The 71,799-nt window shown below is 42.4% G+C and overlaps 12 non-coding genes across 12 annotated transcripts; 9 read left to right on the top strand and 3 right to left on the bottom strand.

Annotated features, from left to right (window-relative positions):
- Window positions 1–22,119: 22,119 nt before the first annotated feature.
- Window positions 22,120–22,310, top strand: LOC140306106 (U2 spliceosomal RNA). The gene has a single exon (XR_011915466.1). It is a non-coding gene; the product is annotated as a U2 spliceosomal RNA (small nuclear RNA).
- A 388-nt stretch (window positions 22,311–22,698) lies between these two features.
- LOC140306385 (U5 spliceosomal RNA) lies at window positions 22,699–22,812 on the top strand. Its single transcript, XR_011915698.1, has one exon. It is a non-coding gene; the product is annotated as a U5 spliceosomal RNA (small nuclear RNA).
- Window positions 22,813–23,087: 275 nt separating this feature from the next.
- On the top strand, window positions 23,088–23,278 carry LOC140306362 (U2 spliceosomal RNA). Its single transcript, XR_011915678.1, has one exon. It is a non-coding gene; the product is annotated as a U2 spliceosomal RNA (small nuclear RNA).
- An 18,972-nt stretch (window positions 23,279–42,250) lies between these two features.
- Window positions 42,251–42,441, top strand: LOC140306076 (U2 spliceosomal RNA). The gene has a single exon (XR_011915438.1). It is a non-coding gene; the product is annotated as a U2 spliceosomal RNA (small nuclear RNA).
- A 388-nt stretch (window positions 42,442–42,829) lies between these two features.
- LOC140306364 (U5 spliceosomal RNA) lies at window positions 42,830–42,943 on the top strand. The gene has a single exon (XR_011915680.1). It is a non-coding gene; the product is annotated as a U5 spliceosomal RNA (small nuclear RNA).
- Window positions 42,944–43,218: 275 nt separating this feature from the next.
- Window positions 43,219–43,409, top strand: LOC140306350 (U2 spliceosomal RNA). The gene has a single exon (XR_011915667.1). It is a non-coding gene; the product is annotated as a U2 spliceosomal RNA (small nuclear RNA).
- Window positions 43,410–43,820: 411 nt separating this feature from the next.
- On the top strand, window positions 43,821–43,934 carry LOC140306331 (U5 spliceosomal RNA). Its single transcript, XR_011915649.1, has one exon. It is a non-coding gene; the product is annotated as a U5 spliceosomal RNA (small nuclear RNA).
- Window positions 43,935–44,209: 275 nt separating this feature from the next.
- Window positions 44,210–44,397, top strand: LOC140306200 (U2 spliceosomal RNA). Its single transcript, XR_011915552.1, has one exon. It is a non-coding gene; the product is annotated as a U2 spliceosomal RNA (small nuclear RNA).
- A 2,811-nt stretch (window positions 44,398–47,208) lies between these two features.
- On the bottom strand, window positions 47,209–47,399 carry LOC140306061 (U2 spliceosomal RNA). The gene has a single exon (XR_011915424.1). It is a non-coding gene; the product is annotated as a U2 spliceosomal RNA (small nuclear RNA).
- Window positions 47,400–47,666: 267 nt separating this feature from the next.
- LOC140306363 (U5 spliceosomal RNA) lies at window positions 47,667–47,780 on the bottom strand. The gene has a single exon (XR_011915679.1). It is a non-coding gene; the product is annotated as a U5 spliceosomal RNA (small nuclear RNA).
- Window positions 47,781–48,168: 388 nt separating this feature from the next.
- Window positions 48,169–48,359, bottom strand: LOC140306096 (U2 spliceosomal RNA). The gene has a single exon (XR_011915456.1). It is a non-coding gene; the product is annotated as a U2 spliceosomal RNA (small nuclear RNA).
- A 21,501-nt stretch (window positions 48,360–69,860) lies between these two features.
- Window positions 69,861–70,048, top strand: LOC140306136 (U2 spliceosomal RNA). The gene has a single exon (XR_011915493.1). It is a non-coding gene; the product is annotated as a U2 spliceosomal RNA (small nuclear RNA).
- The last annotated feature ends 1,751 nt before the right edge of the window (window positions 70,049–71,799 follow it).

Raw genomic sequence — 71,799 nt, 5'->3', positions numbered from 1 at the left:
TGAATGTCCACCCATAATTCCTGAAAAATGGGTAAAAAAAGGTGCGAATGCCCAACCATACATCATCAAAAGCATGTGTGAATGTCAGATCATAATTTGCAAAAACCTGATTGTGTGCAGCTGAACACCTCTGCTCCCGCTTTTGATGGTGTATAGTCGGGCTTTCGAGGCTTTTCTTCAACGGTATTTACAAATTATGGTTGGAAATTCAGACCTTGCAGCCGAACACCTCCGCTCCCTCTTTTGATCATACATTGTCAGGCATTCGCACCTTGTCTTACCCGCTTTTTACAAACCATGGTCGGACTTTCACACCTTCTTGTAGCCGAACACATACGCTCCCACTATTGATTGTGTACAGTCGGGTATTTTAACCTTTTCTTACCCGCTTTTTACCAACTATGGTCGGACATTCCATTGCATGCAATACTCTCCCATGGTCCTGATTCATTACCCAAATCCCTTGGTCTCTGATGACCGCTGTGCTTGCTGACTTTCTCAAGGATGCGGTGTACAAAATCATCAGTCCCTTCACCAGGTTTCTGTTTGCAGGTGTAAATGTGGGACATATTGATTTTGGTTGGAAATTGAGTGGTGATGGCTTGACACAGTCTTTGGATGGCTGCTTCATATTGAGCGTTATCATTATGTCCTCGTTCACTGTTGGTAGGTCGCAAATCCAGTTGTAGCATACTGGCCTCTATTTTGCCGAGGTCGGTCGGTTTGAACTTTTTTGCCAATATGCGACGCAATTCAACCCCAGTCAGGCAGAATTGTGCGCAGAAATCTCGCAACTCGTCAGCAAAATGGGGTCCAGAAATCTCTGGATCTGGTAAGCATTGTTATGCTTCCATGATGTCAGTCTCAGTCCAGGGTCGATAAACCAGTAATGGTCCAGTGGGAACTGCAACTTTAACCATAGGCATGGTTTGAATCTGGTTTTGTTTTTTCTCACGTTTAGATCTCTGAAGTCCAGATTGTGGGTAAAGGATTTTTGTCACTTGCGTTAAAAGTTCTTGGGCAGGTACGCTGGAGAACCAAACGTCTTCCTTTTCCTCATCATCAGACCTATGTAACTGATGTTGTGAGAATGATGGAATTTCTTCCCGAGGGAGGATGGAAGAAGTCCCTTCTTCCCGAGAGCCAGAGGCTTGTGGCAGGGCTGGCTGTTGTTGTTGCAGGCGTCGTGGAGGGCAGGAGTCCAGGTCTGGATCCGGCACAGCTAATACTAAATTATTATCATCATTCCGTCATGGCATTTGTTTAACATTTTCCTTTCTTTCTCTTAATACACTTTATTTTTTCCAAAATTCTATACCTTTCTTACTTCTTATTTAAACTTAATTTTCTTTTTTTTGCTTCATCTCTTCTTCTTCTTCTTCTCATATTTGCAAAACTTTTCTTCTAATTTTCTTATTTCTAACGGTAGGGTCAAAAGTCTGAGACCTACTGTTTCCCATTCTCAGACTTGGAATGGGGAAATATATTCCTTTACTCAAAGGACGTCTCCAATGAGGACCTTAATCTGTACTCACACTTCTTCGGAGTACTTCACACTTCTTCGGACTGCTTCAAAAGTTTCACTTACCCATGAAATCTCTGTCTCACTAATGACACAACCGGGAAACCCTCTTTTATTCAAATAAAAACTAAAAAGCAGTCCTATCGTCTCAGACTATCATATTTCAAAAATGATCCCAGCGCTGGTATTCAGGAAAAGGACCTGCCAGTCCTCTCTCTCAGAAAAGGCCTTGGAGGTATGAGGCTGGAACAGCTACTTCAGTCCAGGCTGGCCATGCACTGCGATCCGGTCCAGAGACACCAGTCGAGGGATCCTGTTCGTGACGCCAAAATTGTGGTGGAAATTTAGTAACGCACAGAGTCAGTTATTTTCTTCTGAGGAGATAAGAGGCTTTAATAATAATATCTTGAAAGAGAGAACAACACAGTACATAATACAGAGTTGCTCTGACCACTGAAGTAAAAACACACAGTTATATTGCCCGCTCATCACGTCATCTGTCTTTGGTTGATAGTTGATTGTTCTTCTAACTTTCCTCCCCAACCATCAGTTTAGGTTACCCAAAAGGAGTGTATTGCTCCATCACAAGTATGCTTCTTTCACATACAGGGTAATATGAAGAATTTTATGCCTGAAACCTATTTAGACATGCAAAAATATGAAGGACAAAGCAGTTTTAACTTGGTTTGAGTGAAGGAATTCATTTTATAACAAAATCTGAAATTGTGTAGAACTCGTGAAAATAAGCTTATTCTCGGATTCCTAAAGGTTTAGTGTTGTTCTTTCCTATCCTGCAAAGTACAACGTTCTTTTTTGTTTAAAGCTATTTAGACATGGATAAATATGAAGGACAAAGCAGTTTTAACTTGGTTTGAGTGAAGGAATTAATTTTATATCAAAATCCGGAATTGTGTAGAACTCGTGAAAAGAAGCTTATTCTTGGATTCCTGAAAAAATTTAGTGTTGTTGTTTCCTATCCTGAAAAGTACTACGTTTGTTTTTGTTTAAAGCTATTTAGACATGGATAAATATGAAGTACAAAGCAGTTTTAACTAATAATACCATTATATTAATCAACCCAAAAGAAACAAGGAAAATAATAACTTTATCTGTAAAACATCAGCCTGCATTTGCACACAACATGAGTTTAAAATGGAGGCATCATAGTAATAAAGGGTCCAATGATAAACAATCAAAACATGAACAATTAAACATGATTATCTTCATCCCTCTCTAAGTCAGCGTCACTAGAGGAAAAATTTTGAAAGCAAGAAAGTTATTTGAGTCATTTGGTCTTTTTCACACTGTTGTTTAGATGGACTACATAAAAGGATGTCATCCACATACTGCAAAAGAGCAGAGCCTGTGGTTGATTGAAGTTAATCCAGACTAGCTTTGAGGGCAGCATTGTAAATAGTGGGACTTTCACAGTACCCCTGGCATAACCGGGTAAAAGTCCAAGATCTCCCTTCAAACTAAAAAGCAAACCAAAATGGGCTATCAGGGTGCACTGGCGACAAGTCAACCACTGAGAAAAACTGTGCATCTGATGTAATTTGAGACAAAATAGTGTGTGGGTTGGGCACAGTAGGAGCATGTGGCTGAACTGCAGCATTCACCGCTTGGAGGTCCTGTACAAAACGCCATTCATCTGGCTGGCCAGCATCTTTAATCTTTTTAACAGGAATCAATGGAGTAAGCACAGGTGAATTTTCAAAAGGAACAATAACGCCTGTTTTCTGAAAAGATTGAAAAACAGGTTTAATCCCTTTAATTGCTTCAGGCTTAAAAGGGTATTGTTTTTTACATGGACAAAAGTCTGATTTAGGGGTGACAATTACTGGTTCACAGCCTTTTATCAACCCCACATCATATTTGCTCTTAGCCCAAAGATCATTGGGCACTTCAGCCAACATGGGTATCGAAGACAAATCTGTTTCAGATAAAAAACATGCTTCAAAATGTGATTCTGTGGTAGGAATTAAGTCCACAGTTCTTTGACAATGCATTGTACTCAAAAATGTTTTTTTGTATGCTGACAATCGTTCAGAAAACATCAAATTTGGATCAGCAGGTGAAACGGTCCACTCCATTTCTTTCTGACATGTAGCAACAAACTCTCCCACACCTTGTCACTGCCTGTGTGTACGTTTGGCCAAGGAAATGTGAGGGCGAGTACCACAAACATTAAAAAAATCGAAGTGCTCTGGAGTCAATAAAGTAGGCGCACATATTTTTTCACTTCTTCTCATAGTCATTGTCAGGCCCCAAAGAAATGTGTGATGTGCAGTGCAAATCAGTAGGTTGCATGAAATCAGAAAGGGGTGAAACTAACGCTTTTGCTTCTTCCACTAGTTGTTGTGAAAAAGGAGAGCTGGGAAGTTTCCACTCATAAGCATATGTAAGTGCCGATGAATCAAACTGCACTGCTGTGAAAACTTTGTCAGGCTGTAACATAACCTTAACACCCTCTGGTGTAGAAGTTAAAATAATGCCTAATTTACACATGAGATCACAGCCCATCAGGTTAATGGGACACAACTCTGATAACAAAAATGAGTGTTTGAAGGAGAGCTCAGTGACAACACGCAATGGGCATTGTCATTTTCTCCTTCACAACCTGGCCTGATGCAGACATACAGTAAACGTGGTTTCCACTTAACTTTGGAGGACAATCAAACTCCCCTGACGTCACTACTGATGAACATAAGTTCCTATATTCTGAGAGAAATATCTTTGCTCTAGGACGGAAATAGCATGCAAAACTTTACTACGTGAATCACAGTCGGCAAGCGTTGCTTCACTACACAGAGCAGGAAAAATGTGTGAGTGTGTTTGTGCTATCACCCATTAGTGGAGGCTCCGCTGCCGCGTGACGTCCAGAACCTGCCTCCCACCCTCAGTCAGTCTTTTGCCCAATTTCATCACTTTTCAGCTGTGGACAGTCCTTCTTCCAGTGTCCAGTCTGGCCACAGTAAAAACAAATATTCGGATCATAGCTCTGGCGTGGCCCATTTCGACCTCCTCTCCCACACGTCCACGTCTTCGACTTCGGCCTCGTCCTCTGTTTACACCAACTGCGTAATACATGGTCATGGTTGCCAAATGCAGCTCCTTTTCACACTTGTCCCTTTTGGTTGTCTTACGCGTCTCAACTTGGTTCTGAGCATGGCGAGCATATCAGCGAACGTCAGCCAAACGAGGACCCTCACACCATCCCACGTAAATGTTCTTTACTTCAGTGGCGACATCTATATAATATTGTCTGGGTCCCGTTAAAACATGTATTTTTCCCATCTAATTCCTTGTTTGCTTTAAAACAAGTATTCCCCATTTTCTATCCCTTCAGTAGCCAACCAGTTTGTATGGAGTACACTGGAGCAACTTGACTGATCAGTAAAACACTGCTTTTGTTGTCACCGCAAGGCTTCCCCCGTCGGTTGTTTCACTGAGACACTACTGAGTAACTACAACTCAACACAGTTTATACACATAACATTCATATACATACTAACAAACAAACAAACAATAATTTATCGCAATTTTCTCATCTCTGTTTGAACGTACACCCAGGTAAATATTCCTGTAGTCTTCTCATACCGACTATGGACCCATTCATTGTTTAACTTCACTGTTTTGCAAATCCTAATTGAATATTACACATTGACATTGAACTTTACTGGATAAGCAGGTCTTCATTGCATTCAGCAGCCTATATGTGAGCATCTATGTGTAAGCTGTTCTTCTTTGCATTTATCAGCAGCAAGCAATTCTTCACTGCACATGCATATGTAAATAGTAAAACAATTCCAATGTGTTAGCGAAACCTTCTATATCACAGTGGTTTCTAAGATCTATTTTAAGTTCTTTGCCATCAGTGAGATGACATAGTTTACAAAGTGTGTCAAATTATCACTGAAGATCTTTTCAGGAATTTCAAATCTAGAAATGAGTTATTTTACGCGTGATTTTGCTACTGAGAGTGCATCTGCTTGTGCACATGGAAATATTTCAGACCATTTGGTAAAAACCTCTGTTGTCACTGAGCAGAATCGTTTCCCTTAACATTAATTTAGTTCAATGAAATCTACACAATAATGAAATAATGAAATCCAAACAAATATGTTGAAAAAGATACACTGGCTTAGGGAATTATCTTCGTTTTGGTCTTAGATTGCCCTGTGGAATGTATTTTGCACATATTTGACCTGCTAGACAAAACTTTATTCATTTATTTATTCTAAAAAAAAAAATTCAATAATTAGTAAAACCATATGCTGTAAAAACCTTGTTCATTATTGCTTCCATCCCTCCTGTTGAGACATGACATGGTGCGTGGCTCAATACTGCAGCATATTTAAACAAATTCTTTGGCAGTATGGTTTTCCTTCCGGTCATTCATACGAGTCTATTGTAGATGGCAATTGAATAACATCTAATAATGCTAAAATATTTGTAGTTTATACATTTAGCTGTGGATGTCAACATACCTGTTTTTCCAATGCTGTGTTAACACATGTACAGTTGAGAAGGCATACTGACTGTCAGTGTAAACGTTAACAACCTTTTTGTTATTTAATTTACAAGCTTCAGTTAAAGCTACCAATTCGACTGCTTGAACAGAGTAATTTTTTGGTAGTGGTTGTTTTAAGAAAACTTCAGTTTCTGTTACTACTGCAAATCCTGTAGCATTTGTGCCATCAGGGTTTTTTGCTTGACCTGTTGAATAAATATAGTTATTTCTGCATTTTCATAACGTATATCAGTTAAGTCTGGCCTGGGTAAAACACTGATGGTTATTTCTGACATGCAATCATGAGGCTTTCCATCTGTGGGGTAGGTAGCAGTGTGACAACAAGGTGTGGCTGTGAAAGAAGAACTGTTATGTAGGAGAGATGTCTGGTAAAGATATTTTGTTAAGTAACCATATCACAGCCACTGCATGAGGTACCTTAAGTGTTAATGGGTGAAATAACACCATTATTGTTGATGCCTGCACTGCCAATGGCTTCTGGCCATTGATTCAAAAGTACAATCTCGTCCCTTTTTCCCCCTTTCAGTGGACACTGGCCCCTAATTACCGCAATTCAGCAGGGGGTCTTTCATTAGGAGTACTGGACTCCCCCGTGCACGGTTTCAGCTCCGACCCTGGAAAGCGGAAAAAACGTTGAGATCTGGTTTGAGGACCCAATTGTTGAGAAAAGTCTCTCAATGAGACTCAGAGTTGCTGGAGTCAGTTAATGCAAATGTTTAATCTTGCAGCAAGTTCAAGAATGTGTGTGTGTATGGGTGTATGTGTGCAAACGTGTGTGAGTTTGTGTGTGTGAGAGTTTAAAGAACCTGTTATCCACAGGCAGGTCTTAACTAGTATGGCACAGGTCCAGCCTGTCTCATCTTTTTTGGAAGGTCCAGCGCTCGGCCGTAACCCTTCTGTCTGTTTGGACTCTCACATACATTCGGTTAATCATAGAAAAACGAGAACAAAACTTTTTAGCCCCTTAAATTCATAAAACAGACATGGTGCAGTTATTTCCATTCTAGAAAATAAGAGTAATCACCACCATTCCTATAAATTCTGGATATTCTAACAATCTGAATCTTTTTTAAATGTTCGATGAAGCCCTTTGCTGTTCTGTTTAGAGACTCAGCTTATCATAAACCAAGTTTTGCTCTTGAACCAAGCTTCTAAACTCTTCACCTTTTTCATTTCTCAGTTAGTATTCACTTTAAAACTGATTAAAAGAAAAATTAAATGAATGCCTATCAACAAATGTGGGATCTAAACTCTAGTGCTTTCTCTAAAATAATTTCCTTTCTCAATTCAGAAATGTGTGTGTGTAAGTCACAACACCCGTGACACCAAAACGGCTTTCTTTTCTCTCTTTTCTCTACACTCTGCACTGTGAGCACACACACCAAATCAGAAAGGCTTTTTTCTCTCTTTTCTACATTATGGACTGTGGGGACACAAAACCGCTCTCTCTCTTTTTTTTTTTTGATTGTGTGCCAGGGCGTTGTCTCACGTATTAGATTATGCTTAAGATACGAATGGGTTTATCAGTCACATCAGAATCCATACATACTGATCCTCCCGTAATAAAATGGTCGGATCTTATCAAACACACTTTGTTTCTTGTGACAAGTCAGCGAAACAGCGTATACACGTCAAGACACTGAATCAAGTTTGCCACAAGAACTCATAAGTTTGGCAGTATTGCTCTGCCGTCAGCAATCATACACCCATTTTATTTTCATGAGACATGTGCAGGCACCTGTTCATCTACTGTTCTATCACTATGAATTAGTTTATCTATTATCAATAAGGATACTTCTACAACTACTATCAAAGTATGTCCGGACTTCTTATGTTGTCAGTTGCTATATATGAATAAGTGGGTTGCTACTGAAAAGCATTAAGCATGTCACACAGCCCAAACATATAACATTTCAGGACACACCACACAGTTAACAACCACAGTGAAGCGTGTCAAAGCCCAAACATGTAACATTCAACAGGACACTTACGCAACACATTCAAATCAAACAGTCAGACAACATACAAGAACATATACCCCAGCCGGCATTGCTCCCTGCCTATTTTCCTACAACTCACTATGTCGACTAAATTCGGACGTTCACAACTTCTTACAACCGAACACCTCCGCTTCCGCTTTTGATGGTATATATTCGGGCATTCGAACCTTTTCTTACCCGCTTTTTACCAACTATGGTCGGACATTCACACCGTCTTTCAGTGGAACACCTCCGCTCCCTCTTTTGATGGTGTATGTTCGGGCATTCGCACCTTTTCTTACCCGCTTTTTACAAACTATGGTCGTACATTCAAACCTTCTTGTAGCCGAAAACCTCCACTCCCTCTTTTGATCATACTTTGTCGGGCATTCGCACCTTTTCTTACCCGCTTTTTACAAACTATGCTCGGACATTCAAACCTTCTTGTAGCCAAACACATCCACTCCTGATTTTGTTGATGTATGGTTGGGCATTCGAACCTACTTGTTGCCCGCTTTTCATTAATTATGGGTGGACATTCACACCTTGTCGCAGCCAAACACCTCCGCTCCCTGTTTTTATCATGTATGGTTGGACATTCGCACCTTTTCTCACCCGCTTTTTGCAAACTATGGTCGGCCATTCACAGCTTCCTCTCCACCATACTTGTATGGTGGGATATTCACACCCACTTGCATCCGAAGACCTCCGCCCCCACTTTTGTTGATATTTAGTCGGTCATTCACACCTTACCCGTTTTCTTGCCGCCAAACACCTCTGATCTCGCTTTTGATGATGTAAGATTGGGCATTCAGACCTTGCTTTTCCTGCTTTTCACCAACTATATATATAACATTCACACCTTCTTGCAGCCGAACACTTCCGCTCCACCTTTTAGGTATCTATAACACCTTTTTTTTCACCGCATTTTATAGATTATGGTTGGAAATTCTCAACCACTCATCCGAAGACCTCTCCTCCCGCTTTTGTTAATATATTTGAACTTTAGTCAGACATTCACACCTACTTGCAGCCGAACACCACCTCTCTAGCTTTTGATGATGTATGGTCCGGTATTCTTACCGTTTCTAACACATTTTTCAGCAATTATGGTAGGACATTCACACCTTCTTGCAGCTGAACACCTCCTCTCCCACTTATGATCATGTGCGGATTGATTTTCGAAAATTTTCTTTCATGTTTTCTAGCAATTAAAAATGGACATTTAGACCTTCTTGCAGCTGAACACCTCCGCTCCCGCTTTTGATCATACATTGTCAGGCATTCGCACCTTGTCTTACCCGCTTTTTACAAAATTTAGTCGAACATTCACACCTTTTTGCAGCCGAACACAGTTTTTTGCAGCCGAATTTGGGCATTCGCACCTTTTCATACCCACTTTTTACCAACTATGGTCGGACATTCACACCGTCTTACAGCGGAACACCTCCGCTCCCTCTTTTGATGGTGTATGTTCGGGCATTCGAACCTTTTCTTACCCGCTTTTTACAAACTATGCTCGGACATTCAAACATTCTTGTAGCCGAACACATCCACTCCTGCTTTTGATGATGTATGGTTGGGCATTCGAACCTACTTGTTGCCCGCTTTTCATTAATTATGGGTGGACATTCACACCTTGTCGCAGCCAAACACCTCCGCTCCCTGTTTTGATCATGTATGGTTGGACATTCGCACCTTTTCTCACCCGCTTTTTGCAAACTATGGTCGGCCATTCACAGCTTCCTCTCCACCATACTTGTATGGTGGGATATTCACACCCACTTGCATCCGAAGATATTTAGTCGGTCATTCACACCTTACCCGTTTTCTTGCCGCCAAACACCTCTGATCTCGCTTTTGATTATGTAAGATTGGGCATTCAGACCTTGCTTTTCCTGCTTTTCACCAACTATATATATAACATTCACACCTTCTTGCAGCCGAACACTTCCGCTCCACCTTTTAGGTATCTATCACACCTTTTTTTTCACCGCATTTTATAGATTATGGTTGGAAATTCTCAACCACTCATCCGAAGACCTCTCCTCCCGCTTTTGTTAATATATTTGAACTTTAGTCAGACATTCACACCTACTTGCAGCCGAACACCACCTCTCTAGCTTTTGATGATGTATGGTCCGGCATTCTTACCGTTTCTAACACATTTTTCAGCAATTATGGTAGGACATTCACACCTTCTTGCAGCTGAACACCTCCTCTCCCACTTATGATCATGTGCGGATTGATTTTCGAAAATTTTCTTTCATGTTTTCTAGCAATTAAAAATGGACATTTAGACCTTCTTGCAGCTGAACACCTCCGCTCCTGCTTTTGATCATACATTGTCAGGCATTCGCACCTTGTCTTACCCGCTTTTTACAAAATTTAGTCGAACATTCACACCTTTTTGCAGCCGAACACAGTTTTTTGCAGCCGAATTTGGGCATTCGAACCTTTTCATACCCACTTTTTACCAACTATGGTCGGAAATTCACACCGTCTTACAGCGGAACACCTCCGCTCCCTCTTTTGATGGTGTATGTTCGAGCATTCGAACCTTTTCTTACCCGCTTTTTACAAACTATGCTCGGACATTCAAACCTTCTTGTAGCAGAACACATCCATTTCTTCTTTTGATGATGTATGGTTGGGCATTCGCACCTTTTCTTACCCATTTTTCCGGAATTATGTGTGGACATTCACACCTACTTGCAGTCGAACAGCTCTGCTCCCTCTTTTGATGATATTTAGTCAGTCATTCGCACCTTACCCGCTTTTGGCAAACTATGGCCAAACCTCTGATCTCGCTTTTGATGATGTAAGGTTGGGCATTCAGACCTTGCTTCACCTGCTTTTCACCAAATAAAGCCGAACCTTTTAGTTTTTAGTTTTAGTTTTCTACGGGGCATTCACACCTTTTTTTTCACGGCATTTTATAAAAACACCACAGGAACACTGTATTGAGGCTTTGTTCTGACCGCTCATTCGGTGTCGCGTTTCTTTCAAGCAATTCTCCTGGTTAGCCCGCACTCGGCTCGCTCCCAGAGCCGTGTTAAAGTCTACTTCGCTGAAAAATGTGTTAGAAACGGTAAGAATGCCGGACCATACATCATCAAAAGCTAGAGAGGTGGTGTTCGGCTGCAAGTAGGTGTGAATGTCTGACTAAAGTTCAAATATATTAACAAAAGCGGGAGGAGAGGTCTTCGGATGAGTGGTTGAGAATTTCCAACCATAATGTATAAAATGCGGTGAAAAAAAGGTGTGATAGAAACCTAAAAGGTGGAGCGGAAGTGTTCGGCTGCAAGAAGGTGTGAATGTCCGTCTATAGTTGGTGAAAAGCAGGAAAAGCAAGGTCTTAATGCCCAATCTTACATCATCAAAAATGAGATCAGAGGGGTTTGGCTGCAAGAAAACGGGTAAGGTGTGAATGACCGACTAAATATCAACAAAAGTGGGGGCGGAGGTCTTCGGATGCAAGTGGGTGTGAATATCCCACCATACAAGTATGGTGGAGAGGAAGCTGTGAATGGCCGACCATAGTTTGCAAAAAGCGGGTGAGAAAAGGTGCGAATGTCCAACCATACATGATCAAAACAGGGAGCGGAGGTGTTTGGCTGCGACAAGGTGTGAATGTCCACCCATAATTAATGAAAAGCGGGCAACAAGTAGGTTCGAATGCCCAACCATACATCAACAAAAGCAGGAGTGGATGTGTTTGGCTACAAGAGGGTTTGAATGTCCGAGCATAGTTTGTAAAAAGCGGGTAAGAAAAGGTGCGAATGCCCGAACACACACCATCAAAAGAGGGAGCGGAGGTGTTCCACTGTAAGATGGTGCGAATGTCCGACCATAGTTGGTAAAAAGCGGGTAAGAAAAGGTTCGAATGCCCGAATATATACCATCAAAAGCGGAAGCGGAGGTGTTCGGCTGCAAGAAGGTGTGAACGTCCGACCAAAGTTTGTAAAAAGCAGTTAAGAAAAGGTTCGAATATCCAACCAAACATAATCAAAAGAGGGAGCAGAGCTGTTCGACTGCAAGTAGGTGTGAATGTCCACACATAATTCCGGAAAAATGGGTAAGAAAAGGTGCGAATGCCCAACCATACATCATCAAAAGAAGAAATGGATGTGTTCTGCTACAAGAAGGTTTGAATGTCCGACCATAGTTTGTAAAAAGTGGGTAAGAAAAAGTTCGAATGCCCGAACATACACCATCAAAACTGGGAGCGAAGGTGTTCCGCTGTAAGACGGTGTGAATGTCCGACCATAATTGGTAAAAAGCGGGTAAGAAAAGGTTAAAATACCCGACTGTACACAATCAATAGTGGGAGCGGAGTTGTTCGGCTACAAGAAAGTGTGAAAGTCCGACCATGGTTTGTAAAACGCGGGTAAGAAAAGGTGCGAATGCCCGACAATGTATGATCAAAAGAGGGAGCGGAGGTGTTCGGCTGCAAGGTCTGAATTTCCAACCATAATTTGTAAACACCGTTGAAGAAAAGCCTCGAAAGCCCGACTATACACCATCAACAGCGGGAGCAGAGGTGTTCAGCTGCAAGAAGGTCTGAATGTCCACCAATAATTACTGAAAAATGGGTAAGAAAAGGTGTGAATGCCCAACTATACATCATCAAAAGCAGAAGTGGATGTGTTCAGCCACAAGAAGGTTTGAATGTCCGACCATAGTTTGTAAAAGGCGGGTAAGAAAAGGTTTGAATGCCCGAACATACACAATCAAAAGAGGGAGCGGAGGTGTTTCGCTGCAAGAAGGTGTGAATGTCCGAGCATAGTTTGTAAAAAGTGGGTAAGAAAAGGTTAAAATACCCGACTCTACACAATCAATAGCGGGAGCGGAGTTGTTCGGCTAAAAGAAGGTGTGAAAGTCCGACCATGGTTTGTAAAAAGCGGGTAAGAAAAGGTTTGAATGCCAAAATATACACCATCAAAAGCGGAAGCCGAGGTGTTTGGCTGCAAGTAGGTGTGAATGTCAGATCATAATTTGCAAAAATCTGATGAGAAAGGTGTGAATGACCGACAATAATTGCTGGAAAATGTGTTAGAAAAGGTAAGAATGCCGGACCATTCATCATCAAAAGCGGGAGAAGAGGTGTTCCGCTGTAAGATGGTGCGAATGTCCGACCATAGTTGGTAAAAAGCGGGTAAGAAAAGGTTCGAATGCCCGAATATATACCATCAAAAGAGGGAGCGGAGGTGTTCCGCTGTAAGATGATGCGAATGTCCGACCATAGTTGGTAAAAAGCGGGTAAGAAAAGGTTCGAATGCCCGAATATATACCATCAAAAGCAGAAGCGGAGGTGTTCGGCTGCAAGAAGGTGTGAACGTCCGACCAAAGTTTGTAAAAAGCAGGTAAGAAAAGGTGCGAATGCCCGAACATACACCATCAAAAGAGGGAGCAGAGCTGATCGACTGCAAGTAGGTGTGAATGTCCACCCATAATTCCTGAAAAATGGGTAAGAAAAGGTGCGAATGCCCAACCATACATCATCAAAAGAAGAAGTGGATGTGTTCTGCTACAAGAAGGTTTGAATGTCCGACCATAGTTTGTAAAAAGTGGGTAAGAAAAAGTTTGAATGCCCGAACATACACCATCAAAAGAGGGAGCGGAGGTGTTCCGCTGTAAGAAGGTGTGAATGTCCGACCATAGTTGGTAAAAAGCGGGTAAGAAAAGGTTAAAATACCCGACTCTACACAATCAATAGCGGGAGCGGAGTTGTTCGGCTAAAAGAAGGTGTGAAAGTCCGAACATGGTTTGTAAAAAGCGGGTAAGAAAAGGTTCAAATGCCAAAATATACACCATCAAAAGCGGAAGCCGAGGTGTTCGGCTGCAAGTAGGTGTGAATGTCAGATCATAATTTGCAAAAAGCTGATGAGAAAGGTGTGAATGACCGACAATAATTGCTGAAAAATGTGTTAGAAAAGGTAAGAATGCCGGACCATTCATCATCAAAAGAGGGAGAAGAGGTGTTCCGCTGTAAGATGGTGCGAATGTCCGACCATAGTTGGTAAAAAGCGGGTAAGAAAAGGTTCGAATGCCCGAATATATACCATCAAAAGCGGAAGCTGAGGTGTTCGGCTGCAAGAAGGTGTCAACGTCCGACCAAAGTTTGTAAAAAGCAGGTAAGAAAAGGTGCGAATGCCCGAACATACACCATCAAAAGAGGGAGCGGAGGTGTTCCGTTGTAAGATGATGCGAATGTCCGACCATAGTTGGTAAAAAGCGGGTAAGAAAAGGTTCGAATGCCCGAATATATACCATCAAAAGCGGAAGCGGAGGTGTTCGGCTGCAAGAAGGTGTGAACGTCCGACCAAAGTTTGTAAAAAGCAGGAAAGAAAAGGTGCGAATGCCCGAACATACACCATCAAAAGTGGGAGCAGAGCTGTTCGACTGCAAGTAGGTGTGAATGTCCACCCATAATTCCTGAAAAATGGGTAAGAAAAGGTGCGAATGCCCAACCATACATCATCAAAAGAAGAAGTGGATGTGTTCTGCTACAAGAAGGTTTGAATGTCCAACCATAGTTTGTAAAAAGTGGGTAAGAAAAAGTTTGAATGCCCGAACATACACCATCAAAAGAGGGAGGGGAGGTGTTCCGCTGTAAGACGGTGTGAATGTCCGACCATAATTGGTAAAAAGCGGGTAAGAAAAGGTTAAAATAGCCGACTATACACAATCAATAGCGGGAGCGGAGGTGTTCGGCTACAAGAAGGTGTGAAAGTCCGACCATGGTTTGTAAAACGCGGGTAAGACAAGGTGCGAATGTCTGACAATGTATGATCAAAAGAGGGAGCGGAGGTGTTCGGCTGCAAGGTCTGAATTTCCAACCATAATTTGTAAACACCGTTGAAGAAAAGCCTCGAAAGCCCGACTATACACCATCAAAAGCGGGAGCAGAGGTGTTCAGCTGCAAGAAGGTCTGAATGTCCATCAATAATTACTGAAAAATGGGTAAGAAAAGGTGTGAATGCCCAACTATACATCATCAAAAGCAGAAGTGGATGTGTTCGGCCACAAGAAGGTTTGAATGTCCGACCATAGTTTGTAAAAGGCGGGTAAGAAAAGGTTCGAATGCCCGAACATACACAATCAAAAGGGGGAGCGGAGGTGTTTCGCTGCAAGAAGGTGTGAATGTCCGAGCATAGTTTGTAAAAAGCCGGTAAGAAAAGGTTCAAATGCCAGAACATACACCATCAAAAGAGGGATCGGAGGTGTTCCGCCATAAGAAGGTGTGAATGTCCGACCGTAGTTGGTAAAAAGCGGGTAAGAAAAGGTTAAAATGTCCGACTGTACACAATCAATAGCGGGAAGGGATGTGTTCGGCTACAAGAAGGTGTGAATGTCCGAGCATAGTTTGTAAAAAGCGGGTAAGAAAAGGTTTGAATGCCCAAACATACACCATCAATAGAGGGAGCGGAGGTGTTCGGCTGCAAGAAGGTGTGAACGTCCGACCAAAGTTTGTAAAAAGCAGGTAAGAAAAGGTGCGAATGCCCTAACATACACCATCAAAAGAGGGAGCAGAGCTTTTCGACTGCAAGTAGGTGTGAATGTCCACCCATAATTCCTGAAAAATGGGTAAGAAAAGGTGCGAATGCCCAACCATACATCATCAAAAGAAGAAGTGGATGTGTTCTGCTACAAGAAGGTTTGAATGTCCGACCATAGTTTGTAAAAAGTGGGTAAGAAAAAATTTGAATGCCCGAACATACACCATCAAAAGAGGGAGCGGAGGTGTTCCGCTGTAAGATGGTGTGAATGTCCGACCATAATTGGTAAAAAGTGGGTAAGAAAAGGTTAAAATACCCGACTGTACACAATCAATAGCGGGAGCGAATGTGTTCGGCTACAAGAAGGTGTGAAAGTCCGACCATGTTTTGTAAATAGCGGGTAAGACAAGGTGCGAATGCCCGACAATGTATGATCAAAAGAGGGAGCGGAGGTTTTCGGCTGCAAGAAGGTCTGAATGTCCAACCATAATTTGTAAAAACCGGGGAAGAAAAGGCTCGAAAGCCCGACTATACACCATCAAAAGCGGGAGCAGAGGTGTTCAGCTGCAAGAAGGTCTGAATGTCCATCAATAATTGCTAAAAAACATGAAAGAAAATTTTCGAATATCAAACCGCACATGATCATATGCGGGAGAGAAGGTGTTCAGCTGCAAGATGGTGTGAATGTCCACCCATAATTCCTGAAAAATGGGTAAAAAAAAGGTGCGAATGCCCAACCATACAACATCAAAAGCAGGTGTGAATGTCAGATCATAATTTGTAAAAACCTGATGAGAAATGGTGAGAATGCCCGACTATACACCATCAAATGCGGGAGCGGAGGTGTTCGGCTGTGAGTAGGTGTGAATGTCCGACCATACTTGCTGAAAAATATGACAAAGCAGTTTTCACTTGGTTTGAGTGAAGGAATTAATTTTATACATAAAATCCCAAATCATGCAGAACGTATGAAAAGAAGCTTATTCTCGGATTCCTGATCCTTCAGTGTTGCTTTTTCTTCTACTGCAAAATACAATGTTGTTCTTTGTTGAAGTCGATCTAGACATTGATAAATATGAAGGACAAAGCAGTTTTAACTTGGTTTGAGTGAAGGAATTCATTTTATACATAAAATCCCAAATCATGCAGAACGTATGAAAATAAGCTTATTCTCGGATTACTGATCCTTCAGTGTTGCTCTTTCTTCTACTGCAAAATCCAGTGTTGTTCTTTGTTGAAGTCAATCTAGAAATTGATAAATATGAAGGACAAAGCAGTTTTCACTTGGTTTGAGTGAAGGATTTGCAGCTGAAAACCTCCCGCTCCCGCTTTTGATTGTGTATAGTCGGGCTTTCGAGCCTTTTCTTACCCGCTTTTTACAAACTATGGTCGGACATTCAAACCTTCTTGTAGCCGAAAACCTCCGCTCCCTCTTTTGATTATACATTGTTGGGCATTCGCACCTTATTTACAAACTATAGTCAGACATTCACACCTTGCAGCTGAGCCACCTCAGCTCCCTGTTTTGATAGTGTATGTTCGGGCATTCGAACCTATTCTTACCCCCTTTTTACAAACTATGCTCGGAGATTCACACCTACTCACAGCCGAACAACTCCGCTCCCGCATTTGATGATGTCTTGTCCGGCATTCTAGTCTCTTCTAACACATTTTTCAGCAATTATGGTTGGACATTCACACCTACTCACAGCCGAACACTTCCGCTCCCACATTTGATGGTGTATAGCCGGACATTCTCACCCTTTCTCATCAGCTTTTTGCAAATTATGATCTGACATTCACACCTACTTGCAGTCGAACAGCTCTGCTCCCGCTTTTGATTATGTTTGGTTGGATATTCGAACCTTTTCTTAACTGCTTTTTACAAACTTTGGTCGGACGTTCACACCTTCTTGCAGCCGAACACATCCACTTCCACTTTTGATGGTATATATTCGGGCATTCGAACCTTTTCTTACCCGCTTTTTACAAACCGTGGTCGGACTTTCACACCTTCTTGTAGCCAAACAACTCCGCTCCCGCTATTGATTGTGTACAGTCGGGTATTTTAACCTTTTCTTACCCGCTTTTTACCAACTATGGTCGGACATTTACACCTTCTTACAGCGGAACACCTCCGCTCCCTCTTTTGATGGTCTATGTTCGGGCATTCGAACCTTTTCTTACCCGCTTTTTACAAACTATGGTCGGACATTCAAACTTTCTTTTAGCCGAACACATCCACTCCTGCTTTTGATGATGTATGTATTGGTTCCTCATGCTGTTTCCATTATTCTTCTCGAGCAGAAAACTTCACATCTTTCAACTGCTCGTTGGCTCAGATACACCTCTGTGATATGCCAAATGTCACTGTTAAACGTTGTACTGTTCTGAATCCTGCTACTTTGCTTCCGACTCCTGAGGATGGGGAGCCTCATGACTGTGAAGCTGTTTTGGAACAAGTTTGTACACCCCGACCTGATCTATTAGAGACTCCTCTTCCAAACTCTGACATGATTCTTTTTGTAGATGGATCAGCTTTGCGTGATCCAGCCACAGGTACTAACTGTGTTTGGTTTGCAGTATGTTCTTCACATGACACTTTGTTGTCTGGTTCTCTTCCTAAACATTTCTCTGCTCAAACTACTGAGCTTATTGCACTTACTGAAGCTTGTAAGTTGGCAGCTGGTAAGTCTGTCACTATTTACACAGATTCCAGATATGCTTTTGGTGTTGTTCATGACTTTGGTGCGCTGTGGAAACACAGGCATTTCCTTAAATCAGATGGTAAAACTATTCTGAACTCCAAGCAGGTTTCTGATCTTCTTGATGCGATCCTTTTGCCTACAGCAATCTCGGTCTGTAAGTGTGCGGCTCACACTAACTCAGACGATCCTGTTGCTTGTGGCAATGCCAGAGCTGATGCTGCAGCTAAGCAAGCAGCTAAATCTTTTCCTGTTTTCTCTTCCCTCTCTTTGCAGGCAGAAGACTCCCTCACAGATCTCCATGCTTTGCAAACTTTTGCCTCTGCAGATGAAATTTGGTCCTCTGGACGCATTTGGTCCTCTGTGGGTGCAACTCATATGGATGGTGTTTGGATGGGACCTAATGGTAAACCCTGTCTACCTAAACATTTTTTTCCTCATTTTTCAAAATTGACACATGGGTTGGACCATGTGTCAAAAGGGGGGATGCTGAATGCACTCACTGCTCAGTGGTTCACAAAAGGGTTCAGTTCATATGCGCAAAAATACTGTCAGTCATGTATGGTTTGTGCCACACATAATGTAGGAAAGGCATTACACACATCGCAAGTTGCACACCCTCCACCAGAGAAACCTTTTGAACATTTGATGATGGATTTTGTTGAACTCACACCAGCTGAAGGAAAGAAATATGCACTAGTAATAGTGGACGTGTTTAGTAAATGGGTTGAAGTTTTCCCTGCAAAACATGCAAACAGTAATGCAGTGACTAAAGCACTGCTAAACAGAAATCATTCCTAGATGGGGCATTCCAGAGAAGATCAGCAGTGATAATGGCACACATTTTGTAAACACTGCATTGACTGAGGTTGGTAAATTCCTGGGAATAACCTTGCGCACACATTGTGCTTATCATCCACAGAGTGGAGGTGCTGTGGAAAGAGAAAATGGTACATTAAAGTCCAAGTTAGCCAAATGTTGTGAAGAAACAGGTCTGCCATGGACAAAAGCATTACCTATTGTGCTTACCTACATGAGAATGAGAATCAGAGCTCAAGTGAATCTCAGCCCATTTGAAATTTTATTTGGCAGACCTCCTAACCTGGGATTGGGACCTGTAACCAGACCCCTCCCTTCCACAACTGTTTGTGATGATGCTATGTTGTCTTACTGTCGAAACCTTTCCACTGTTCTATCTCAAGTTTCACAGAAAGTAAAAGCAGCCCTTCCAGCCACAGAAAACACACCACTCCAACCAGATGACAGGTGGAGTGTTACTACTGCAAATCCTGTAGCATTTGTGCCATCAGGGTTTTTTGCTTGACCTGTTGAATAAATATAGTTATTTCTGCATTTTCATAACGTATATCAGTTAAGTCTGGCCTGGGTAAAACACTGATGGTTATTTCTGACATGCAATCATGAGGCTTTCCATCTGTGGGGTAGGTAGCAGTGTGGATGGATTAAGTGTAGCACATCTCTTGACAACAAGGTGTGGCTGTGAAAGAAGAACTGTTATGTAGGAGAGATGTCTGGTAAAGATATTTTGTTAAGTAACCATATCACAGCCACTGCATGAGGTACCTTAAGTGTTAATGGGTGAAATAACACCATTATTGTTGATGCCTGCACTGCCAATGGCTTCTGGCCATTGATTCAAAAGTACGATCTCGTCCCTTTTTCCCCCTTTCAGTGGACACTGGCCCCTAATTACCGCAATTCAGCAGGGGGTCTTTCATTAGGAGTACTGGACTCCCCCGTGCACGGTTTCAGCTCCGACCCTGGAAAGCGGAAAAAACGTTGAGATCTGGTTTGAGGACCCAATTGTTGAGAAAAGTCTCTCAATGAGACTCAGAGTTGCTGGAGTCAGTTAATGCAAATGTTTAATCTTGCAGCAAGTTCAAGAATGTGTGTGTGTGTGGGTGTATGTGTGCAAACGTGTGTGAGTTTGTGTGTGTGAGAGTTTAAAGAACCTGTTATCCACAGGCAGGTCTTAACTAGTATGGCACAGGTCCAGCCTGTCTCATCTTTTTTGGAAGGTCCAGCGCTCGGCCGTAACCCTTCTGTCTGTTTGGACTCTCACATACATTCGGTTAATCATAGAAAAACGAGAACAAAACTTTTTAGCCCCTTAAATTCATAAAACAGACATGGTGCAGTTATTTCCATTCTAGAAAATAAGAGTAATCACCACCATTCCTATAAATTCTGGATATTCTAACAATCTGAATCTTTTTTAAATGTTCGATGAAGCCCTTTGCTGTTCTGTTTAGAGACTCAGCTGATCATAAACCAAGTTTTGCTCTTGAACCAAGCTTCTAAACTCTTCACCTTTTTCATTTCTCAGTTAGTATTCACTTTAAAACTGATTAAAAGAAAAATTAAATGAATGCCTATCAACAAATGTGGGATCTAAACTCTAGTGCTTTCTCTAAAATAATTTCCTTTCTCAATTCAGAAATGTGTGTGTGTAAGTCACAACACCCGTGACACCAAAACGGCTTTCTTTTCTCTCTTTTCTCTACACTCTGCACTGTGAGCACACACACCAAATCAGAAAGGCTTTTTTCTCTCTTTTCTACATTATGGACTGTGGGGACACAAAACCGCTCTCTCTCTTTTTTTTTTTTGATTGTGTGCCAGGGCGTTGTCTCACGTATTAGATTATGCTTAAGATACGAATGGGTTTATCAGTCACATCAGAATCCATACATACTGATCCTCCCGTAATAAAATGGTCGGATCTTATCAAACACACTTTGTTTCTTGTGACAAGTCAGCGAAACAGCGTATACACGTCAAGACACTGAATCAAGTTTGCCACAAGAACTCATAAGTTTGGCAGTATTGCTCTGCCGTCAGCAATCATACACCCATTTTATTTTCATGAGACATGTGCAGGCACCTGTTCATCTACTGTTCTATCACTATGAATTAGTTTATCTATTATCAATAAGGATACTTCTACAACTACTATCAAAGTATGTCCGGACTTCTTATGTTGTCAGTTGCTATATATGAATAAGTGGGTTGCTACTGAAAAGCATTAAGCATGTCACACAGCCCAAACATATAACATTTCAGGACACACCACACAGTTAACAACCACAGTGAAGCGTGTCAAAGCCCAAACATGTAACATTCAACAGGACACTTACACAACACATTCAAATCAAACAGTCAGACAACATACAAGAACATATACCCCAGCCGGCATTGCTCCCTGCCTATTTTCCTACAACTCACTATGTGTGCGCACACCTTTATTCACAAACTCTTCAACTTATACTCTTTTACCGAAGCTGCTACAGCTCGATTGGCCAAATACCCTTAGATCCTATTTCGGTGAATTTGACATCTGCCTTGTATGTAACAGATTAGCGGTTTAGCAGTTTTAATTTAGTTTGAGTGAAGGAATTCATTTTATAGCAAAATCCGAAATCGTGAAGAACTCATGAAAGTAAGCTTATTCTCGGATTCCTGAAACTTTAGATTTGCTCTTTCTTTTACTGCAAAGTACAACGTTGAGCAGCACTAATGAGTTGTTTCTATTTTTGGCAGGCTTTACCTTTGCGGATGAAGCCCTTTCTGTCTGTGCAAAAGAAATCTTGTTACTGTGCAGAGTGACTTATCTGAGTAGAGTCGCCTTACTTGTTGCGACTGTGCCGATGTTCGAAGCTGGAGTGCAAAGTTGTTGCTTGAATGGTGCTCGCTGGAGCGTGTGGTAGTGTAAAGTTATACCATTTAAAAGGGCTGAAGAGTGCTCAGTGCAGCGGGTGGGCGGAGGTGCAAAGTGACACTATGGCCATAAAAAGAACACCGCTACAAGTGCGCATTGTGCCAGGAAGGGCCCTCGGACGGGAACCAGTGGACAGTTATCGCTTCTCGGCCTTTTGGCTAAGATCAAGTGTAGTATCTGTTATTATCAGTTTAATGTCTGATATGTCCTCTATGCGAGGACTACATATTAAATGGATTTTTATCAGTAGGAGTTGAAAAAGGAGCTTACTCCGTTCACTCCAAGCATCGACCCGGTACTGCAGTGCCGCTGGGAACAGTGCGCTCTCCTCTGCTCTTGTGAAAAAGCAAACAGCGGTGCAGGATGGAAGTTTCTTTTAATCTGCTGAGAAAAGAGAGTGAATGCGAAGCAGACTTTAACACGGCTCTGGGAGCGAGCCGAGTGCGGGCTAACCGGGAGAATTGCTTGAAAGAAACGCGACACCGAATGAGCAGTCAGAACAAAGCCTCAATACGGTGTTCCCGTGTTGTTTGTGGCTGCCTTGTCTTTTGCACAGAGTAAAAGACAAGGCAGCCATCGAATAGGGCCCGATTGTTCCTACTTGGTCAGCCGAGGAGCAAGGGGGGGGAGCAAGCGTCTCAACCAAGCAAAGCTCACCATGGGGAAGGTGGCTATGCCAACTAGCCTGATGCCCTGCTCCCGCAGTGATGGATAATCGTACACTGGTTTCTCTTCATAATGTACAAGTCTTGCGCCTTTTACTAAAGACTCCCGTGGAGAGCAGCACTAATGAATTGTTCCTATTTTTGGCAGGCTTTACCTTTGCGGGTGAAGCCCTTTCTGTCTGTGCAAAAGAAATCTTGTTACTGTGCAGAGTGACTTCTCTGAGTAGAGTCGCCTTACTTGTTGCGACTGTGCCGATGTTGCTTGAATGGTGCTCGCTGGAGCGTGCGGTAGTGTAAAGTTATACCATTTAAAAGGGTTGAAGAGTGCTCAGTGCAGCGGGTGGGCGGAGGTGCAAAGTGACACTATGGCCATAAAAAGAACACCGCTACAAGTGCGCATTGTGCCAGGAAGGGCCCTCGGACGTGAACCAGTGGACAGTTATCGCTTCTCGGCCTTTTGGCTAAGATCAAGTGTAGTATCTGTTCTTATCAGTTTAATGTCTGATATGTCCTCTATGCGAGGACTACATATTAAATGGATTTTTATCAATAGGAGTTGAAAAAGGAGCTTGCTCCGTTCACTCCAAGCATCGACCCGGTACTGCAGTGCCGCTGGGAACGGTGCGCTCTCCTCTGCTCTTGTGAAAAAGCAAGCAGCGGTGCAGGATGGAAGTTTCAGGGAGCCTAAGATGAAACTTTCTTTTAATCTGCTGAGAAAAGAGAGTGAATGCGAAGCAGACTTTAACACGGCTCTGGGAGCGAGCCGAGTGCGGGCTAACCGGGAGAATTGCTTGAAAGAAACGCGACACCGAATGAGCAGTCAGAACAAAGCCTCAATACGGTGTTCCCGTGTTGTTTTTATAAAATGCGGTGTAAAAAAAGGTGTGAATGCCCCATAGAAAACTAAAAGGTGGAGCGGAAGTGTTCGGCTGCAAGAAGGTGTGAATGTCCGACTATATTTGGTGAAAAGCAGGTGAAGCAAGGTCTGAATGCCCAACCTTACATCATCAAAAGCGAGATCAGAGGTTTTTGGCTGCAAGAAGGCCATAGTTTGCCAAAAGCGGGTAAGGTGCGAATGATCGGCTAAATATCAACAAAAGTGGGGGCGGAGGTCTTCGGATGCAAGTGGGTGTGAATATCCCACCATACAAGTATGGTGGAGAGGAAGCTGTGAATGGCCGACCATAGTTTGCAAAAAGCGGGTGAGAAAAGGTGCGAATGTCCAACCATACATGATCAAAACAGGGAGCGGAGGTGTTTGGCTGCGACAAGGTGTGAATGTCCACCCATAATTAATGAAAAGCGGGCAACAAGTAGGTTTGAATGCCCAACCATACATCATCAAAAGCAGGAGTGGATGTGTTCGGCTACAAGAAGGTTTGAATGTCCGAGCATAGTTTGTAAAAAGCGGGTAAGAAAAGGTTCGAATGCTCGAACATACACCATCAAAAGAGGGAGCGGAGGTGTTCCGCTGTAAGACGGTGTGAATTTCCGACCATAGTTGGTAAAAAGTGGGTATGAAAAGGTTCGAATGCCCAAATTCGGCTGCAAAAAACTGTGTTCGGCTGCAAAAAGGTGTGAATGTTCGACTAAATTTTGTAAAAAGCGGGTAAGACAAGGTGCGAATGCCTGACAATGTATGATCAAAAGCAGGAGCGGAGGTGTTCAGCTGCAAGAAGGTCTAAATGTCCATTTTTAATTGCTAGAAAACATGAAAGAAAATTTTCGAAAATCAATCCGCACATGATCATAAGTGGGAGAGGAGGTGTTCAGCTGCAAGAAGGTGTGAATGTCCTACCATAATTGCTGAAAAATGTGTTAGAAACGGTAAGAATGCCGGACCATACATCATCAAAAGCTAGAGAGGTGGTGTTCGGCTGCAAGTAGGTGTGAATGTCTGACTAAAGTTCAAATATATTAACAAAAGCGGGAGGAGAGGTCTTCGGATGAGTGGTTGAGAATTTCCAACCATAATCTATAAAATGCGGTGAAAAAAAAGGTGTGATAGATACCTAAAAGGTGGAGCGGAAATGTTCGGCTGCAAGAAGGTGTGAATGTTATATATATAGTTGGTGAAAAGCAGGAAAAGCAAGGTCTGAATGCCCAATCTTACATAATCAAAAGCGAGATCAGAGGTGTTTGGCGGCAAGAAAACGGGTAAGGTGTGAATGACCGACTAAATATCTTCGGATGCAAGTGGGTGTGAATATCCCACCATACAAGTATGGTGGAGAGGAAGCTGTGAATGGCCGACCATAGTTTGCAAAAAGCGGGTGAGAAAAGGTGCGAATGTCCAACCATACATGATCAAAACAGGGAGCGGAGGTGTTTGGCTGCGACAAGGTGTGAATGTCCACCCATAATTAATGAAAAGCGGGCAACAAGTAGGTTCGAATGCCCAACTATACATCATCAAAAGCAGGAGTGGATGTGTTCGGCTACAAGAAGGTTTGAATGTCCGAGCATAGTTTGTAAAAAGCGGGTAAGAAAAGGTTCGAATGCCCGAACATACACCATCAAAAGAGGGAGCGGAGGTGTTCCGCTGTAAGACGGTGTGAATGTCCGACCATAGTTGGTAAAAAGTGGGTATGAAAAGGTTCGAATGCCCAAATTCGGCTGCAAAAAACTGTGTTCGGCTGCAAAAAGGTGTGAATGTTCGACTAAATTTTGTAAAAAGCGGGTAAGACAAGGTGCGAATGCCTGACAATGTATGATCAAAAGCGGGAGCGGAGGTGTTCAGCTGCAAGAAGGTCTAAATGTCCATTTTTAATTGCTAGAAAACATGAAAGAAAATTTTCGAAAATCAATCCGCACATGATCATAAGTGGGAGAGGAGGTGTTCAGCTGCAAGAAGGTGTGAATGTCCTACCATAATTGCTGAAAAATGTGTTAGAAACGGTAAGAATACTGGACCATACATCATCAAAAGCTAGAGAGGTGGTGTTCGGCTGCAAGTAGGTGTGAATGTCTGACTAAAGTTCAAATATATTAACAAAAGCGGGAGGAGAGGTCTTCGGATGAGTGGTTGAGAATTTCCAACCATAATCTATAAAATGCGGTGAAAAAAAAGGTGTGATAGATACCTAAAAGGTGGAGCGGAAGTGTTCGGCTGCAAGAAGGTGTGAATGTTATATATATAGTTGGTGAAAAGCAGGAAAAGCAAGGTCTGAATGCCCAATCTTACATCATCAAAAGCGAGATCAGAGGTGTTTGGCGGCAAGAAAACGGGTAAGGTGTGAATGACCGACTAAATATCAACAAAAGTGGGGGCGGAGGTCTTCGGATGCAAGTGGGTGTGAATATCCCACCATACAAGTATGGTGGAGAGGAAGCTGTGAATGGCCGACCATAGTTTGCAAAAAGCGGGTGAGAAAAGGTGCGAATGTCCAACCATACATGATAAAAACAGGGAGCGGAGGTGTTTGGCTGCGACAAGGTGTGAATGTCCACCCATAATTAATGAAAAGCGGGCAACAAGTAGGTTCGAATGCCCAACCATACATCAACAAAATCAGGAGTGGATGTGTTTGGCTACAAGAAGGTTTGAATGTCCGAGCATAGTTTGTAAAAAGCGGGTAAGAAAAGGTGCGAATGCCCGACAAAGTATGATCAAAAGAGGGAGTGGAGGTTTTCGGCTACAAGAAGGTTTGAATGTACGACCATAGTTTGTAAAAAGCGGGTAAGAAAAGGTGCGAATGCCCGAACATACACCATCAAAAGAGGGAGCGGAGGTGTTCCACTGAAAGACGGTGTGAATGTCCGACCATAGTTGGTAAAAAGCGGGTAAGAAAAGGTTCGAATGCCCGAATATATACCATCAAAAGCGGAAGCGGAGGTGTTCGGTTGTAAGAAGTTGTGAATGTCCGAATTTAGTCGACATAGTGAGTTGTAGGAAAATAGGCAGGGAGCAATGCCGGCTGGGGTATATGTTCTTGTATGTTGTCTGACTGTTTGATTTGAATGTGTTGCGTAAGTGTCCTGTTGAATGTTACATGTTTGGGCTTTGACACGCTTCACTGTGGTTGTTAACTGTGTGGTGTGTCCTGAAATGTTATATGTTTGGGCTGTGTGACATGCTTAATGCTTTTCAGTAGCAACCCACTTATTCATATATAGCAACTGACAACATAAGAAGTCCGGACATACTTTGATAGTAGTTGTAGAAGTATCCTTATTGATAATAGATAAACTAATTCATAGTGATAGAACAGTAGATGAACAGGTGCCTGCACATGTCTCATGAAAATAAAATGGGTGTATGATTGCTGACGGCAGAGCAATACTGCCAAACTTATGAGTTCTTGTGGCAAACTTGATTCAGTGTCTTGACGTGTATACGCTGTTTCGCTGACTTGTCACAAGAAACAAAGTGTGTTTGATAAGATCCGACCATTTTATTACGGGAGGATCAGTATGTATGGATTCTGATGTGACTGATAAACCCATTCGTATCTTAAGCATAATCTAATACGTGAGACAACGCCCTGGCACACAATCAAAAAAAAAAAAGAGAGAGAGCGGTTTTGTGTCCCCACAGTCCATAATGTAGAAAAGAGAGAAAAAAGCCTTTCTGATTTGGTGTGTGTGCTCACAGTGCAGAGTGTAGAGAAAAGAGAGAAAAGAAAGCCGTTTTGGTGTCACGGGTGTTGTGACTTACACACACACATTTCTGAATTGAGAAAGGAAATTATTTTAGAGAAAGCACTAGAGTTTAGATCCCACATTTGTTGATAGGCATTCATTTAATTTTTCTTTTAATCAGTTTTAAAGTGAATACTAACTGAGAAATGAAAAAGGTGAAGAGTTTAGAAGCTTGGTTCAAGAGCAAAACTTGGTTTATGATCAGCTGAGTCTCTAAACAGAACAGCAAAGGGCTTCATCGAACATTTAAAAAAGATTCAGATTGTTAGAATATCCAGAATTTATAGGAATGGTGGTGATTACTCTTATTTTCTAGAATGGAAATAACTGCACCATGTCTGTTTTATGAATTTAAGGGGCTAAAAAGTTTTGTTCTCGTTTTTCTATGATTAACCGAATGTATGTGAGAGTCCAAACAGACAGAAGGGTTACGGCCGAGCGCTGGACCTTCCAAAAAAGATGAGACAGGCTGGACCTGTGCCATACTAGTTAAGACCTGCCTGTGGATAACAGGTTCTTTAAACTCTCACACACACAAACTCACACACGTTTGCACACATACACCCATACACACACACATTCTTGAACTTGCTGCAAGATTAAACATTTTCATTAACTGACTCCAGCAACTCTGAGTCTCATTGAGAGACTTTTCTCAACAATTGGGTCCTCAAACCAGATCTCAACGTTTTTTCCGCTTTCCAGGGTCGGAGCTGAAACCGTGCACGGGGGAGTCCAGTACTCCTAATGAAAGACCCCCTGCTGAATTGCGGTAATTAGGGGCCAGTGTCCACTGAAAGGGGGAAAAAGGGACGAGATTGTACTTTTGAATCAATGGCCAGAAGCCATTGGCAGTGCAGGCATCAACAATAATGGTGTTATTTCACCCATTAACACTTAAGGTACCTCATGCAGTGGCTGTGATATGGTTACTTAACAAAATATCTTTACCAGACATCTCTCCTACATAACAGTTCTTCTTTCACAGCCACACCTTGTTGTCACACTGCTACCTACCCCACAGATGGAAAGCCTCATGATTGCATGTCAGAAATAACCATCAGTGTTTTACCCAGGCCAGACTTAACTGATATACGTTATGAAAATGCAGAAATAACTATATTTATTCAACAGGTCAAGCAAAAAACCCTGATGGCACAAATGCTACAGGATTTGCAGTAGTAACAGAAACTGAAGTTTTCTTAAAACAACCACTACCAAAAAATTACTCTGTTCAAGCAGTCGAATTGGTAGCTTTAACTGAAGCTTGTAAATTAAATAACAAAAAGGTTGTTAACGTTTACACTGACAGTCAGTATGCCTTCTCAACTGTACATGTGTTAACACAGCATTGGAAAAACAGGTATGTTGACATCCACAGCTAAATGTATAAACTACAAATATTTTAGCATTATTAGATGTTATTCAATTGCCATCTACAATAGACTCGTATGAATGACCGGAAGGAAAACCATACTGCCAAAGAATTTGTTTAAATATGCTGCAGTATTGAGCCACGCACCATGTCATGTCTCAACAGGAGGGATGGAAGCAATAATGAACAAGGTTTTTACAGCATATGGTTTTACTAATTATTGAATTTTTTTTTTTAGAATAAATAAATGAATAAAGTTTTGTCTAGCAGGTCAAATATGTGCAAAATACATTCCACAGGGCAATCTAAGACCAAAACGAAGATAATTCCCTAAGCCAGTGTATCTTTTTCAACATATTTGTTTGGATTTCATTATTTCATTATTGTGTAGATTTCATTGAACTAAATTAATGTTAAGGGAAACGATTCTGCTCAGTGACAACAGAGGTTTTTACCAAATGGTCTGAAATATTTCCATGTGCACAAGCAGATGCACTCTCAGTAGCAAAATCACGCGTAAAATAACTCATTTCTAGATTTGAAATTCCTGAAAAGATCTTCAGTGATAATTTGACACACTTTGTAAACTATGTCATCTCACTGATGGCAAAGAACTTAAAATAGATCTTAGAAACCACTGTGATATAGAAGGTTTCGCTAACACATTGGAATTGTTTTACTATTTACATATGCATGTGCAGTGAAGAATTGCTTGCTGCTGATAAATGCAAAGAAGAACAGCTTACACATAGATGCTCACATATAGGCTGCTGAATGCAATGAAGACCTGCTTATCCAGTAAAGTTCAATGTCAATGTGTAATATTCAATTAGGATTTGCAAAACAGTGAAGTTAAACAATGAATGGGTCCATAGTCGGTATGAGAAGACTACAGGAATATTTACCTGGGTGTACGTTCAAACAGAGATGAGAAAATTGCGATAAATTATTGTTTGTTTGTTTGTTAGTATGTATATGAATGTTATGTGTATAAACTGTGTTGAGTTGTAGTTACTCAGTAGTGTCTCAGTGAAACAACCGACGGGGGAAGCCTTGCGGTGACAACAAAAGCAGTGTTTTACTGATCAGTCAAGTTGCTCCAGTGTACTCCATACAAACTGGTTGGCTACTGAAGGGATAGAAAATGGGGAATACTTGTTTTAAAGCAAACAAGGAATTAGATGGGAAAAATACATGTTTTAACGGGACCCAGACAATATTATATAGATGTCGCCACTGAAGTAAAGAACATTTACGTGGGATGGTGTGAGGGTCCTCGTTTGGCTGACGTTCGCTGATATGCTCGCCATGCTCAGAACCAAGTTGAGACGCGTAAGACAACCAAAAGGGACAAGTGTGAAAAGGAGCTGCATTTGGCAACCATGACCATGTATTACGCAGTTGGTGTAAACAGAGGACGAGGCCGAAGTCGAAGACGTGGACGTGTGGGAGAGGAGGTCGAAATGGGCCACGCCAGAGCTATGATCCGAATATTTGTTTTTACTGTGGCCAGACTGGACACTGGAAGAAGGACTGTCCACAGCTGAAAAGTGATGAAATTGGGCAAAAGACTGACTGAGGGTGGGAGGCAGGTTCTGGACGTCACGCGGCAGCGGAGCCTCCACTAATGGGTGATAGCACAAACACACTCACACATTTTTCCTGCTCTGTGTAGTGAAACAACGCTTGCCGACTGTGATTCACGTAGTAAAGTTTTGCATGCTATTTCCGTCCTAGAGCAAAGATATTTCTCTCAGAATATAGGAACTTATGTTCATCAGTAGTGACGTCAGGGGAGTTTGATTGTCCTCCAAAGTTAAGTGGAAACCACGTTTACTGTATGTCTGCATCAGGCCAGGTTGTGAAGGAGAAAATGACAATGCCCATTGCGTGTTGTCACTGAGCTCTCCTTCAAACACTCATTTTTGTTATCAGAGTTGTGTCCCATTAACCTGATGGGCTGTGATCTCATGTGTAAATTAGGCATTATTTTAACTTCTACACCAGAGGGTGTTAAGGTTATGTTACAGCCTGACAAAGTTTTCACAGCAGTGCAGTTTGATTCATCGGCACTTACATATGCTTATGAGTGGAAACTTCCCAGCTCTCCTTTTTCACAACAACTAGTGGAAGAAGCAAAAGCGTTAGTTTCACCCCTTTCTGATTTCATGCAACCTACTGATTTGCACTGCACATCACACATTTCTTTGGGGCCTGACAATGACTATGAGAAGAAGTGAAAAAATATGTGCGCCTACTTTATTGACTCCAGAGCACTTCGATTTTTTTAATGTTTGTGGTACTCGCCCTCACATTTCCTTGGCCAAACGTACACACAGGCAGTGACAAGGTGTGGGAGAGTTTGTTGCTACATGTCAGAAAGAAATGGAGTGGACCGTTTCACCTGCTGATCCAAATTTGATGTTTTCTGAACGATTGTCAGCATACAAAAAAACATTTTTGAGTACAATGCATTGTCAAAGAACTGTGGACTTAATTCCTACCACAGAATCACATTTTGAAGCATGTTTTTTATCTGAAACAGATTTGTCTTCGATACCCATGTTGGCTGAAGTGCCCAATGATCTTTGGGCTAAGAGCAAATATGATGTGGGGTTGATAAAAGGCTGTGAACCAGTAATTGTCACCCCTAAATCAGACTTTTGTCCATGTAAAAAACAATACCCTTTTAAGCCTGAAGCAATTAAAGGGATTAAACCTGTTTTTCAATCTTTTCAGAAAACAGGCGTTATTGTTCCTTTTGAAAATTCACCTGTGCTTACTCCATTGATTCCTGTTAAAAAGATTAAAGATGCTGGCCAGCCAGATGAATGGCGTTTTGTACAGGACCTCCAAGCGGTGAATGCTGCAGTTCAGCCACATGCTCCTACTGTGCCCAACCCACACACTATTTTGTCTCAAATTACATCAGATGCACAGTTTTTCTCAGTGGTTGACTTGTCGCCAGTGCACCCTGATAGCCCATTTTGGTTTGCTTTTTAGTTTGAAGGGAGATCTTGGACTTTTACCCGGTTATGCCAGGGGTACTGTGAAAGTCCCACTATTTACAATGCTGCCCTCAAAGCTAGTCTGGATTAACTTCAATCAACCACAGGCTCTGCTCTTTTGCAGTATGTGGATGACATCCTTTTATGTAGTCCATCTAAACAACAGTGTGAAAAAGACCAAATGACTCAAATAACTTTCTTGCTTTCAAAATTTTTCCTCTAGTGACGCTGACTTAGAGAGGGATGAAGATAATCATGTTTAATTGTTCATGTTTTGATTGTTTATCATTGGACCCTTTATTACTATGATGCCTCCATTTTAAACTCATGTTGTGTGCAAATGCAGGCTGATGTTTTACAGATAAAGTTATTATTTTCCTTGTTTCTTTTGGGTTGATTAATATAATGGTATTATTAGTTAAAACTGCTTTGTACTTCATATTTATCCATGTCTAAATAGCTTTAAACAAAAACAAACGTAGTACTTTTCAGGATAGGAAACAACAACACTAAATTTTTTCAGGAATCCAAGAATAAGCTTCTTTTCACGAGTTCTACACAATTCCGGATTTTGATATAAAATTAATTCCTTCACTCAAACCAAGTTAAAACTGCTTTGTCCTTCATATTTATCCATGTCTAAATAGCTTTAAACAAAAAAGAACGTTGTACTTTGCAGGATAGGAAAGAACAACACTAAACCTTTAGGAATCCGAGAATAAGCTTATTTTCACGAGTTCTACACAATTTCAGATTTTGTTATAAAATGAATTCCTTCACTCAAACCAAGTTAAAACTGCTTTGTCCTTCATATTTTTGCATGTCTAAATAGGTTTCAGGCATAAAATTCTTCATATTACCCTGTATGTGAAAGAAGCATACTTGTGATGGAGCAATACACTCCTTTTGGGTAACCTAAACTGATGGTTGGGGAGGAAAGTTAGAAGAACAATCAACTATCAACCAAAGACAGATGACGTGATGAGCGGGCAATATAACTGTGTGTTTTTACTTCAGTGGTCAGAGCAACTCTGTATTCTGTACTGTGTTGTTCTCTCTTTCAAGATATTATTATTAAAGCCTCTTATCTCCTCAGAAGAAAATAACTGACTCTGTGCGTTACTAAATTTCCACCACAATTTTGGCGTCACGAACAGGATCCCTCGACTGGTGTCTCTGGACCGGATCGCAGTGCATGGCCAGCCTGGACTGAAGTAGCTGTTCCAGCCTCATACCTCCAAGGCCTTTTCTGAGAGAGAGGACTGGCAGGTCCTTTTCCTGAATACCAGCGCTGGGATCATTTTTGAAATATGATAGTCTGAGACGATAGGACTGCTTTTTAGTTTTTATTTGAATAAAAGAGGGTTTCCCGGTTGTGTCATTAGTGAGACAGAGATTTCATGGGTAAGTGAAACTTTTGAAGCAGTCCGAAGAAGTGTGAAGTACTCCGAAGAAGTGTGAGTACAGATTAAGGTCCTCATTGGAGACGTCCTTTGAGTGAAGGAATATATTTCCCCATTCCAAGTCTGAGAATGGGAAACAGTAGGTCTCAGACTTTTGACCCTACCGTTAGAAATAAGAAAATTAGAAGAAAAGTTTTGCAAATATGAGAAGAAGAAGAAGAGATGAAGCAAAAAAAAGAAAATTAAGTTTAAATAAGAAGTAAGAAAGGTATAGAATTTTGGAAAAAATAAAGTGTATTAAGAGAAAGAAAGGAAAATGTTAAACAAATGCCATGACGGAATGATGATAATAATTTAGTATTAGCTGTGCCGGATCCAGACCTGGACTCCTGCCCTCCACGACGCCTGCAACAACAACAGCCAGCCCTGCCACAAGCCTCTGGCTCTCGGGAAGAAGGGACTTCTTCCATCCTCCCTCGGGAAGAAATTCCATCATTCTCACAACATCAGTTACATAGGTCTGATGATGAGGAAAAGGAAGACGTTTGGTTCTCCAGCGTACCTGCCCAAGAACTTTTAACGCAAGTGACAAAAATCCTTTACCCACAATCTGGACTTCAGAGATCTAAACGTGAGAAAAAACAAAACCAGATTCAAACCATGCCTATGGTTAAAGTTGCAGTTCCCACTGGACCATTACTGGTTTATCGACCCTGGACTGAGACTGACATCATGGAAGCATAACAATGCTTACCAGATCCAGAGATTTCTGGACCCCATTTTGCTGACGAGTTGCGAGATTTCTGCGCACAATTCTGCCTGACTGGGGTTGAATTGCGTCGCATATTGGCAAAAAAGTTCAAACCGACCGACCTCGGCAAAATAGAGGCCAGTATGCTACAACTGGATTTGCGACCTACCAACAGTGAACGAGGACATAATGATAACGCTCAATATGAAGCAGCCATCCAAAGACTGTGTCAAGCCATCACCACTCAATTTCCAACCAAAATCAATATGTCCCACATTTACACCTGCAAACAGAAACCTGGTGAAGGGACTGATGATTTTGTACACCGCATCCTTGAGAAAGTCAGCAAGCACAGCGGTCATCAGAGACCAAGGGATTTGGGTAATGAATCAGGACCATGGGAGAGTATTGCATGCAATGGAATGTCCGACCATAGTTGGTAAAAAGCGGGTAAGAAAAGGTTAAAATACCCGACTGTACACAATCAATAGTGGGAGCGTATGTGTTCGGCTACAAGAAGGTGTGAAAGTCCGACCATGGTTTGTAAAAAGCGGGTAAGAAAAGGTGCGAATGCCCGACAATGTATGATCAAAAGAGGGAGCGGAGGTTTTCGGCTGCAAGAAGGTCTGAATGTCCAACCATAATTTTTTTTAAAACGGGGAAGAAAATAATCGAAAGCCCGACTATACACCATCAAAAGCGGGAGCGGAGGTGGTCAGCTGCAAGAAGGTCTGAATGTCCATCAATAATTGCTAGAAAACATGAAAGAAAATTTTCGAATATCAAACCGCACATGATCATAAGCGGGAGAGGAGGTGTTCAGCTGCAGGAAGGTTTGAATGTCCACCCATAATTCCTGAAAAATGGGTGAAAAAAAAGGTAAGAATGCCCAACCATACATCATCAAAAGCAGGTGTGAATGTTAGATCATAATTTGCAAAAAGCTGATGAGAAAGGGTGAGAATGCCCGACTATACACCTTCAAATGCAGGAGCGGAGGTGTTCGGCTGTAAGGAGGTGTGAATCTCCGACCATAATTGCTGAAAAATGTGTTAGAAAAGGTAAGAATGCCGGAGCATACATCATCAAGAGCGGGAGAGGTGGTGTTCGGCTGCAAGTAGGTGTGAATGTCCAGCCATAATTACTCACAAACGGGTAAGAAAAGGTAGTATTGCCAGACCATACATGATCAAAACAGGGAGCGGAGGTGGTTCAGCTGCAAGAAGGTGTGAATGTCCGACTAAAGTTCAAATATATTAACAAAAGCGGGAGGAGAGGTCTTCGGATGAGAGTGGTTGAGAATTTCCAACCATAATCTATAAAATGCGGTGAAAAAAAAGGTGTGATAGAACACTAAAAGGTGGAGCGGAAGTGTTCGGCTGCAAGAAGGTGTGAATGTCCGACTATATTTGGTGAAAAGCAGGTGAAGCAAGGTCTGAATGCCCAACCTTACATCATGAAAAGCGAGATCAGAGGTGTTTGGCTGAGAGAAGGCCACAGTTTGCGATGCAATAATTAAAGGCCTCATGCCAGATGTCGCCACTGAAGTAAAGAACATTTACGTGGGATGGTGTGAGGGTCCTCGTTTGGCTGACGTTCGCCGATATGCTCGCCATGCTCAGAACCAAGTTGAGACGCGTAAGACAACCAAAAGGGACAAGTGTGAAAAGGAGCTGCATTTGGCAGCCATGACCATGTATTACGCAGTTGGTGTAAACAGAGGACGAGGCCGAAGTCGAAGACGTGGACGTGTGGGAGAGGAGGTCGAAATGGGCCACGCCAGAGCTATGATCCGAATATTTGTTTTTACTGTGGCCAGACTGGACACTGGAAGAAGGACTGTCCACAGCTGAAAAGTGATGAAATTGGGCAAAAGACTGACTGAGGGTGGGAGGCAGGTTCTGGACGTCACGCGGCAGCGGAGCCTCCACTAATGGGTGATAGCACAAACACACTCACACATTTTTCCTGCTCTGTGTAGTGAAGAAACGCTTGCCGACTGTGATTCACGTAGTAAAGTTTTGCATGCTATTTCCGTCCTAGAGCAAAGATATTTCTCTCAGAATATAGGAACTTATGTTCATCAGTAGTGACGTCAGGGGAGTTTGATTGTCCTCCAAAGTTAAGTGGAAACCACGTTTACTGTATGTCTGCATCAGGCCAGGTTGTGAAGGAGAAAATGACAATGCCCATTGCGTGTTGTCACTCCCGATGAGCTCTCCTTCAAACACTCATTTTTGTTATCAGAGTTGTGTCCCATTAACCTGATGGGCTGTGATCTCATGTGTAAATTAGGCATTATTTTAACTTCTACACCAGAGGGTGTTAAGGTTATGTTACAGCCTGACAAAGTTTTCACAGCAGTGCAGTTTGATTCATCGGCACTTACATATGCTTATGAGTGGAAACTTCCCAGCTCTCCTTTTTCACAACAACTAGTGGAAGAAGCAAAAGCGTTAGTTTCACCCCTTTCTGATTTCATGCAACCTACTGATTTGCACTGCACATCACACATTTCTTTGGGGCCTGACAATGACTATGAGAAGAAGTGAAAAAATATGTGCGCCTACTTTATTGGCTGTGTCGCTCACTCCAGAGCACTTCGATTTTTTTAATGTTTGTGGTACTCGCCCTCACATGTCCTTGGCCAAACGTACACACAGGCAGTGACAAGGTGTGGGAGAGTTTGTTGCTACATGTCAGAAATAAATGGAGTGGACCGTTTCACCTGCTGATCCAAATTTGATGTTTTCTGAACGATTGTCAGCATACAAAAAAACATTTTTGAGTACAATGCATTGTCAAAGAACTGTGGACTTAATTCCTATCACAGAATCACATTTTGAAGCATTTGAAACATTTTTATCTGAAACAGATTTGTCTTCGATACCCATGTTGGCTGAAGTGCCCAATGATCTTTGGGCTAAGAGCAAATATGATGTGGGGTTGATAAAAGGCTGTGAACCAGTAATTGTCACCCCTAAATCAGACTTTTGTCCATGTAAAAAACAATACCCTTTTAAGCCTGAAGCAATTAAAGGGATTAAACCTGTTTTTCAATCTTTTCAGAAAACAGGCATTATTGTTCCTTTTGAAAATTCACCTGTGCTTACTCCATTGATTCCTGTTAAAAAGATTAAAGATGCTGGCCAGCCAGATGAATGGCGTTTTGTACAGGACCTCCAAGCGGTGAATGCTGCAGTTCAGCCACATGCTCCTACTGTGCCCAACCCACACACTATTTTGTCTCAAATTACATCAGATGCACAGTTTTTCTCAGTGGTTGACTTGTCGCCAGTGCACCCTGATAGCCCATTTTGGTTTGCTTTTTAGTTTGAAGGGAGATCTTGGACTTTTACCCGGTTATGCCAGGGGTACTGTGAAAGTCCCACTATTTACAATGCTGCCCTCAAAGCTAGTCTGGATTAACTTCAATCAACCACAGGCTCTGCTCTTTTGCAGTATGTGGATGACATCCTTTTATGTAGTCCATCTAAACAACAGTGTGAAAAAGACAGTGAATCTGTTGAAACATCTTCATTCTTATGGCCATAAAGCCAGCCTTTCTAATTTACAGTTTGTACAGGACGAAGTCACCTTTTTGGGTCATGTGATTTCTAAGGATGGGCGCTCACTTTCTCCTAAACGTGTTGCTGCAGTTCAGATCATTCCTAAACCGGTTACTAAAAAACAGCTTATGTCATTCTTAGGTATAACATCTTACTGCAGGAACTTTATTCCTAACTACTCTTTTCTCGAAGCTCTCTTAGGTGCTCTTATCCATGGTAAAGGCCTCCAGTCAGCTGATCGTGTTCCATGGACTCCTGAGGCTGAATCAGCCTTTAGTCAGCTTAAGCTGGCTCTTCAAACAGCACCAACACTTGGCATTCCAGATCCTCATAAACCTTTCATACAGGCAGTTGATGAGAAGCATGGTTGTATGACATCTGTTCTTATGCAGGAACATGGGGCAGGCAAAGGCCAGTGGCTCATTTCTCAGCAAAACTGGACTCTGTGGCTGCAGGCCTGCCTGGTTGTCTTCGTGTTGTTGCAGCTGCAGAGAAAGCTGTCCTGGCCTCCCAAGATATTGTGGGCTACGCTAATTTGACTGTTTTGGTTCCTCATGCTGTTGCCATTATTCTTCTCGAGCAGAAAACTTCACATCTTTCAACTGCTCGTTGGCTCAGATACACCTCTGTGATATGCCAAATGTCACTGTTAAACGTTGTACTGTTCTGAATCCTGCTACTTTGCTTCCGACTCCTGAGGATGGGGAGCCTCATGACTGTGAAGCTGTTTTGGAACAAGTTTGTACACCCCGACCTGATCTTTTAGAGACTCCTCTTCCAAACTCTGACATGATTCTTTTTGTAGATGGATCAGCTTTGCGTGATCCAGCCACAGGTACTAACTGTGTTTGGTTTGCAGTATGTTCTTCACATGACACTTTGTTGTCTGGTTCTCTTCCTAAACATTTCTCTGCTCAAACTACTGAGCTTATTGCACTTACTGAAGCTTGTAAGTTGGCAACTGGTAAGTCTGTCACTATTTACACAGATTCCAGATATGCTTTTGGTGTTGTTCATGACTTTGGTGCGCTGTGGAAACACAGGCATTTCCTTAAATCAGATGGTAAAACTATTCTGAACTCCAAGCAGGTTTCTGATCTTCTTGATGCGATCCTTTTGCCTACAGCAATCTCGGTCTGTAAGTGTGCGGCTCACACTAACTCAGACGATCCTGTTGCTTGTGGCAATGCCAGAGCTGATGCTGCAGCTAAGCAAGCAGCTAAATCTTTTCCTGTTTTCTCTTCCCTCTCTTTGCAGGCAGAAGACTCCCTCACAGATCTCCATGCTTTGCAAACTTTTGCCTCTGCAGATGAAATTTGGTCCTCTGGACGCATTTGGTCCTCTGTGGGTGCAACTCATATGGATGGTGTTTGGATGGGACCTAATGGTAAACCCTGTCTACCTAAACATTTTTTTCCTCATTTTTCAAAATTGACACATGGGTTGGACCATGTGTCAAAAGGGGGGATGCTGAATGCACTCACTGCTCAGTGGTTCACAAAAGGGTTCAGTTCATATGCGCAAAAATACTGTCAGTCATGTATGGTTTGTGCCACACATAATGTAGGAAAGGCATTACACACATCGCAAGTTGCACACCCTCCACCAGAGAAACCTTTTGAACATTTGATGATGGATTTTGTTGAACTCACACCAGCTGAAGGAAAGAAATATGCACTAGTAATAGTGGACGTGTTTAGTAAATGGGTTGAAGTTTTCCCTGCAAAACATGCAAACAGTAATGCAGTGACTAAAGCACTGCTAAACAGAAATCATTCCTAGATGGGGCATTCCAGAGAAGATCAGCAGTGATAATGGCACACATTTTGTAAACACTGCATTGACTGAGGTTGGTAAATTCCTGGGAATAACCTTGCGCACACATTGTGCTTATCATCCACAGAGTGGAGGTGCTGTGGAAAGAGAAAATGGTACATTAAAGTCCAAGTTAGCCAAATGTTGTGAAGAAACAGGTCTGCCATGGACAAAAGCATTACCTATTGTGCTTACCTACATGAGAATGAGAATCAGAGCTCAAGTGAATCTCAGCGCATTTGAAATTTTATTTGGCAGACCTCCTAACCTGGGATTGGGACCTGTAACCAGACCCCTCCCTTCCACAACTGTTTGTGATGATGCTATGTTGTCTTACTGTCGAAACCTTTCCACTGTTCTATCTCAAGTTTCACAGAAAGTAAAAGCAGCCCTTCCAGCCACAGAAAACACACCACTCCAACCAGATGACAGGTGGAGTGTTACTACTGCAAATCCTGTAGCATTTGTGCCATCAGGGTTTTTTGCTTGACCTGTTGAATAAATATAGTTATTTCTGCATTTTCATAACGTATATCAGTTAAGTCTGGCCTGGGTAAAACACTGATGGTTATTTCTGACATGCAATCATGAGGCTTTCCATCTGTGGGGTAGGTAGCGGTGTGGATGGATTAAGTGTAGCACATCTCTCGACAACAAGGTGTGGCTGTGAAAGAAGAACTGTTATGTAGGAGAGATGTCTGGTAAAGATATTTTGTTAAGTAACCATATCACAGCCACTGCATGAGGTACCTTAAGTGTTAATGGGTGAAATAACACCATTATTGTTGATGCCTGCACTGCCAATGGCTTCTGGCCATTGATTCAAAAGTACGATCTCGTCCCTTTTTCCCCCTTTCAGTGGACACTGGCCCCTAATTACCGCAATTCAGCAGGGGGTCTTTCATTAGGAGTACTGGACTCCCCCGTGCACGGTTTCAGCTCCGACCCTGGAAAGCGGAAAAAACGTTGAGATCTGGTTTGAGGACCCAATTGTTGAGAAAAGTCTCTCAATGAGACTCAGAGTTGCTGGAGTCAGTTAATGCAAATGTTTAATCTTGCAGCAAGTTCAAGAATGTGTGTGTGTATGGGTGTATGTGTGCGAACGTGTGTGAGTTTGTGTGTGTGAGAGTTTAAAGAACCTGTTATCAACAGGCAGGTCTTAACTAGTATGGCACAGGTCCAGCCTGTCTCATCTTTTTTGGAAGGTCCAGCGCTCGGCCGTAACCCTTCTGTCTGTTTGGACTCTCACATACATTCGGTTAATCATAGAAAAACGAGAACAAAACTTTTTAGCCCCTTAAATTCATAAAACAGACATGGTGCAGTTATTTCCATTCTAGAAAATAAGAGTAATCACCACCATTCCTATAAATTCTGGATATTCTAACAATCTGAATCTTTTTTAAATGTTCGATGAAGCCCTTTGCTGTTCTATTTAGAGACTCAGCTGATCATAAACCAAGTTTTGCTCTTGAACCAAGATTCTAAACTCTTCACCTTTTTCATTTCTCAGTTAGTATTCACTTTAAAACTGATTAAAAGAAAAATTAAATGAATGCGTATCAACAAATGTGGGATCTAAACTCTAGTGCTTTCTCTAAAATAATTTCCTTTCTCAATTCAGAAATGTGTGTGTGTAAGTCACAACACCCGTGACACCAAAACGGCTTTCTTTTCTCTCTTTTCTCTACACTCTGCACTGTGAGCACACACACCAAATCAGAAAGGCTTTTTTCTCTCTTTTCTACATTATGGACTGTGGGGACACAAAACCGCTCTCTCTCTTTTTTTTTTTGATTGTGTGCCAGGGCGTTGTCTCACGTATTAGATTATGCTTAAGATACGAATGGGTTTATCAGTCACATCAGAATCCATACATACTGATCCTCCCGTAATAAAATGGTCGGATCTTATCAAACACACTTTGTTTCTTGTGACAAGTCAGCGAAACAGCGTATACACGTCAAGACACTGAATCAAGTTTGCCACAAGAACTCATAAGTTTGGCAGTATTGCTCTGCCGTCAGCAATCATACACCCATTTTATTTTCATGAGACATGTGCAGGCACCTGTTCATCTACTGTTCTATCACTATGAATTAGTTTATCTATTATCAATAAGGATACTTCTACAACTACTATCAAAGTATGTCCGGACTTCTTATGTTGTCAGTTGCTATATATGAATAAGTGGGTTGCTACTGAAAAGCATTAAGCATGTCACACAGCCCAAACATATAACATTTCAGGACACACCACACAGTTAACAACCACAGTGAAGCGTGTCAAAGCCCAAACATGTAACATTCAACAGGACACTTACACAACACATTCAAATCAAACAGTCAGACAACATACAAGAACATATACCCCAGCCGGCATTGCTCCCTGCCTATTTTCCTACAACTCACTATGTGTGCGCACACCTTTATTCACAAACTCTTCAACTTATACTCTTTTACCGAATCTGCTACAGCTCGATTGGCCAAATACCCTTAGATCCTATTTCGGTGAATTTGACATCTGCCTTGTATGTAACAGATTAGCGGTTTAGCAGTTTTAATTTAGTTTGAGTGAAGGAATTCATTTTATAGCAAAATCCGAAATCGTGAAGAACTCATGAAAGTAAGCTTATTCTCGGATTCCTGAAACTTTAGATTTGCTCTTTCTTTTACTGCAAAGTACAACGTTGAGCAGCACTAATGAGTTGTTTCTATTTTTGGCAGGCTTTACCTTTGCGGATGAAGCCCTTTCTGTCTGTGCAAAAGAAATCTTGTTACTGTGCAGAGTGACTTCTCTGAGTAGAGTCGCCTTACTTGTTGCGACTGTGCCGATGTTCGAAGCTGGAGTGCAAAGTTGTTGCTTGAATGGTGCTCGCTGGAGCGTGTGGTAGTGTAAAGTTATACCATTTAAAAGGGCTGAAGAGTGCTCAGTGCAGCGGGTGGGCGGAGGTGCAAAGTGACACTATGGCCATAAAAAGAACACCGCTACAAGTGCGCATTGTGCCAGGAAGGGCCCTCGGACGGGAACCAGTGGACAGTTATCGCTTCTCGGCCTTTTGGCTAAGATCAAGTGTAGTATCTGTTATTATCAGTTTAATGTCTGATATGTCCTCTATGCGAGGACTACATATTAAATGGATTTTTATCAATAGGAGTTGAAAAAGGAGCTTACTCCGTTCACTCCAAGCATTGACCCGGTACTGCAGTGCCGCTGGGAACAGTGCGCTCTCCTCTGCTCTTGTGAAAAAGCAAACAGCGGTGCAGGATGGAAGTTTCTTTTAATCTGCTGAGAAAAGAGAGTGAATGCGAAGCAGACTTTAACACGGCTCTGGGAGCGAGCCGAGTGCGGGCTAACCGGGAGAATTGCTTGAAAGAAACGCGACACCGAATGAGCAGTCAGAACAAAGCCTCAATACGGTGTTCCCGTGTTGTTTGTGGCTGCCTTGTCTTTGGCACAGAGTAAAAGACAAGGCAGCCATCGAATAGGGCCCGATTGTTCCTACTTGGTCAGCCGAGGAGCAAGGGGGGGGAGCAAGCGTCTCAACCAAGCAAAGCTCACCATGGGGAAGGTGGCTATGCCAACTAGCCTGATGCCCTGCTCCCGCAGTGATGGATAATCGTACACTGGTTTCTCTTCATAATGTACAAGTCTTTCGCCTTTTACTAAAGACTCCCGTGGAGAGCAGCACTAATGAATTGTTCCTATTTTTGGCAGGCTTTACCTTTGCGGGTGAAGCCCTTTCTGTCTGTGCAAAAGAAATCTTGTTACTGTGCAGAGTGACTTCTCTGAGTAGAGTCGCCTTACTTGTTGCGACTGTGCCGATGTTGCTTGAATGGTGCTCGCTGGAGCGTGCGGTAGTGTAAAGTTAAACCATTTAAAAGGGTTGAAGAGTGCTCAGTGCAGCGGGTGGGCGGAGGTGCAAAGTGACACTATGGCCATAAAAAGAACACCGCTACAAGTGCGCATTGTGCCAGGAAGGGCCCTCGGACGTGAACCAGTGGACAGTTATCGCTTCTCGGCCTTTTGGCTAAGATCAAGTGTAGTATCTGTTCTTATCAGTTTAATGTCTGATATGTCCTCTATGCGAGGACTACATATTAAATGGATTTTTATCAATAGGAGTTGAAAAAGGAGCTTGCTCCGTTCACTCCAAGCATCGACCCGGTACTGCAGTGCCGCTGGGAACGGTGCGCTCTCCTCTGCTCTTGTGAAAAAGCAAGCAGCGGTGCAGGATGGAAGTTTCAGGGAGCCTAAGATGAAACTTTCTTTTAATCTGCTGAGAAAAGAGAGTGAATGCGAAGCAGACTTTAACACGGCTCTGGGAGCGAGCCGAGTGCGGGCTAACCGGGAGAATTGCTTGAAAGAAACGCGACACCGAATGAGCAGTCAGAACAAAGCCTCAATACGGTGTTCCCGTGTTGTTTGTGGCTGCCTTGTCTTTGGCACAGAGTAAAAGACAAGGCAGCCATCGAATAGGGCCCGATTGTTCCAACTTGGTCAGCCGAGGAGCAAGGGGGGGGAGCAAGCGTCTCAACCAAGCAAAGCTCACCATGGGGAAGGTGGCTATGCCAACTAGCCTGATGCCCTGCTCCCGCAGTGATGGATAATCGTACTCTGGTTTCTCTTCATAACGTACAAGTCCTTCGCCTTTTACTAAAGACTTCTGTGGAGAGCAGCACTAATGAATTGTTTCTATTTTTGGCAGGCTTTACCTTTGGGGGTGAAGCCCTTTCTGTCTGTGCAAAAGAAATCTTGTTACTGTGCAGAGTGACTTCTCTGAGGAGAGTCGCCTTACTTGTTGCGACTGTGCCGATGTTGCTTGAATGGTGCTCGCTGGAGCGTGCGGTAGTGTAAAGTTATACCATTTAAAAGGGTTGAAGAGTGCTCAGTGCAGCGGGTGGGCGGAGGTGCAAAGTGACACTATGGCCATAAAAAGAACACCGCTACAAGTGCGCATTGTGCCAGGAAGGGCCCTCGGACGTGAACCAGTGGACAGATATTGCTTCTCGGCCTTTTGGCTAAGATCAAGTGTAGTATCTGTTCTTATCAGTTTAATATGTGATATGTCTATGCAAGGACTACATATTAAATGGATTTTTATCAATAGGAGTTGAAAAAGGAGCTTACTCCGTTCACTCCAAGCATCGACCCGGTACTGCAGTGCCGCTGGGAACGGTGTGCTCTCCTCTGCTCTTGTGAAAAAGCAAACAGCGGTGCAGGATGGAAGTTTCTTTTAATCTGCTGAGAAAAGAGAGTGAATGCGAAGCAGACTTTAACACGGCTCTGGGAGCGAGCCGAGTGCGGGCTAACCAGGAGAATTGCTTGAAAGAAACGCGACACCGAATGAGCGGTCAGAACAAAGCCTCAATACGGTGTTCCTGTGGTGTTTTTATAAAATGCGGTGTAAAAAAAGGTGTGAATGCCCCATAGAAAACTAAAAGGTGGAGCGGAAGTGTTCGGCTGCAAGAAGGTGTGAATGTCCAACTATATTTGGTGAAAAGCAGGTGAAGCAAGGTCTGAATGCCCAACCTTACATCATCAAAAGCGAGATCAGAGGTTTTTGGCTGCAAGAAGGCCATAGTTTGCCAAAAGCGGGTAAGGTGCGAATGATCGGCTAAATATCAACAAAAGTGGGGGCGGAGGTCTTCGGATGCAAGTGGGTGTGAATATCCCACCATACAAGTATGGTGGAGAGGAAGCTGTGAATGGCCGACCATAGTTTGCAAAAAGCGGGTGAGAAAAGGTGCGAATGTCCAACCATACATGATCAAAACAGGGAGCGGAGGTGTTTGGCTGCGACAAGGTGTGAATGTCCACCCATAATTAATGAAAAGCAGGCAACAAGTAGGTTCGAATGCCCAACCATACATCATCAAAAGCAGGAGTGGATGTGTTCGGCTACAAGAAGGTTTGAATGTCCGAGCATAGTTTGTAAAAAGCGGGTAAGAAAAGGTTCGAATGCCCGAACATACACCATCAAAAGAGGGAGCGGAGGTGTTCCGCTGTAAGACGGTGTGAATGTCCGACCATAGTTGGTAAAAAGTGGGTATGAAAAGGTTCGAATGCCCAAATTCGGCTGCAAAAAACTGTGTTCGGCTGCAAAAAGGTGTGAATGTTCGACTAAATTTTGTAAAAAGCGGGTAAGACAAGGTGCGAATGCCTGACAATGTATGATCAAAAGCGGGAGCGGAGGTGTTCAGCTGCAAGAAGGTCTAAATGTCCATTTTTAATTGCTAGAAAACATGAAAGAAAATTTTCGAAAATCAATCCGCACATGATCATAAGTGGGAGAGGAGGTGTTCAGCTGCAAGAAGGTGTGAATGTCCTACCATAATTGCTGAAAAATGTGTTAGAAACGGTAAGAATGCCGGACCATACATCATCAAAAGCTAGAGAGGTGGTGTTCGGCTGCAAGTAGGTGTGAATGTCTGACTAAAGTTCAAATATATTAACAAAAGCGGGAGGAGAGGTCTTCGGATGAGTGGTTGAGAATTTCCAACCATAATCTATAAAATGCGGTGAAAAAAAAGGTGTGATAGATACCTAAAAGGTGGAGCGGAAGTGTTCGGCTGCAAGAAGGTGTGAATGTTATATATATAGTTGGTGAAAAGCAGGAAAAGCAAGGTCTGAATGCCCAATCAGAGGTGTTTGGCGGCAAGAAAACGGGTAAGGTGTGAATGACCGACTAAATATCAACAAAAGTGGGGGCGGAGGTCTTCGGATGCAAGTGGGTGTGAATATCCCACCATACAAGTATGGTGGAGAGGAAGCTGTGAATGGCCGACCATAGTTTGCAAAAAGCGGGTGAGAAAAGGTGCGAATGTCCAACCATACATGATCAAAACAGGGAGCGGAGGTGTTTGGCTGCGACAAGGTGTGAATGTCCACACATAATTAATGAAAAGCGGGCAACAAGTAGGTTCGAATGCCCAACCATACATCAACAAAATCAGGAGTGGATGTGTTTGGCTACAAGAAGGTTTGAATGTCCGAGCATAGTTTGTAAAAAGCGGGTATTGTCAGGCATTCGCACCTTGTCTTACCCGCTTTTTACAAAATTTAGTCGAACATTCACACCTTTTTGCAGCCGAACACAGTTTTTTGCAGCCGAATTTGGGCATTCGAACCTTTTCATACCCACTTTTTACCAACTATGGTCGGACATTCACACCGTCTTACAGCGGAACACCTCCGCTCCCTCTTTTGATGGTGTATGTTCGGGCATTCGAACCTTTTCTTACCCGCTTTTTACAAACTATGCTCGGACATTCAAACCTTCTTGTAGCCGAACACATCCACTCCTGCTTTTGATGATGTATGGTTGGGCATTCGAACCTACTTGTTGCCCGCTTTTCATTAATTATGGGTGGACATTCACACCTTGTCGCAGCCAAACACCTCCGCTCCCTGTTTTGATCATGTATGGTTGGACATTCGCACCTTTTCTCACCCGCTTTTTGCAAACTATGGTCGGCCATTCACAGCTTCCTCTCCACCATACTTGTATGGTGGGATATTCACACCCACTTGCATCCGAAGACCTCCGCCCCCACTTTTGTTGATATTTAGCCGATCATTCGCACCTTACCCGCTTTTGGCAAACTATGGCCTTCTTGCAGCCAAAAACCTCTGATCTCGCTTTTGATGATGTAAGGTTGGGCATTCAGACCTTGCTTCACCTGCTTTTCACCAAATATAGTCGGACATTCACACCTTCTTGCAGCCGAACACTTCCGCTCCACCTTTTAGTTTTCTATGGGGCATTCACACCTTTTTTTACACCGCATTTTATAAAAACACCACAGGAACACCGTATTGAGGCTTTGTTCTGACCGCTCATTCGGTGTGGCGTTTCTTTCAAGCAATTCTCCTGGTTAGCCCGCACTCGGCTCGCTCCCAGAGCCGTGTTAAAGTCTGCTTCGCATTCACTCTCTTTTCTCAGCAGATTAAAAGAAACTTCCATCCTGCACCGCTGCTTGCTTTTTCACAAGAGCAGAGGAGAGCGCACCGTTCCCAGCGGCACTGCAGTACCAGGTCGATGCTTGGAGTGAACGGAGCAAGCTCCTTTTTCAACTCCTATTGATAAAAATCCATTTAATATGTAGTCTTCGCATAGAGGACATATCAGACATTAAACTGATAAGAACAGATACTACACTTGATCTTAGCCAAAAGGCCGAGAAGCGATAACTGTCCACTGGTTCACGTCCGAGGGCCCTTCCTGGCACAATGCGCACTTGTAGCGGTGTTCTTTTTATGGCCATAGTGTCACTTTGCACCTCCGCTGCACTGAGCACTCTTCAACCCTTTTAAATGGTATAACTTTACACTACCGCACGCTCCAGCCAGCACCATTCAAGCAACATCGGCACAGTCGCAACAAGTAAGGCGACTCTACTCAGAGAAGTCACTCTGCACAGTAACAAGATTTCTTTTGCACAGACAGAAAGGGCTTCACCCGCAAAGGTAAAGCCTGCCAAAAATAGGAACAATTCATTAGTGCTGCTCTCCACGGGAGTCTTTAGTAAAAGGCGAAAGACTTGTACATTATGAAGAGAAACCAGTGTACGATTATCCATCACTGCGGGAGCAGGGCATCAGGCTAGTTGGCATAGCCACCTTCCCCATGGTGAGCTTTGCTTGGTTGAGACGCTTGCTCCCCCCCCTTGCTCCTCGGCTGACCAAGTAGGAACAATCGGGCCCTATTCGATGGCTGCCTTGTCTTTTACTCTGTGCAAAAGACAAGGCAGCCACAAACAACACGGGAACACCGTATTGAGGCTTTGTTCTGACTGCTCATTCGGTGTCGCGTTTCTTTCAAGCAATTCTCCCGGTTAGCCCGCACTCGGCTCGCTCCCAGAGCCGTGTTAAAGTCTGCTTCGCATTCACTCTCTTTTCTCAGCAGATTAAAAGAAACTTCCATCCTGCACCGCTGTTTGCTTTTTCACAAGAGCAGAGGAGAGCGCACTGTTCCCAGCGGCACTGCAGTACCGGGTCGATGCTTGGAGTGAACGGAGTAAGCTCCTTTTTCAACTCCTATTGATAAAAATCCATTTAATATGTAGTCCTCGCATAGAGGACATATCAGACATTAAACTGATAATAACAGATACTACACTTGATCTTAGCCAAAAGGCCGAGAAGCGATAACTGTCCACTGGTTCCCGTCCGAGGGCCCTTCCTGGCACAATGCGCACTTGTAGCGGTGTTCTTTTTATGGCCATAGTGTCACTTTGCACCTCCGCCCACCCGCTGCACTGAGCACTCTTCAGCCCTTTTAAATGGTATAACTTTACACTACCACACGCTCCAGCGAGCACCATTCAAGCAACAACTTTGCACTCCAGCTTCGAACATCGGCACAGTCGCAACAAGTAAGGCGACTCTACTCAGAGAAGTCACTCTGCACAGTAACAAGATTTCTTTTGCACAGACAGAAAGGGCTTCATCCGCAAAGGTAAAGCCTGCCAAAAATAGAAACAACTCATTAGTGCTGCTCAACGTTGTACTTTGCAGTAAAAGAAAGAGCAAATCTAAAGTTTCAGGAATCCGAGAATAAGCTTACTTTCATGAGTTCTTCACGATTTCGGATTTTGCTATAAAATGAATTCCTTCACTCAAACTAAATTAAAACTGCTAAACCGCTAATCTGTTACATACAAGGCAGATGTCAAATTCACCGAAATAGGATCTAAGGGTATTTGGCCAATCGAGCTGTAGCAGCTTCGGTAAAAGAGTATAAGTTGAAGAGTTTGTGAATAAAGGTGTGCGCACACATAGTGAGTTGTAGGAAAATAGGCAGGGAGCAATGCCGGCTGGGGTATATGTTCTTGTATGTTGTCTGACTGTTTGATTTGAATGTGTTGTGTAAGTGTCCTGTTGAATGTTACATGTTTGGGCTTTGACACGCTTCACTGTGGTTGTTAACTGTGTGGTGTGTCCTGAAATGTTATATGTTTGGGCTGTGTGACATGCTTAATGCTTTTCAGTAGCAACCCACTTATTCATATATAGCAACTGACAACATAAGAAGTCCGGACATACTTTGATAGTAGTTGTAGAAGTATCCTTATTGATAATAGATAAACTAATTCATAGTGATAGAACAGTAGATGAACAGGTGCCTGCACATGTCTCATGAAAATAAAATGGGTGTATGATTGCTGACGGCAGAGCAATACTGCCAAACTTATGAGTTCTTGTGGCAAACTTGATTCAGTGTCTTGACGTGTATACGCTGTTTCGCTGACTTGTCACAAGAAACAAAGTGTGTTTGATAAGATCCGACCATTTTATTACGGGAGGATCAGTATGTATGGATTCTGATGTGACTGATAAACCCATTCGTATCTTAAGCATAATCTAATACGTGAGACAACGCCCTGGCACACAATCAAAAAAAAAAAGAGAGAGAGCGGTTTTGTGTCCCCACAGTCCATAATGTAGAAAAGAGAGAAAAAAGCCTTTCTGATTTGGTGTGTGTGCTCACAGTGCAGAGTGTAGAGAAAAGAGAGAAAAGAAAGCCGTTTTGGTGTCACGGGTGTTGTGACTTACACACACACATTTCTGAATTGAGAAAGGAAATTATTTTAGAGAAAGCACTAGAGTTTAGATCCCACATTTGTTGATACGCATTCATTTAATTTTTCTTTTAATCAGTTTTAAAGTGAATACTAACTGAGAAATGAAAAAGGTGAAGAGTTTAGAAGCTTGGTTCAAGAGCAAAACTTGGTTTATGATCAGCTGAGTCTCTAAATAGAACAGCAAAGGGCTTCATCGAACATTTAAAAAAGATTCAGATTGTTAGAATATCCAGAATTTATAGGAATGGTGGTGATTACTCTTATTTTCTAGAATGGAAATAACTGCACCATGTCTGTTTTATGAATTTAAGGGGCTAAAAAGTTTTGTTCTCGTTTTTCTATGATTAACCGAATGTATGTGAGAGTCCAAACAGACAGAAGGGTTACGGCCGAGCGCTGGACCTTCCAAAAAAGATGAGACAGGCTGGACCTGTGCCATACTAGTTAAGACCTGCCTGTTGATAACAGGTTCTTTAAACTCTCACACACACAAACTCACACACGTTCGCACACATACACCCATACACACACACATTCTTAAACTTGCTGCAAGATTAAACATTTGCATTAACTGACTCCAGCAACTCTGAGTCTCATTGAGAGACTTTTCTCAACAATTGGGTCCTCAAACCAGATCTCAACGTTTTTTCCGCTTTCCAGGGTCGGAGCTGAAACCGTGCACGGGGGAGTCCAGTACTCCTAATGAAAGACCCCCTGCTGAATTGCGGTAATTAGGGGCCAGTGTCCACTGAAAGGGGGAAAAAGGGACGAGATCGTACTTTTGAATCAATGGCCAGAAGCCATTGGCAGTGCAGGCATCAACAATAATGGTGTTATTTCACCCATTAACACTTAAGGTACCTCATGCAGTGGCTGTGATATGGTTACTTAACAAAATATCTTTACCAGACATCTCTCCTACATAACAGTTCTTCTTTCACAGCCACACCTTGTTGTCAAGAGATGTGCTACACTTAATCCATCCACACTGCTACCTACCCCACAGATGGAAAGCCTCATGATTGCATGTCAGAAATAACCATCAGTGGTTTACCCAGGCCAGACTTAACTGATATACGTTATGAAAATGCAGAAATAACTATATTTATTCAACAGGTCAAGCAAAAAACCCTGATGGCACAAATGCTACAGGATTTGCAGTAGTAACACTCCACCTGTCATCTGGTTGGAGTGGTGTGTTTTCTGTGGCTGGAAGGGCTGCTTTTACTTTCTGTGAAACTTGAGATAGAACAGTGGAAAGGTTTCGACAGTAAGACAACATAGCATCATCACAAACAGTTGTGGAAGGGAGGGGTCTGGTTACAGGTCCCAATCCCAGGTTAGGAGGTCTGCCAAATAAAATTTCAAATGGGCTGAGATTCACTTGAGCTCTGATTCTCATTCTCATGTAGGTAAGCACAATAGGTAATGCTTTTGTCCATGGCAGACCTGTTTCTTCACAACATTTGGCTAACTTGGACTTTAATGTACCATTTTCTCTTTCCACAGCACCTCCACTCTGTGGATGATAAGCACAATGTGTGCGCAAGGTTATTCCCAGGAATTTACCAACCTCAGTCAATGCAGTGTTTACAAAATGTGTGCCATTATCACTGCTGATCTTCTCTGGAATGCCCCATCTAGGAATGATTTCTGTTTAGCAGTGCTTTAGTCACTGCATTACTGTTTGCATGTTTTGCAGGGAAAACTTCAACCCATTTACTAAACACGTCCACTATTACTAGTGCATATTTCTTTCCTTCAGCTGGTGTGAGTTCAACAAAATCCATCATCAAATGTTCAAAAGGTTTCTCTGGTGGAGGGTGTGCAACTTGCGATGTGTGTAATGCCTTTCCTACATTATGTGTGGCACAAACCATACATGACTGACAGTATTTTTGCGCATATGAACTGAACCCTTTTGTGAACCACTGAGCAGTGAGTGCATTCAGCATCCCCCCTTTTGACACATGGTCCAACCCATGTGTCAATTTTGAAAAATGAGGAAAAAAATGTTTAGGTAGACAGGGTTTACCATTAGGTCCCATCCAAACACCATCCATATGAGTTGCACCCACAGAGGACCAAATGCGTCCAGAGGACCAAATTTCATCTGCAGAGGCAAAAGTTTGCAAAGCATGGAGATCTGTGAGGGAGTCTTCTGCCTGCAAAGAGAGGGAAGAGAAAACAGGAAAAGATTTAGCTGCTTGCTTAGCTGCAGCATCAGCTCTGGCATTGCCACAAGCAACAGGATCGTCTGAGTTAGTGTGAGCCGCACACTTACAGACCGAGATTGCTGTAGGCAAAAGGATCGCATCAAGAAGATCAGAAACCTGCTTGGAGTTCAGAATAGTTTTACCATCTGATTTAAGGAAATGCCTGTGTTTCCACAGCGCACCAAAGTCATGAACAACACCAAAAGCATATCTGGAATCTGTGTAAATAGTGACAGACTTACCAGCTGCCAACTTACAAGCTTCAGTAAGTGCAATAAGCTCAGTAGTTTGAGCAGAGAAATGTTTAGGAAGAGAACCAGACAACAAAGTGTCATGTGAAGAACATACTGCAAACCAAACACAGTTAGTACCTGTGGCTGGATCACGCAAAGCTGATCCATCTACAAAAAGAATCATGTCAGAGTTTGGAAGAGGAGTCTCTAAAAGATCAGGTCGGGGTGTACAAACTTGTTCCAAAACAGCTTCACAGTCATGAGGCTCCCCATCCTCAGGAGTCGGAAGCAAAGTAGCAGGATTCAGAACAGTACAACGTTTAACAGTGACATTTGGCATATCACAGAGGTGTATCTGAGCCAACGAGCAGTTGAAAGATGTGAAGTTTTCTGCTCGAGAAGAATAATGGCAACAGCATGAGGAACCAAAACAGTCAAATTAGCGTAGCCCACAATATCTTGGGAGGCCAGGACAGCTTTCTCTGCAGCTGCAACAACACGAAGACAACCAGGCAGGCCTGCAGCCACAGAGTCCAGTTTTGCTGAGAAATGAGCCACTGGCCTTTGCCTGCCCCATGTTCCTGCATAAGAACAGATGTCATACAACCATGCTTCTCATCAACTGCCTGTATGAAAGGTTTATGAGGATCTGGAATGCCAAGTGTTGGTGCTGTTTGAAGAGCCAGCTTAAGCTGACTAAAGGCTGATTCAGCCTCAGGAGTCCATGGAACACGATCAGCTGACTGGAGGCCTTTACCATGGATAAGAGCACCTAAGAGAGCTTCGAGAAAAGAGTAGTTAGGAATAAAGTTCCTGCAGTAAGATGTTATACCTAAGAATGACATAAGCTGTTTTTTAGTAACCGGTTTAGGAATGATCTGAACTGCAGCAACACGTTTAGGAGAAAGTGAGCGCCCATCCTTAGAAATCACATGACCCAAAAAGGTGACTTCGTCCTGTACAAACTGTAAATTAGAAAGGCTGGCTTTATGGCCATAAGAATGAAGATGTTTCAACAGATTCACTGTCTTTTTCACACTGTTGTTTAGATGGACTACATAAAAGGATGTCATCCACATACTGCAAAAGAGCAGAGCCTGTGGTTGATTGAAGTTAATCCAGACTAGCTTTGAGGGCAGCATTGTAAATAGTGGGACTTTCACAGTACCCCTGGCATAACCGGGTAAAAGTCCAAGATCTCCCTTCAAACTAAAAAGCAAACCAAAATGGGCTATCAGGGTGCACTGGCGACAAGTCAACCACTGAGAAAAACTGTGCATCTGATGTAATTTGAGACAAAATAGTGTGTGGGTTGGGCACAGTAGGAGCATGTGGCTGAACTGCAGCATTCACCGCTTGGAGGTCCTGTACAAAACGCCATTCATCTGGCTGGCCAGCATCTTTAATCTTTTTAACAGGAATCAATGGAGTAAGCACAGGTGAATTTTCAAAAGGAACAATAACGCCTGTTTTCTGAAAAGATTGAAAAACAGGTTTAATCCCTTTAATTGCTTCAGGCTTAAAAGGGTATTGTTTTTTACATGGACAAAAGTCTGATTTAGGGGTGACAATTACTGGTTCACAGCCTTTTATCAACCCCACATCATATTTGCTCTTAGCCCAAAGATCATTGGGCACTTCAGCCAACATGGGTATCGAAGACAAATCTGTTTCAGATAAAAAACATGCTTCAAAATGTGATTCTGTGGTAGGAATTAAGTCCACAGTTCTTTGACAATGCATTGTACTCAAAAATGTTTTTTTGTATGCTGACAATCGTTCAGAAAACATCAAATTTGGATCAGCAGGTGAAACGGTCCACTCCATTTCTTTCTGACATGTAGCAACAAACTCTCCCACACCTTGTCACTGCCTGTGTGTACGTTTGGCCAAGGAAATGTGAGGGCGAGTACCACAAACATTAAAAAAATCGAAGTGCTCTGGAGTGAGCGACACAGCCAATAAAGTAGGCGCACATATTTTTTCACTTCTTCTCATAGTCATTGTCAGGCCCCAAAGAAATGTGTGATGTGCAGTGCAAATCAGTAGGTTGCATGAAATCAGAAAGGGGTGAAACTAACGCTTTTGCTTCTTCCACTAGTTGTTGTGAAAAAGGAGAGCTGGGAAGTTTCCACTCATAAGCATATGTAAGTGCCGATGAATCAAACTGCACTGCTGTGAAAACTTTGTCAGGCTGTAACATAACCTTAACACCCTCTGGTGTAGAAGTTAAAATAATGCCTAATTTACACATGAGATCACAGCCCATCAGGTTAATGGGACACAACTCTGATAACAAAAATGAGTGTTTGAAGGAGTGACAACACGCAATGGGCATTGTCATTTTCTCCTTCACAACCTGGCCTGATGCAGACATACAGTAAACGTGGTTTCCACTTAACTTTGGAGGACAATCAAACTCCCCTGACGTCACTACTGATGAACATAAGTTCCTATATTCTGAGAGAAATATCTTTGCTCTAGGACGGAAATAGCATGCAAAACTTTACTACGTGAATCACAGTCGGCAAGCGTTTCTTCACTACACAGAGCAGGAAAAATGTGTGAGTGTGTTTGTGCTATCACCCATTAGTGGAGGCTCCGCTGACGCGTGACGTCCAGAACCTGCCTCCCACCCTCAGTCAGTCTTTTGCCCAATTTCATCACTTTTCAGCTGTGGACAGTCCTTCTTCCAGTGTCCAGTCTGGCCACAGTAAAAACAAATATTCGGATCATAGCTCTGGCCCATTTCGACCTCCTCTCCCACACGTCCACGTCTTCGACTTCGGCCTCGTCCTCTGTTTACACCAACTGCGTAATACATGGTCATGGCTGCCAAATGCAGCTCCTTTTCACACTTGTCCCTTTTGGTTGTCTTACGCGTCTCAACTTGGTTCTGAGCATGGCGAGCATATCGGCGAACGTCAGCCAAACGAGGACCCTCACACCATCCCACGTAAATGTTCTTTACTTCAGTGGCGACATCTGGCATGAGGCCTTTAATTATTGCATCGCAAACTGTGGCCTTCTCTCAGCCAAACACCTCTGATCTCGCTTTTCATGATGTAAGGTTGGGCATTCAGACCTTGCTTCACCTGCTTTTCACCAAATATAGTCGGACATTCACACCTTCTTGCAGCCGAACACTTCCGCTCCACCTTTTAGTGTTCTATCACACCTTTTTTTTCACCGCATTTTATAGATTATGGTTGGAAATTCTCAACCACTCTCATCCGAAGACCTCTCCTCCCGCTTTTGTTAATATATTTGAACTTTAGCCGGACATTCACACCTTCTCTCAGCCGAACCACCTCCGCTCCCTGTTTTGATCATGTATGGTCTGGCAATACTACCTTTTCTTACCCGTTTGTGAGTAATTATGGCTGGACATTCACACCTACTTGCAGCCGAACACCACCTCTCCCGCTTTTGATGATGTATGCTCCGGCATTCTTACCTTTTCTAACACATTTTTCAGCAATTATGGTCGGAGATTCACACCTCCTTACAGCCGAACACCTCCGCTCCTGCATTTGAAGGTGTATAGTCGGGCATTCTCACCCTTTCTCATCAGCTTTTTGCAAATTATGATCTAACATTCACACCTGCTTTTGATGATGTATGGTTGGGCATTCTTACCTTTTTTTTCACCCATTTTTCAGGAATTATGTGTGGACATTCAAACCTTCCTGCAGCTGAACACCTCCTCTCCCGCTTATGATCATGTGCGGTTTGATATTCGAAAATTTTCTTTCATGTTTTCTAGCAATTATTGATGGACATTCAGACCTTCTTGCAGCTGAACACCTCCGCTCCCGCTTTTGATGGTGTATAGTCGGGCTTTCGATTATTTTCTTCCCCGTTTTTAAAAAAATTATGGTTGGACATTCAGACCTTCTTGCAGCCGAAAACCTCCGCTCCCTCTTTTGATCATACATTGTCGGGCATTCGCACCTTTTCTTACCCGCTTTTTACAAACCATGGTCGGATTTTCACACCTTCTTGTAGCCGAACACATACGCTCCCACTATTGATTGTGTACAGTCGGGTATTTTAACCTTTTCTTACCCGCTTTTTACCAACTATGGTCGGACATTCCATTGCATGCAATACTCTCCCATGGTCCTGATTCATTACCCAAATCCCTTGGTCTCTGATGACCGCTGTGCTTGCTGACTTTCTCAAGGATGCGGTGTACAAAATCATCAGTCCCTTCACCAGGTTTCTGTTTGCAGGTGTAAATGTGGGACATATTGATTTTGGTTGGAAATTGAGTGGTGATGGCTTGACACAGTCTTTGGATGGCTGCTTCATATTGAGCGTTATCATTATGTCCTCGTTCACTGTTGGTAGGTCGCAAATCCAGTTGTAGCATACTGGCCTCTATTTTGCCGAGGTCGGTCGGTTTGAACTTTTTTGCCAATATGCGACGCAATTCAACCCCAGTCAGGCAGAATTGTGCGCAGAAATCTCGCAACTCGTCAGCAAAATGGGGTCCAGAAATCTCTGGATCTGGTAAGCATTGTTATGCTTCCATGATGTCAGTCTCAGTCCAGGGTCGATAAACCAGTAATGGTCCAGTGGGAACTGCAACTTTAACCATAGGCATGGTTTGAATCTGGTTTTGTTTTTTCTCACGTTTAGATCTCTGAAGTCCAGATTGTGGGTAAAGGATTTTTGTCACTTGCGTTAAAAGTTCTTGGGCAGGTACGCTGGAGAACCAAACGTCTTCCTTTTCCTCATCATCAGACCTATGTAACTGATGTTGTGAGAATGATGGAATTTCTTCCCGAGGGAGGATGGAAGAAGTCCCTTCTTCCCGAGAGCCAGAGGCTTGTGGCAGGGCTGGCTGTTGTTGTTGCAGGCGTCGTGGAGGGCAGGAGTCCAGGTCTGGATCCGGCACAGCTAATACTAAATTATTATCATCATTCCGTCATGGCATTTGTTTAACATTTTCCTTTCTTTCTCTTAATACACTTTATTTTTTCCAAAATTCTATACCTTTCTTACTTCTTATTTAAACTTAATTTTCTTTTTTTTGCTTCATCTCTTTCTCATATTTGCAAAACTTTTCTTCTAATTTTCTTATTTCTAACATACTAAAAGAACCTTCAGGTGGAAAACCTCTGGACCATATGTCTTTTTCATTTCATCATGCTCAGGTCCCCCGGTAGGGTCAAAAGTCTGAGATCTACTGTTTCCCATTCTCAGACTTGGAATGGGGAAATATATTCCTTCACTCAAAGGACGTCTCCAATGAGGACCTTAATCTGTACTCACACTTCTTCGGAGTACTTCACACTTCTTCGGACTGCTTCAAAAGTTTCACTTACCCATGAAATCTCTGTCTCACTAATGACACAACCGGGAAACCCTCTTTTATTCAAATAAAAACTAAAAAGCAGTCCTATCGTCTCAGACTATCATATTTCAAAAATGATCCCAGCGCTGGTATTCAGGAAAAGGACCTGCCAGTCCTCTCTCTCAGAAAAGGCCTTGGAGGTATGAGGCTGGAACAGCTACTTCAGTCCAGGCTGGCCATGCACTGCGATCCGGTCCAGAGACACCAGTCGAGGGATCCTGTTCGTGACGCCAAAATTGTGGTGGAAATTTAGTAACGCACAGAGTCAGTTATTTTCTTCTGAGGAGATAAGAGGCTTTAATAATAATATCTTGAAAGAGAGAACAACACAGTACAGAATACAGAGTTGCTCTGACCACTGAAGTAAAAACACACAGTTATATTGCCCGCTCATCACATCATCTGTCTTTGGTTGATAGTTGATTGTTCTTCTAACTTTCCTCCCCAACCATCAGTTTAGGTTACCCCAAAGGAGTGTATTGCTCCATCACAAGTATGCTTCTTTCACATACAGGGTAATATGAAGAATTTTATGCCTGAAACCTATTTAGACATGCAAAAATATGAAGGACAAAGCAGTTTTAACTTGGTTTGAGTGAAGGAATTCATTTTATAACAAAATCTGAAATTGTGTAGAACTCGTGAAAATAAGCTTATTCTCGGATTCCTAAAGGTTTAGTGTTGTTCTTTCCTATCCTGCAAAGTACAACGTTCTTTTTTGTTTAAAGCTATTTAGACATGGATAAATATGAAGGACAAAGCAGTTTTAACTTGGTTTGAGTGAAGGAATTAATTTTATATCAAAATCCGGAATTGTGTAGAACTCGTGAAAAGAAGCTTATTCTTGGATTCCTGAAAAAATTTAGTGTTGTTGTTTCCTATCCTGAAAAGTACTACGTTTGTTTTTGTTTAAAGCTATTTAGACATGGATAAATATGAAGTACAAAGCAGTTTTAACTTGGTTTGAGTGAAGGAATTCATTTTATATCAAAATCCGATATTGTGTAGAACTCGTCAAACGACGCTTATTCTCGGATTCCTGAAAAGGTTTAGTGTTGTTCTTTCCTATCCTGAAAAGTACAACGTTCTTTTTTGTTTAAAGCTATTTAGACATGGATAAATATGAAGGACAAAGCAGTTTTAACTTGGTTTGAGTGAAGGAATTCATTTTATATCAAAATCCGAAATTGTGTAGAACTCGTGAAAATAAGCTTATTCTCGGATTCCTAAAGGTTTAGTGTTGTTGGCAGCAGAATTGTAGTCTGAATACCTTTATGCCAAACAGATTTGCTTTGCCAAGGGAAGTTTTATAAATGTTTATTGTTTATGTTTACAGAGACTGGCTGCAATAGGCATCCCCGCTACCTGGGACCCAACACAGGGCAGGAGGGCCTGATGTCCATCAGGCTCAGGGCCTGCAGTCACCATATTCCGGGAGCTACTGTACCCCCAGAAGGAACCAATCCCGCCCCACACCACTCAACCCAACCCCACCCCGGAGGACCTCTACAAAAACAAACAAACAACAACAAAAATCAAACAAACAAACAAACAAATCACCCGGTCACACCAGTCGCAGCAGCCCGGGCCTGAGACCCACCATCACCCAGGCCCCCCCAGGCCCCTCCCAACAGGGGAAAAGCACACCCCCACACAGATCCCCTCCCCCTCACCGCACGCCCCAACACCCTAAAAAAAACAACCACCTGCGGACACCTTGGAGTTCCCAGAGCAACAAGCCCGGCACCAGGACCTGCACCAACCCACGCATACTGTGGCATGTCCAGGGCAACCCAGACCCCCCAGGCACAGGCAGGGCCCCGCCCCGGGCACAGGGCAGCGGCAAGCCACCAGGTCAAGGCCCAGCTCCACCACCCACGCCAGAGCGGCCCGGTCACCCGGTACAGAGCCAGCAGCCACCACCCCAAGGCCCCTAAGGGACCCCGCCCCACACCGCAAGACAGCCCAACCCGCAAGCCCCCAAAACTGCCCTCCAAGCCCGACACACAGTCCCCCCTAGCAATGACCAACCCGGTCCCCACGACCCGAGAGACCACCAGACGCCCGAAGCCACACAGCCCCCCCCAGCACATACCCAACCGCCCAGAGCGATTTTTAAACTGGTTAATACACAGATTGTTCTTCGCTTTCCAGTTCATGAGAATAGTTTTCTTTGCTATACATAACACTGTGAGGATCATGTGTGCTAAGCTAAATTCCACGTTGATGTTGTCTAAGTCACCCAGTATGCACAGTGTGGGGCATGCAGGAATGCTACACTTTAGCCATGTTGATAGGTCCGCACAGACTTCAAGCCAGAACTTCTGGACAGGCGCACAAAACCACAAAGCGTGTGCATAATCATCAGATGTGTTATCTGTGCAATGTGAGCAGATGTTTGAGTGTGTTAGACCCATCCTGAACATCCTTTGTCCTGTATAGTGTGTTCTATGAAGAATTTTGTATTGTATGAGCTGTAAATTAGGATTTTGAGTCATTCTGAAGGTGTTCAAACATATTTGTGGCCAGAAGCTATGACTAGAACTGATGGATAAATCTGCCTCCCATTTTGAGGACGGTAGAGACATTGTGTCATCTATCTTAGACAATAATTTATATATTTTTGATAGTAGTTTTGGGGTGCAGATGCTTAGAAATTCTGCTACCCTAATCGGGAGTTGTAAGTCTGGTTGGTGGAGGATATATTTCTTTGTTATTATAGACTTAAGTTGTTGATATTCTAGGAATTTATTGCTTCCTATCTCATGTTGTGATATGAGCTCATCAAATGAAATAAAATGTCCATTTTGGATTATATGTTCCAGATGTTTGATTCCTTTGATCTTCCACAGAGTAAAGTTTAGCATTTTTTTGTTTTGCAGGATGTCAGGATTGTTCCAGATGGGTGTAAGCTTACACGGGACAAGTGAAGACTTTGTTATTTTAAGAAATTCCCACCAGGCTGTCAGAGAGGTGCTGATGTTAATGCTTTTGAAACATTTGTGATTTTTTACGTTTTGACTAATAAGTGGCAGGTCAGAGATTTCCAGATTATCACGCAATGCTTGTTCTATATTTATCCATGTTCATCTATTGGGTTAGGTTTAAACCATTTTGATATATACCGTAACCTATTGGCTAAGGAATAGTGCTGAAAATTAGGTAAATCTAATCCACCACTGTCCTTGGTCTTCTGTAGGGTTTTTAAACTAATACGTGGTGGTTTGTTTTTCCACAGAAATTTGGAGATGCATGAATCTAGTGACTTAAACCAAGTAGCAGGTTGGTTTTATGGGGATCATTGAGAACAAATAGTTAACTTTTGGTAGTATCATCATTTTAATGGTTGTAACTCTCCCCATAATTGATATAGGTAAGGACTTGCAACGAGAGAGATTGTCCTCTACTGTCTTTAATAATTGCACATAAATTAGCTTTGTTAGCTCTGAGAGCCTGGAGGAAATGTTTATGCCTAAATATCTAATATTTCCTGACTGTAAAGTGATCGCAGGTATATTCTGGACCCTACAGTTAATGGGCAGAACTGTGGTCTTAGACCAATTGATAGAGTAGTCAGAAAGTGCTGAGAATTTATTTATGAGTGTGATCGTGTGAGTGAGAGACGTCTGTGAGTTCTGAAGGAAAAGTAATACATCATCAGCATAAAGACTTATTTTATGCTCAATATTTTGGGGTTGGTTGTCTTTAATATTTCTATCTTGTCTGATAGCAGCTGCTTAAGGTTTGATGAAAATAGCAAAAAGTGAGGGAGAAAGTGAGCAACCCTGTCTTGTACTTCTCTGCAGACTGAAGCTTGGAGAAGTTTGATCATTTGTCCTGACACTTGCATTTGGGGAGTCAGTTATTTTCTTGTGAGGAGATAAGAGGCTTTAATAATAATATCTTGCAAGAGAGAACAACACAGTACAGAATACAGAGTTGCTCTGACCACTGAAGCAAAAACACACAGTTATATTGCCCGCTCATCACGTCATCTGTTTTTGGGTATAATTGATTGTTCTTCTAACTTTCCTCCCCAACCATCAGTTGAGGTTACCCAGACACACTCGTAAATACCAGCCTAACCCTGTCCCCCCTAAAGTGCAGCTATCTCATTATAACAAGCCCACCATTGTAAAGAGGAATTTAAGAAAACAGGGCAGGGTGGTACCTTGCAGCTCGGTCATTTGCAGGTTATACACAGTAACACTCAATACAATGCATATAAGAATTATTTTCCATTACATTCCTCCCTTTTGATTATAATAATACCATTATATTAATCAACCCAAAAGAAACAAGGAAAATAATAACTTTATCTGTAAAACATCAGCCTGCATTTGCACACAACGTGAGTTTAAAATGCAGGCATCATAGTAATAAAGGCTCCAATGATAAACAATCAAAACATGAACAATTAAACATGATTATCTTCATCCCTCTCTAAGTCAGCGTCACTAGAGGAAAAATTTTGAAAGCAAGAAAGTTATTTGAGTCATTTGGTCTTTTTCACACTGTTGTTTAGATGGACTACATAAAAGGATGTCATCCACATACTGCAAAAGAGCAGAGCCTGTGGTTGATTGAAGTTAATCCAGACTAGCTTTGAGGGCAGCATTGTAAATAGTGGGACTTTCACAGTACCCCTGGCATAACCGGGTAAAAGTCCAAGATCTCCCTTCAAACTAAAAAGCAAACCAAAATGGGCTATCAGGGTGCACTGGCGACAAGTCAACCACTGAGAAAAACTGTGCATCTGATGTAATTTGAGACAAAATAGTGTGTGGGTTGGGCACAGTAGGAGCATGTGGCTGAACTGCAGCATTCACCGCTTGGAGGTCCTGTACAAAACGCCATTCATCTGGCTGGCCAGCATCTTTAATCTTTTTAACAGGAAACAATGGAGTAAGCACAGGTGAATTTTCAAAAGGAACAATAACGCCTGTTTTCTGAAAAGATTGAAAAACAGGTTTAATCCCTTTAATTGCTTCAGGCTTAAAAGGGTATTGTTTTTTACATGGACAAAAGTCTGATTTAGGGGTGACAATTACTGGTTCACAGCCTTTTATCAACCCCACATCATATTTGCTCTTAGCCCAAAGATCATTGGGCACTTCAGCCAACATGGGTATCGAAGACAAATCTGTTTCAGATAAAAAACATGCTTCAAAATGTGATTCTGTGGTAGGAATTAAGTCCACAGTTCTTTGACAATGCATTGTACTCAAAAATGTTTTTTTGTATGCTGACAATCGTTCAGAAAACATCAAATTTGGATCAGCAGGTGAAACAGTCCACTCCATTTCTTTCTGACATGTAGCAACAAACTCTCCCACAACTTGTCACTGCCAGTGTGTACGTTTGGCCAAGGAAATGTGAGGTCGAGTACCACAAATATTAAAAAAATCGAAGTGCTCTGGAGTCAATAAAGTAGGCGCACATATTTTTTCATGTCAGAGTTTGGAAGAGGAGTCTCTAAAAGATCAGGTCGGGGTGTACAAACTTGTTCCAAAACAGCTTCACAGTCATGAGGCTCCCCATCCTCAGGAGTCGGAAGCAAAGTAGCAGGATTCAGAACAGTACAACGTTTAACAGTGACATTTGGCATATCACAGAGGTGTATCTGAGCCAACGAGCAGTTGAAAGATGTGAAGTTTTCTGCTCGAGAAGAATAATGGCAACAGCATGAGGAACCAAAACAGTCAAATTAGCGTAGCCCACAATATCTTGGGAGGCCAGGACAGCTTTCTCTGCAGCTGCAACAACACGAAGACAACCAGGCAGGCCTGCAGCCACAGAGTCCAGTTTTGCTGAGAAATGAGCCACTGGCCTTTGCCTGCCCCATGTTCCTGCATAAGAACAGATGTCATACAACCATGCTTCTCATCAACTGCCTGTATGAAAGGTTTATGAGGATCTGGAATGCCAAGTGTTGGTGCTGTTTGAAGAGCCAGCTTAAGCTGACTAAAGGCTGATTCAGCCTCAGGAGTCCATGGAACACGATCAGCTGACTGGAGGCCTTTACCATGGATAAGAGCACCTAAGAGAGCTTCGAGAAAAGAGTAGTTAGGAATAAAGTTCCTGCAGTAAGATGTTATACCTAAGAATGACATAAGCTGTTTTTTAGTAACCGGTTTAGGAATGATCTGAACTGCAGCAACACGTTTAGGAGAAAGTGAGCCCCCATCCTTAGAAATCACATGACCCAAAAAGGTGACTTCGTCCTGTACAAACTGTAAATTAGAAAGGCTGGCATTATGGCCATAAGAATGAAGATGTTTCAACAGATTCACTGTCTTTTTCACACTGTTGTTTAGATGGACTACATAAAAGGATGTCATCCACATACTGCAAAAGAGCAGAGCCTGTGGTTGATTGAAGTTAATCCAGACTAGCTTTGAGGGCAGCATTGTAAATAGTGGGACTTTCACAGTACCCCTGGCATAACCGGGTAAAAGTCCAAGATCTCCCTTCAAACTAAAAAGCAAACCAAAATGGGCTATCAGGGTGCACTGGCGACAAGTCAACCACTGAGAAAAACTGTGCATCTGATGTAATTTGAGACAAAATAGTGTGTGGGTTGGGCACAGTAGGAGCATGTGGCTGAACTGCAGCATTCACCGCTTGGAGGTCCTGTACAAAACGCCATTCATCTGGCTGGCCAGCATCTTTAATCTTTTTAACAGGAATCAATGGAGTAAGCACAGGTGAATTTTCAAAAGGAACAATAACGCCTGTTTTCTGAAAAGATTGAAAAACAGGTTTAATCCCTTTAATTGCTTCAGGCTTAAAAGGGTATTGTTTTTTACATGGACAAAAGTCTGATTTAGGGGTGACAATTACTGGTTCACAGCCTTTTATCAACCCCACATCATATTTGCTCTTAGCCCAAAGATCATTGGGCACTTCAGCCAACATGGGTATCGAAGACAAATCTGTTTCAGATAAAAAACATGCTTCAAAATGTGATTCTGTGGTAGGAATTAAGTCCACAGTTCTTTGACAATGCATTGTACTCAAAAATGTTTTTTTTGTATGCTGACAATCGTTCAGAAAACATCAAATTTGGATCAGCAGGTGAAACGGTCCACTCCATTTCTTTCTGACATGTAGCAACAAACTCTCCCACACCTTGTCACTGCCTGTGTGTACGTTTGGCCAAGGAAATGTGAGGGCGAGTACCACAAACATTAAAAAAATCGAAGTGCTCTGGAGTGAGCGACACAGCCAATAAAGTAGGCGCACATATTTTTTCACTTCTTCTCATAGTCATTGTCAGGCCCCAAAGAAATGTGTGATGTGCAGTGCAAATCAGTAGGTTGCATGAAATCAGAAAGGGGTGAAACTAACGCTTTTGCTTCTTCCACTAGTTGTTGTGAAAAAGGAGAGCTGGGAAGTTTCCACTCATAAGCATATGTAAGTGCCGATGAATCAAACTGCACTGCTGTGAAAACTTTGTCAGGCTGTAACATAACCTTAACACCCTCTGGTGTAGAAGTTAAAATAATGCCTAATTTACACATGAGATCACAGCCCATCAGGTTAATGGGACACAACTCTGATAACAAAAATGAGTGTTTGAAGGAGAGCTCATCGGGAGTGACAACACGCAATGGGCATTGTCATTTTCTCCTTCACAACCTGGCCTGATGCAGACATACAGTAAACGTGGTTTCCACTTAACTTTGGAGGGCAATCAAACTCCCCTGACGTCACTACTGATGAACATAAGTTCCTATATTCTGAGAGAAATATCTTTGCTCTAGGACGGAAATAGCATGCAAAACTTTACTACGTGAATCACAGTCGGCAAGCGTTGCTTCACTACACAGAGCAGGAAAAATGTGTGAGTGTGTTTGTGCTATCACCCATTAGTGGAGGCTCCGCTGCCGCGTGACGTCCAGAACCTGCCTCCCACCCTCAGTCAGCCTTTTGCCCAATTTCATCACTTTTTAGCTGTGGACAGTCCTTCTTCCAGTGTCCAGTCTGGCCACAGTAAAAACAAATATTCGGATCATAGCTCTGGCGTCGCCCATTTCGACCTCCTCTCCCACACGTCCACGTCTTCGACTTCGGCCTCGTCCTCTGTTTACACCAACTGCGTAATACATGGTCATGGTTGCCAAATGCAGCTCCTTTTCACACTTGTCCCTTTTGGTTGTCTTACGCGTCTCAACTTGGTTCTGAGCATGGCGAGCATATCAGCGAACGTCAGCCAAACGAGGACCCTCACACCATCCCACGTAAATGTTCTTTACTTCAGTGGCGACATCTATATAATATTGTCTGGGTCCTGTTAAAACATGTATTTTTCCCATCTAATTCCTTGTTTGCTTTAAAACAAGTATTCCCCATTTTCTATCCCTTCAGTAGCCAACCAGTTTGTATGGAGTACACTGGAGCAACTTGACTGATCAGTAAAACACTGCTTTTGTTGTCACCGCAAGGCTTCCCCCGTCGGTTGTTTCACTGAGACACTACTGAGTAACTACAACTCAACACAGTTTATACACATAACATTCATATACATACTAACAAACAAACAAACAATAATTTATCGCAATTTTCTCATCTCTGTTTGAACGTACACCCAGGTAAATATTCCTGTAGTCTTCTCATACCGACTATGGACCCATTCATTGTTTAACTTCACTGTTTTGCAAATCCTAATTGAATATTACACATTGACATTGAACTTTACTGGATAAGCAGGTCTTCATTGCATTCAGCAGCCTATATGTGAGCATCTATGTGTAAGCTGTTCTTCTTTGCATTTATCAGCAGCAAGCAATTCTTCACTGCACATGCATATGTAAATAGTAAAACAATTCCAATGTGTTAGCGAAACCTTCTATATCACAGTGGTTTCTAAGATCTATTTTAAGTTCTTTGCCATCAGTGAGATGACATAGTTTACAAAGTGTGTCAAATTATCACTGAAGATCTTTTCAGGAATTTCAAATCTAGAAATGAGTTATTTTACGCGTGATTTTGCTACTGAGAGTGCATCTGCTTGTGCACATGGAAATATTTCAGACCATTTGGTAAAAACCTCTGTTGTCACTGAGCAGAATCGTTTCCCTTAACATTAATTTAGTTCAATGAAATCTACACAATAATGAAATAATGAAATCCAAACAAATATGTTGAAAAAGATACACTGGCTTAGGGAATTATCTTCGTTTTGGTCTTAGATTGCCCTGTGGAATGTATTTTGCACATATTTGACCTGCTAGACAAAACTTTATTCATTTATTTATTCTAAAAAAAAAAATTCAATAATTAGTAAAACCATATGCTGTAAAAACCTTGTTCATTATTGCTTCCATCCCTCCTGTTGAGACATGACATGGTGCGTGGCTCAATACTGCAGCATATTTAAACAAATTCTTTGGCAGTATGGTTTTCCTTCCGGTCATTCATACGAGTCTATTGTAGATGGCAATTGAATAACATCTAATAATGCTAAAATATTTGTAGTTTATACATTTAGCTGTGGATGTCAACATACCTGTTTTTCCAATGCTGTGTTAACACATGTACAGTTGAGAAGGCATACTGACTGTCAGTGTAAACGTTAACAACCTTTTTGTTATTTAATTTACAAGCTTCAGTTAAAGCTACCAATTCGACTGCTTGAACAGAGTAATTTTTTGGTAGTGGTTGTTTTAAGAAAACTTCAGTTTCTGTTACTACTGCAAATCCTGTAGCATTTGTGCCATCAGGGTTTTTTGCTTGACCTGTTGAATAAATATAGTTATTTCTGCATTTTCATAACGTATATCAGTTAAGTCTGGCCTGGGTAAAACACTGATGGTTATTTCTGACATGCAATCATGAGGCTTTCCATCTGTGGGGTAGGTAGCAGTGTGACAACAAGGTGTGGCTGTGAAAGAAGAACTGTTATGTAGGAGAGATGTCTGGTAAAGATATTTTGTTAAGTAACCATATCACAGCCACTGCATGAGGTACCTTAAGTGTTAATGGGTGAAATAACACCATTATTGTTGATGCCTGCACTGCCAATGGCTTCTGGCCATTGATTCAAAAGTACGATCTCGTCCCTTTTTCCCCCTTTCAGTGGACACTGGCCCCTAATTACCGCAATTCAGCAGGGGGTCTTTCATTAGGAGTACTGGACTCCCCCGTGCACGGTTTCAGCTCCGACCCTGGAAAGCGGAAAAAACGTTGAGATCTGGTTTGAGGACCCAATTGTTGAGAAAAGTCTCTCAATGAGACTCAGAGTTGCTGGAGTCAGTTAATGCAAATGTTTAATCTTGCAGCAAGTTCAAGAATGTGTGTGTGTATGGGTGTATGTGTGCAAACGTGTGTGAGTTTGTGTGTGTGAGAGTTTAAAGAACCTGTTATCCACAGGCAGGTCTTAACTAGTATGGCACAGGTCCAGCCTGTCTCATCTTTTTTGGAAGGTCCAGCGCTCGGCCGTAACCCTTCTGTCTGTTTGGCCTCTCACATACATTCGGTTAATCATAGAAAAACGAGAACAAAACTTTTTAGCCCCTTAAATTCATAAAACAGACATGGTGCAGTTATTTCCATTCTAGAAAATAAGAGTAATCACCACCATTCCTATAAATTCTGGATATTCTAACAATCTGAATCTTTTTTAAATATTCGATGAAGCCCTTTGCTGTTCTGTTTAGAGACTCAGCTGATCATAAACCAAGTTTTGCTCTTGAACCAAGCTTCTAAACTCTTCACCTTTTTCATTTCTCAGTTAGTATTCACTTTAAAACTGATTAAAAGAAAAATTAAATGAATGCCTATCAACAAATGTGGGATCTAAACTCTAGTGCTTTCTCTAAAATAATTTCCTTTCTCAATTCAGAAATGTGTGTGTGTAAGTCACAACACCCGTGACACCAAAACGGCTTTCTTTTCTCTCTTTTCTCTACACTCTGCACTGTGAGCACACACACCAAATCAGAAAGGCTTTTTTCTCTCTTTTCTACATTATGGACTGTGGGGACACAAAACCGCTCTCTCTCTTTTTTTTTTTGATTGTGTGCCAGGGCGTTGTCTCACGTATTAGATTATGCTTAAGATACGAATGGGTTTATCAGTCACATCAGAATCCATACATACTGATCCTCCCGTAATAAAATGGTCGGATCTTATCAAACACACTTTGTTTCTTGTGACAAGTCAGCAAAACAGCGTATACACGTCAAGACACTGAATCAAGTTTGCCACAAGAACTCATAAGTTTGGCAGTATTGCTCTGCCGTCAGCAATCATACACCCATTTTATTTTCATGAGACATGTGCAGGCACCTGTTCATCTACTGTTCTATCACTATGAATTAGTTTATCTATTATCAATAAGGATACTTCTACAACTACTATCAAAGTATGTCCGGACTTCTTATGTTGTCAGTTGCTATATATGAATAAGTGGGTTGCTACTGAAAAGCATTAAGCATGTCACACAGCCCAAACATATAACATTTCAGGACACACCACACAGTTAACAGCCACAGTGAAGCGTGTCAAAGCCCAAACATGTAACATTCAACAGAACACTTACGCAACACATTCAAATCAAACAGTCAGACAACATACAAGAACATATACCCCAGCCGGCATTGCTCCCTGCCTATTTTCATACAACTCACTATGTGTGCGCACACCTTTATTCACAAACTCTTCAACTTATACTCTTTTACCGAAGCTGCTACAGCTCGATTGGCCAAATACCCTTAGATCCTATTTCGGTGAATTTGACATCTGCCTTGTATGTAACAGATTAGCGGTTTAGCAGTTTTAATTTAGTTTGAGTGAAGGAATTCATTTTATAGCAAAATCCGAAATCGTGAAGAACTCATGAAAGTAAGCTTATTCTCGGATTCCTGAAACTTTAGATTTGCTCTTTCTTTTACTGCAAAGTACAACGTTGAGCAGCACTAATGAGTTGTTTCTATTTTTGGCAGGCTTTACCTTTGCGGATGAAGCCCTTTCTGTCTGTGCAAAAGAAATCTTGTTACTGTGCAGAGTGACTTCTCTGAGTAGAGTCGCCTTACTTGTGCCGATGTTCGAAGCTGGAGTGCAAAGTTGTTGCTTGAATGGTGCTCGCTGGAGCGTGTGGTAGTGTAAAGTTATACCATTTAAAAGGGCTGAAGAGTGCTCAGTGCAGCGGGTGGGCGGAGGTGCAAAGTGACACTATAGCCATAAAAAGAACACCGCTACAAGTGCGCATTGTGCCAGGAAGGGCCCTCGGACGTGAACCAGTGGACAGATATCGCTTCTCGGCCTTTTGGCTAAGATCAAGTGTAGTATCTGTACTTATCAGTTTAATATGTGATATGTCTATGCAAGGACTACATATTAAATGGATTTTTATCAATAGGAGTTGAAAAAGGAGCTTGCTCCGTTCACTCCAAGCATCGACCCGGTACTGCAGTGCCGCTGGGAACGGTGCGCTCTCCTCTGCTCTTGTGAAAAAGCAAACAGCGGTGCAGGATGGAAGTTTCTTTTAATCTGCTGAGAAAAGAGAGTGAATGCGAAGCAGACTTTAACACGGCTCTGGGAGCGAGCCGAGTGCGGGCTAACCAGGAGAATTGCTTGAAAGAAACGCGACACCGAATGAGCGGTCAGAACAAAGCCTCAATACGGTGTTCCTGTGGTGTTTTTATAAAATGCGGTGTAAAAAAAGGTGTGAATGCCCCATAGAAAACTAAAAGGTGGAGCGGAAGTGTTCGGCTGCAAGAAGGTGTGAATGTCCGACTATATTTGATGAAAAGCAGGTGAAGCAAGGTCTGAATGCCCAACCTTACATCATCAAAAGCGAGATCAGAGGTTTTTGGCTGCAAGAAGGCCATAGTTGGCCAAAAGCGGGTAAGGTGCGAATGATCGGCTAAATATCAACAAAAGTGGGGGCGGAGGTCTTCGGATGCAAGTGGGTGTGAATATCCCACCATACAAGTATGGTGGAGAGGAAGCTGTGAATGGCCGACCATAGTTTGCAAAATGCGGGTGAGAAAAGGTGCGAATGTCCAACCATACATGATCAAAACAGGGAGCGGAGGTGTTTGGCTGCGACAAGGTGTGAATGTCCACCCATAATTAATGAAAAGCGGGCAACAAGTAGGTTCGAATGCCCAACCATACATCATCAAAAGCAGGAGTGGATGTGTTCGGCTACAAGAAGGTTTGAATGTCCGAGCATAGTTTGTAAAAAGCGGGTAAGAAAAGGTTCGAATGCCCGAACATACACCATCAAAAGAGGGAGCGGAGGTGTTCCGCTGTAAGACGGTGTGAATGTCCGACCATAGTTGGTAAAAAGTGGGTATGAAAAGGTTCGAATGCCCAAATTCGGCTGCAAAAAACTGTGTTCGGCTGCAAAAAGGTGTGAATGTTCGACTAAATTTTATAAAAAGCGGGTAAGACAAGGTGCGAATGTCCGAACATACACCATCAAAAGAGGGAGCGGAGGTGTTCCGCTGTAAGATGCTGCGAATGTCCGGCCATAGTTGGTAAAAAGCGGGTAAGAAAAGGTTAAAAAACCCGACTGTACACAATCAATAGCGGAAGCGGAGTTGTTCGGCTACAAGAAGGTGTGAAAGTCCACCAATAATTACTGAAAAATGGGTAAGAAAAGACGTGAATGCCCAACTATACATCATCAAAAGCAGAAGTGGATGTGTTCGGCCACAAGAAGGTTTGAATGTCCGACCATAGTTTGTAAAAGGCGGGTAAGAAAAGGTTCGAATGCCCGTACATACACAATCAAAAGAGGGAGCGGAGGTGTTTCGCTGCAAGAAGGTGTGAATGTCCGAGCATAGTTTGTAGAAAGTGGGTAAGAAAAGGTTCGAATGCCAGAACATACACCATCAAAAGAGGGAGCGGAGGTGTTCCGCTGTAAGAAGGTGTGAATGTCCGACCATAGTTGGTAAAAAGCGGGTAAGAAAAGGTTCGAATGCCAAAATATACACCATCAAAAGCGGAAGCCGAGGTGTTCGGCTGCAAGTAGGTGTGAATGTCAGATCATAATTTGCAAAAAGCTGATGAGAAAGGTGTGAATGACCGACAATAATTGCTGAAAAATGTGTTAGAAAAGGTAAGAATGCCGGACCATTCATCATCAAAAGCGGGAGAAGAGGTGTTCGGCTGCAAGAAGCTGTGAATGTCCAGCCATAATTACTCAAAAACGGGTAAGAAAAGGTAGTATTGCCAGACC

This window comes from Leuresthes tenuis, unplaced genomic scaffold (genome assembly GCF_036924035.1).
Source record: "Leuresthes tenuis unplaced genomic scaffold, fLeuTen1.0.hap1 SCAF_4, whole genome shotgun sequence".
Classification (NCBI taxonomy): domain Eukaryota; kingdom Metazoa; phylum Chordata; class Actinopteri; order Atheriniformes; family Atherinopsidae; genus Leuresthes; species Leuresthes tenuis.
Note: the sequence above shows the minus strand (reverse complement) of the source record. Positions and strands in the feature narration are given on the sequence as shown.